The sequence below is a fragment of the Rattus norvegicus genome, chromosome 2, assembly GCF_036323735.1.
Source record: "Rattus norvegicus strain BN/NHsdMcwi chromosome 2, GRCr8, whole genome shotgun sequence".
Classification (NCBI taxonomy): Eukaryota; Metazoa; Chordata; class Mammalia; order Rodentia; family Muridae; genus Rattus; species Rattus norvegicus.
The window spans coordinates 195275868-195347805 of NC_086020.1; the positions used below are offsets into that span (position 1 = coordinate 195275868).

Sequence of the window (71938 nt, forward strand, 5' to 3'; positions counted from 1 at the left end):
TCCCAAACCAGGAACACCCCTTCCTCTCAACCATTAGCTGCACCTTAAGCCTCACCAGTAGTAGAGCTGCCCAGTGACTCCATCTCTGCCATGAGTAGCCAACTCTTAAATTAGAAACTGCCAGGTAGATCTGGGACCTGGTTATTCTGCCGACTTCCGAGCATCACTGCATGGAGTCACAGTGTCTTTTGGATGTCCTACAGCAACCATGTAAGGGACACACGGATTGGATAGACAGGGTGCCCTGTCTTCTTCCCAGCCATGTATTAGTTGGCATGTCTGTTGCTTCTGGGTGGAAATCAGTGGTCTTCCTGTTTTCAGACCCTCTAGGCTTCTGATGAGTGCCAGCTTCAATGCAAGAGTACTTGCTTAGGGGCTAAGAAGGAGGTTCAGTGGGTAAAAGTTTTACTACACAAGTGTGAGGACCCATGTTCGAGTCCCTCTGAGAGTGACTCAGAGCCCTCTCAGAGTCCATGTAAGAAGGGGCACAGTTATGGGTTCCCAAGTCAGATAAGGGATGGTGTAGCATTGCCCATACCTGGGATGTGTCTCAGAAAACACTGCAGGAATGGGGCCACTCCCTACCTAGATCAGGCTTGGGCCTACTCAACTCCATAGAGACAAAGGCCACATCATGATAAAGCCAGTTAGGCTTCTGTTTTCCTGCCAGAGAACCGGCTTCTCAGAAATCATGTGATCTGCAGTCTGCTAATCTAGCTGGTATGCTTGAAAGGCCCTTAACCCTGGGAACAGCACCTCCCTCTCCCTGACAGGAGCTACATAAGCCAGCCTTGCTATTTCAATAAATGAACTCTCCTCCTGGGTCATTCATACCTACTGTACTGGCCACCACCCAAGACTCACTCCCCAGCTCCTACACATCCTGAGACCATTGGTGCACATGGCTGATGGGAGGTGGAGGTAGGACAATCCTAGGAAGCTTGTGGGTCACAGAATCTGGCTTTTACAGGAGCAAAAAAGAGATCTGTCTCAGACAAAGTGGAAGGCAAGGACTGACCCGGGATTGTCCTCTGACCTTCACATATGCACTGCATATGGTACCTGCACTCACACACTAAGATGCGTACACACACACACACACACACACACACACACACACCACAATTTTGTTTTAGATGTTCTCGCTTTGTATGTGCAAGGCCCTAGGTTCAAACACTGGCAACATAAAATAAAAAAGGCTATTGAAGCAGTGCCTATAGTCAAGCTCCAGATCCCAGGCCAGGAGCATCAAGGGCTCTGCCTTCTTTTCCCACAGTGGGGCAGTGGAGTAGAAAGCACATTGCCTGCACCTCAGCCTTCCAGGCCTCCGAGGATGCTCTGGGCTTCTGAGATTGCATTCTCTCTTCTGTCACCTTGGGTAGAACTCACCCCTGTCGGCTTTTCCACAGGAGAGAGAGAGCCTCCGCCACAAGACTATTGAGTCACCCGTTTCTGTTTGGATTGGAGTTGAATTGGTTGCTGGTCCATTTTTGGGGTGTGGTGTGTTGGTTCCCTCAGCCCTGTGTGGTGGTGACTGGTTCCCTCTGCTGGTGACTCCTGGTAACTCTGGTGTTGGCTGGCTCTTGGCTTTAATTCTTGCACAATGGGGAAACTTGGGAGGCAATCCAGGACTGTGCAGGGAACCCTGTTTCTTCTGCCTGTCACCACGATCACCATCGTTTTGAGACAGGGTCTTACTCCCCGAGGCTGGTCTAGAATGCACTGCAGAGCTCAGGCTCGAACTCATGGTAATCTTCCTGCCTCAGTGGCGGGAGGACTGGGATACCATGCGTAGTTTTGCTTCTTCATTTTAAGGCTGGTTTTTAGTTTGCTCTTCCTCCTGCAAGCATTCTTTAGTTACATCCTATCCCTCTGGAATTTTCGTTTACTGTGTGGCAGCGAGTTCAGACTTTCCGTAGTGTCTTCGCATGTATGTATCTTGGATAGTTTCTATACATTATGACCTCAGTAAAACCTCCCCAGTGTTTACTAAGCCCAGGCTCTTGCTAATGCACCACCACGTGTCTGGAGCACGCCATACGCTTCATTCCACCCGGTTCTCGAAGCACAGTCCAGTGAGCTAGGCACCAGCATTAGCCCCATTTTACAGATTAAAAAGAAGTAAACTATTAAAACACCGCGTCTAAGCTTTACAGTTAGAAAGCGACACAAAGAAATGTTCTGACTCCTTGGCTCACTCTACCCACAGCGAGGACTGCGTGCTGGTTTTTGTTGTTGTTGTTTTGTACTTTTATTTATTTTTTTCAGGATATGAAAATGAATTAGTGTTTCCATTTTCAAAATTTTATGATCTTGGTCTTTCCTTCTTGCCTTTGTATAGAGCCAAAAGGACACGTTGACTACTTTAACAACCTTAAAGCGGACTCCAGAAATATCACCCACAGCATGGCCTTTTCGATCAAATCCAGTAACCAGAACTTCATCATTTTACTCAGTGAAGTTCAAGCAGCCGTCACTGGGCCCGAACGCTGTGATCTTCTTGCCGTTCTTAAGGAGCTGCACCCTGACACACTTCCGGATGGCAGAACTTGGCTGTTTGGCTTCAACCCCTACTCTTTCCAGCACAATTCCCTTTGCATGAGAGGTACCCCCAAACGGATTGGCCTTCAGGGCTGTGCCCAAGTGGGCTTTCTTGTACTGTTTATCATGCCGCTTCTGGTCCCGTCGGTGACTGCGGAGCTTCCGGGCAGTACGGAGACCACCGCACTTACCCATCTTGCAGGCGCCACGGGCCCCGAGAGAAAAAAAAAAGCTGTCTTGTACTTTGAAATGAGCTACAGTCATCTGGGAAGGGGGAACTTCAACTGAAAAGAACAAACCTGCCTCCATCAGATTGGCCTACGGGAAGCCTGTGAGTAGTTTTCTTGATTGATGATTGATGTGAGAGGGCCCAGCCCACTGTGGGTGGTGCCACCCCTACAGGCTGTCCTGGGTTGTATAAGAAGCAGTGTGAGCAAACCTTGGAGAACAGACCCATAAGAGGCACTACAACCTCCCCTCAGATCCTGCCTCCAAGCTCCTACCTTGAGTTCCTGCCTTGACTTCCCTCAGTGTTGTGCTGTGACCTGGATTGTGTAGTAACCCCTGTCCTTCCCAAGCTGGCTTCAGTCAGTGTTTTACCACAGGCTGCTTGGTTTTAGGCTCTGCCCTTCTGCCTTTTGCCTCTTCTATTTTTCACTCACAGAGCCCTGTTGGATCAGAGTAAGGTACACACCACAATATTCTTCTGTTTGGAGTAATAGGATCTTCCTAGCTAGGGCTTATTCAAGAGTGGATTGAGGCCTGGGAGGACTCCGTAGATCAGGCCATTAGGTTGGGTCTTCAGCACAGAGCCCATAGACAGAAAGCCGAAGCTCTCTCATCGGTCCCTTGTTTAATGTGTTAGACTGGCTTTTTTCCAGGGGCACTCGGAATCCTGACTGCATATTCCAGGCGAGTCCACCTGAACACTTCTCATCTGAGAGAGAGTCTATTGTTTGCACAGCACTTTCACTGTCATCAGCTCCTTGATGTATTTGCGGGCGCAGTCTGGGCAGAATGGTGTGATTATTATTCTCTGTTTCACGTGGAGGAGCCCGAGGGCGGAGGTGAGCAGCTGAGGTGGTATAGCTCATCCTGGGATGAACGGGGTCTGGAGACCCGTCTGCCTCACCCTGTCTTTCTGCAGGTACATCCTCATGCCCCTTACTGAGACCCTCAGGTGCCCACCCCCTTGCTGTGGTCGCATTCTCAGTGGGCATCAACTTACATGTCCTTGCTCTTGGTCTTGTCACCTCTTGCAGCTTCCTCCTACATCCCTGGTCTGTCTATTTCTTCCAAGGACTGGGGACAGCCGTCAGGGTAGGGGGACCCGACTAGGAACCCTTCTAAATGTGATTTCTCCAAGCCCTTGGGAAGGGCTGTTCACTGTCTTTATCAGCCCTAGTCATGGTGGATGTTATTTATTGTCAGATAAACGTATTTTCAAATAAAACAGAAAACAAACAAATAAATGCTGTGACAGAGCTGGTTTTTTGAAAAAAAAAAAAAATCCTGCCGGCTCGCTCACTTGCAGAAAAGCCTGTGCAACTAATTAACCCGGGCAGGCCTCCGTGGTGTTTGGAAACAAGCTTGGAATTAATATTGCCCTTCTCAGCTGCTGGAGCCAGCCTCTAAATCTTTATTGGGAAGCGGTAAGAGGGAGACACAGAGAGTCGGAGAGACAGCAAAAGGACAAGATGGAAGAAAATAGAAAGACAGGGGAAAATGAATACAGCTCTCTACCTGTCTCCATTCCCACATATGCCAGCTTAGCGAGAGTCTGGATTCTAGACAGACTGACAGACAGACAGACAGACTTTCTCTATATGAGCGAGAGAGCCTTTGTCTTGCTCAGAGAACATTTTGATTCCTGCACCACTGAAGTCAGGGCATCAGAGACTCCGGGGACAGGAAGGGCCATAGAAGGGGTCATCTAATTCAGTGGTTTTCAAATTATTTTTAGCAGCAAAGCGTTTTCTTGAAATGAAATTGCACAGAGAAACATCGTGTCTAAAACAGATAAAAGCTGAGTTGTGCCACTTGGAGCTTATTGCTCCTTGGGGCCCCTCTGTCTCCCTCCACAGGGTTGTCAGGCCAGGAAGGGCACAGCTGGGAGACTTGCCTAGCTGCCTGTGTCTCTCTCTGCACTGTCCCCGGATTCAGAATGAGTCTAGAGTCACTTAGAGTGGGTGTTGAGGACAAAATGTGTCACCTGGCCCTAGAGGTGGGTTTCAGCACCGAACATATATTTGTTTGCTTTTTAACCTTTTAGGTTCTTGAACTCCGACAATCTTACCCCCAGGGTCCCTTGGTGCAGCTTGGGAGCTGGCTTGCTGGTTTTCAGGTAAAGTTTTCTCACTGGGTGAGCTTTATCAATTGACTACCTGACTCAGACTTTGCCTCAAGACCCCATTGCTGGGGAGGGGGGTGTTGAATGACCCTTTCTCAGGGGTCATCCAAGGCCATTGGAAAACAAAGATATTTGCATTATGATTTAAAATGGTTTTGGAGTTAGCAATGAAAATAATTTTATGGTCAGGGGTCACCACAACATGAAGAACTGTATTAAAGGTCAAAGCATTAGGAAGGTTGAGAACCACTCAAGACTGTTTTGGAGGTTCAGGAGAGGGGTCCCAGGGTATGGGAAGGACCTCCTTCTCTTTGAGAGTGTGGACACTAGCTGGGGGTAGGGACTTCCCTGGATAGACCCTGTAAGGACCCCAATGGAAGGGTGGGGATGTTAAGTTGCATACATTTGATTTTTCATGTGGAGGAAGAGAAGGTTGTGAGCACATCTGGAGACTGTCCACTGAGTGGTGCTGTGGAGATTGGATGATCGTCTCTGGGGAGGTGGTCACTTGCCTCTGAAGTTCCTGACCTTGGCAGTAAGAGCAGAGGCCTGAGGCTGGCGGAAGGCGTTGTGTGGAGTCAGCATGGGTAAGGCACAGTAGAAAGAGCAGTCTCAGACCCTTGTGGAGGGCAGGCGGCGCTGTCCTAGACTTTGGGTTTGGGGACTCATTGTTTCCCATTAACCCCGAGTGTCCTTGGCACAGGTCTAGACAACAAGGGGGCACAGCAAGGAGGAGAAAACACAAATCAAGAAGTAACACTTTTTTTTTGAAGGAGAAATTATAAATTGCAATTTAATCACATAATCACTTTGACACTCTCAAGCAAGCTAATTTCTTCCCTTGCCTCATTTCATCCACTCGGTGAGATGAATCTTAATGAATAATGTCCTATGAATATTTAATTTTTGATCAATTTGAATTTTCTCTGGCATACCTGCTGGAGATATAAATCAGTTCCTCTTCTATTCAGCAGAGAGAATTTGGACAGCAGCCTGGGTGGATCTCTGCCCAGGGCCACAGAAACGACCAGTGGCGGCTCTGAGGTTCTCATGAGCGCATCTCACTCTGTGACCTGGACTCTCTAGATAGGGTCTGTAAGCTGCATTTTCTAATCCCAGTCTGCCAGCAGAGGCCTGAAGCCAGTGGCTGGCTATGAGAGATGTCTGCAATACCTTTCCACAGGTACCTTCTCTGGGGCTACCCTTTTCCTCTAAAGACTTAAAGAAGACATCTTCTGACCCTAAGGTTCTCCTTCCTGGGCCCTGGGACAAATGTTATCACAAAGGCAAGTATATAGAGGGACAATAGAAAGAAAAAAGCCATTCTCAGCTTCTTTTGGGGGATAGTATTTGATAGGTATGTATGTAGTGCATGACAATTTGCAAAGTGACTTCTCATGTAATTTCTTAGCATGACTTAAAATGTACCTCCTTTTCACTTCTCTTTCCTTAGGAAATGTTTCTGGAAAGAAACCTTTCTTTTTTTTTTTTCTTTTCTTTTTTTTTAGGAGCTGGGGACCGAACCCAGGGCCTTGCGCTTGCTAGGCAAGCACTCTACCACTGAGCTAAATCCCCAACCCCCGAAAGAAACCTTTCTTATTCTGTGTTTAAAGACTGGAGGTCACAGTCTGGAAAAATTGCTAAGTTCAAAGCCAGAAGAGTGGGTCCAAACTGAGCTGTCCAAAAAGGGAAAACTGAGCATTTGGGATTGAGTTCTGAAGGAAGAGAGGGAGGTGCAGTTAACAGGCAAGATGCTGGTGCTCCCCAGAGAGGGTTGATGGCGACGAGGCCATTTCTGAGAAAACGCCTTACGTGTTCCAAGGGGACAGAACGAGTGTGTTTTGGATGAATATCCACATTGTGTTCATTTGTGCTCTCCTCTCAGTAAGCAAAGGGGTGTTAGTGTTTCAGAGAGGTCAGGAAGCACCTCAAAAGGGAAACTATTGTTTATTTTAAATCTCCAAGATAACTCCTTGTTGGGCAATGGTCTTGAAAGTAGGGTGTTGTGTAGATAGAGATTTCTAAGTTCATTGATCTCGTAGTGGGAGAAGGCAGTTTCTGTATAGACCAAGATACAGGTGCTGGAGATGTCACTGGGAGAGCCCCTTCCAGGCATGCCCAAATCCCCAGATTCTCCCCAGCACCACACAGACTGGAAGAGAAGCAGAAAAGGGACAAAAGAGTCAAAGACCCTTACTCTTGCTTTCTACCACTTACAGAGTGTCATAAGTTTGAACCACAGGACTCTGCAGAAACATCCAGGTAGCTATGAAGGAACCGAAGAACGTGGGAACTGATGCTTCGAGACACATATTCTCCTTAACGTGGCTCGATGGGGAGTCGGATGAGTTCTTGTTGTCCATGGCCTAGCAAGTTTGTGCAGTTGCACTTGGAAGTCTTCTGTGCCTTGCCGAGGTATCAGCACATCCACAGAGGCCTGGGGTGACAATGTAGAGCTCACAGGTCAGGAGACTTTGTGACTGGAGCAACAGGGCTGGAATTGCAGCCTTTAGCTGTGGATGCTGCTGTGCTATCTTGAAAAGTCAGTGTTACCTGTGGGAAAGTCTAGGGACCAGGCTGGATGAATAATCCAGAATAGAATATAGAAGTCCAGAGTATAGGGCATAGAATAATCAACAGGGCTCAGAGCTTAATTCTTCCCTGCAGACATCGCCAGGTTAAGGAAGCTCCCCATTATCAGTCACCATTAAGGAAGAGTCCGAGTGATGGTGAAGGGCCCAGGATAGAATTTGGAAGTCTAAACAGTGCACACAGACAGAACCGTCGAGAAGTTGTGCATGCCCATGTTAGTGACTTCAAGGTTTTAAGTTCATGTCTTAAGCTAGGTGTGGTGACTCCTCCCTAGGATTTCAGCACTCATGAGGCTGAGACGAGAGGATTGCTTCATGTCTGAGGCTAGCCTGGGCTACATACTGAGTTGTAGACTAGCCTGGGATGCAAGAGGTTTTTTCTCAAATATAACATACAAACAATCCATTTTTCTCATAACTCAAGTTTCTCGGTGCTGATTTTGAGATGCGGATTTGTTAAAATGTTTCTGTGGTACAATATCAGGGGATCAAGGATAAAGAAAAAACAAACAAACAAAACAAAATAAAACAAAACAACAACAACAACAAAGTAAGGCAGGGCAGGAGAGAAAGGAGCCACAGCCTCCTGAGAATACTCACTGAGCTGTCCAGCCACGTGGCACTTCTTCCAGATAGGCCCTGAGAAAACATCATACTTCAATCTCTCCCCCATCTCTCCCTCTCTTTTTCTCTTTTCTTGTCTTTTAATGATCAATATTTACCCAGGGTGAGTTAACCTGACTGAACCATGTACTCACGTGGTCCCTTTAGGAAGACCAAAGGTGTTGGGGACCTCAGGTCTCTGTCATGGCTCCTGTGACAGCTCACAAGTGCTTTCAGACTCTGCTTTCCAAGAAGTGGTGTTCAGTGCCCCACACCTGAGTAGACAGGCCTCAGTGACTTCCAACAGTAAAGTGACAGCGACAGTCTGTAATTTCAGAAATTAGGTCACAGAGGACACTGCGTTCACCTTCCTTTCTATCCTTACATTGCCTGCTCTGGAAGAAGCCAGCTTCTGTGTTGTGAGGAAGTAACCAATGGTCAGGTCCACATGTCGAGGAGCAAAGTTCCCGGGAACCGCTGAGTCAGCCACCATGGAGTGGGTTGTCTTCCCATCGGGTCTCAGGTGACTTGTAATTCCTGTCAATGTTTGCACAGTTGTCTCCAGAGAGAACCCTGCATCAGAGAACCCAGCTTTGCTGCCCCCAGATTCTTGTCTTTCATATTACTTAGAAACCTGAAAGCACAGAAGACAAAGAGAGGGCCTTGGAAGTCACCAGAGAGAACAGATTGCGCACACAGCAATGAGAATTCTAGCACCAGCTCCTTTTTCAACAGAGACAGTGGAAGTCAAGGAAACTATGGATTGGCAGCTTCATACCCCGGTGTAAAAGGACGATCAAGTCAAACTCTGACTCCCCCGCCCCCAGGGTGCCGGTAAAATAAGACAACGAAAAATGTTTTAAAATATTAAACAACTGGCTACTAAGAACTACCAAAGGAATTTATTAAGATGCACACCAGGAAGGAAGAAAATATTCCCAGGAGATTTAAAATTACAAAATAAACAACGAAGAGAGCAAATGACAGGTATATAAATACTGGTTATCTAAAATGATGGTAAGCGAATTTGTTGTTAAATCAAAAATCACTTTTAAATGCTTTTATCTTGTGTGTGTGTGTGTGTGTGTGTGTGTGTGTGTGTGTGTGTGTGTGTGTGTGTGAGAATTCCATGGCACATCTGTGGAGGCCAGAGGACAACTTAATGGAGTTGTTTCTTCTCCTCTACCTGTATCTGGGTTCTGGAGATTGAACGCTGGTCGCTGGCTGTGTGGGGTAAGTGTCTCTACCTGCTGAGCTGTGTGATTGACCCTAAATTCAATGTAGTTTTCTTAACAAACAAACAACCCCGTGGGAACTCTATAGCTATTCCACTGTACCCAGTGCTGGCTCAAGCCCACAGAGCCTTCACTGGAAAGGCTCTCCACAGATGAAAATCAACCCTGGGTTAGCCGAACCAGGAAAGATGGGAGAGAGAGAGGGTCAGCACACCCTCTGATCTGAGGAGCATGCCTTCCTTGGCCCTCGGTGCTTAAGCTTCTGATTATAAACTGTGTTGACAAAATGAAGGCCTATTTAATCAGTCCGGCCTGTAGAAAGTACTCACCGAACATCTGCTGGCTTTTGAATAAACTCTGGTTGATATTTTTGTTACCTAATATGGAGAGAGAAACATCCCTGTGCCTGCGCCAGGCCTCTTTTACTGCATGAAGTGAGTTGGAGCCAGGGCAGGAGAAGGGACACATTGACCTTCCAAGGTCCCTTCCTGCTGGAAAGACAAGGGCTTCTCAGCAGGCAGTGCTGTTGAGAGCAGGCCCTGCTCAGGCTCCCTCTGAGGTGCATTGGCTTTCTTTCCTCCAAGTGATTAGCACGGAGATTGGCAGGCAGCAGTGCCAATGGATGTTTAATGTTCTGGAAACCCCCAGCCTCTTCCCTTCTTTTCCAAGGTTTTCCCTGGTGAGCCAGGAAAAGGTCTTGCAGCTTAACAGGCAGACAGGAATGGGGCCTAAGAGGGTTGCCACCGTCAGAGACAAAACTTAACACAGTGACACCAAGCCCAGGCGGGGCTGCATTTGTAATGGAGAAGTGACAGGTTAGGAGAGGGTGCTGGGACACTGCCATGACCCTGAGGTTTGATCAGCTTCTTAGCCTCCAGGTATAGGGAATGAAGTCAAATGGCCCTGCAACTGTAAGCTGGTGTCTAGCACTGTGTGTTGCTGAGCCTATCAAGCAGAGACTTGCTGTACTGGGAGAGCTGACAAGCTACTTTAACTCCCTAACTCAGTTCTCTACTGGCTGAATGATGTCTGGGAGCTTCTCTATCCCTCCGAGCCTCTGCTCTCTTTCCCTCAGTAGGAGGCACTCATAACTATCTTCCCTGCAGAGCTGAACTATATGGTATATATGTACAACTGTCTAGTACCATTACCGTGGAAGATTAAATGGTGGAGACTATGTGAGCTAGGTTTTCTGGCCTCAAGCCTGATTTTGACAACTTAAAGACATTTATTTTTTATGTATGAGTATATGTGTGTCTGTGTGAGTGTATGTCACATTTGTGTAGGGACCCAAAGAAGAGAGAAGAGGCCATTGGATCCTGTAGAATTTGAGCTATAGTCCTCTGTGAGCGCAGAGATGCAAACTTGGGTCTTCTGGAAGAGCAGCAAGTGCTCTTAACGGTTGGGCCATTTTTGTAGCCTCTTTCCCTCTCCCTTTTTGATGATACAGGGTCTTTTGTAGCCTAGGGTGACCTCCTTTGTAGACAAGGATGAGCCTGAACTTCTGGTCCTTCTGAATCCAGCTTTCAAGTGTTGAGGTTACAGGTGTGAACCACTGTACATGTTATATGGTTTTGGGAATCAGACACAGAGTGTCCTGCATGGTCTCAACCAATCATGATGTATCCCCAGCCTCCATGACTTCAGCTTTGTAGCTGTGAGTATGTGGGCAATTAAATGATTAAACTAGTCTTTCTGAATGAGTTTCCTTACACTTAAGGGGTGAGGGTAACAATGACAGTACTTAGCATCATGATGCTTAAGCTAGTGTGACTATTCATGCAATCCTTAAAATGACCCTCAGACATTGTATGTGTTATACAAACTGTTCAAATAAGTGGGGGTGCCAAATGTACCCACATCTCTTTTTCCCTTCTTCTCTTCAGTTTTGCTCCTGTGTTCTTTGATGATTTGATGCTTAGCTTCTTGACTTGTAATCGGTTCTTCTTGGGGTCACCTTCCTTATGGGGGCTCCAACTTCTAGCCTACTATGTCTTTCTCTTAGGGACTAGAGCCTGCTTGCAGAAGCCATGCCTAGGTTGATCTGGTTTAGGTGGATGTTTCTAGAACTGAACCGACTTCTTTCTGACACTAATCACTGCTGGTGACTTGTGCTGCCTCAGCCACACTCCTCGAGGGTCCATTGCTGACTCTATAGCTCAGGGCTCCCCTGGTCGTCTTCTGTTATTCTCTAGCCACGGTCCCTGCTAAGGTCCCAGGGAGACACTGAGGTTAGGACCGTGATCCGTCTTAAAAGATGAGACTTCAGACCTCATCTTGGGTGGGCCAAACGGGCCGAAGACTCAAAGTGTTAAGTCCAACATTCATTCCATCCAGAGTGTTCTACTGCCAAGTATAATTTTTTTCTCCTGTGTAACAACTTTTTCTGGAAACATTTTTATTTTGTTTTTGGCAAAAGTCTCTTGTGTGTGTGCATGTGTGTGTGTGTGTGTGTTGAGGAGGGTAGGGGTTCAAATGCTGTGGTGCTTCTGTGTCGCCCAGGGACAACTTTGTGGAGGTGGTTCTCTCCTTCCAACATTATGTGAGTTCCAGGAATTGAACTCATGTCAGGCAAGAGCCTTAGCCATCAAATTATTTCACCAGTCCTGGTATGCTTGCTTTTGCAGGCAGATTGAGATCATCTTATTGTTACGTAGCTCTGATAAGCACCAGTGGTTTGCTGAGTTCTTACTGAGAGCTGCGTGGCTGCACATATACCACCTCTAATTTTTAGAGCAGCTCTATGTTTCTTACACCATTTAAAATTTATGAAAGACACACAATATCAAGTATACTGTCTTAGTCGTTTTCTTTAGGCACTGGGTATTGAACCCATATGCTCCACATGTCCCTGGCCACATTGTAACCATTGTCCAGTGTGCAGTGCACTGATAGGAAGTACAATTATACTGTTGGGAAAACTCACCCAACTCTAGAATTCTTTGCATGTTACAGAACACCCACCTGTCTTATCTTATTTTACACAACGTAACTAAGTTTACCCTTGGGTGCACACAGCAGCCTTCCCTTCCTTTTTAAGGCTGAATCTTACTCCACTGCCTGTATTTACCATGTTGTGTTTGTACAATTGCCTGTGCGTAGACACCTAAGCTGTGTCTCTAGTTAGGTTACTCTGAACAGCACTGCTGTGGATATGGTTATACAAATCACTGAGACCTTGCTTTCTATGATAAGATAAACTTTATTACTGTTTCACAGATGTAGACCATCAGAGAAGATAGGTGATTTGCTGACGGCTGTGGTTAGTAAGTCCAAAGTCAGTGTCAGGCCACCTGCACCAACCACAAGACTGGGACTTGCCTCCCCGTGTCTTTGTCTGTTAGAGACTGCAAGACTGTCTTTCTCAGCTTCATTTGCCTTTAACACATTTGAAGAAAGACGTCATGATATCTTTAAGGCTTGTTTGTTTTTTCTTTCTTTGTTTAGGCTAAATATTCTCAACTGTTTGTTAAATTATACGATGCTGTTCTGTTCCCGGGTATCTCAATACCCCAGCCTACCTTTCCAGAGTGCATTTATTGCTTAATGTCTCTCTGATGCACTGTGTTCTCCATCACAAACTACTGTTGGGGATGTTATGAATCTGCCTTGGCAGTATACTCTCCTGGTTTAAGAGCACAAACTTGCTGATATGGAAATGGGGGACTGTAATCCCAGTACCCAGGAGGCTGAGTCATATCGAGATGTTGTTTCTAATAAACCATGAAAACAAACCAAAATAACCTACTCACTCGACTAACTACACAATGACAAACCCTAGCAAGCAAAGGACAGGCCTGTAAGTTAGGCCAAACTAGGTTCAAATGCTAGCTCTGCCCAAGCTTTTAACCATGCGATTGTAGCAGATTGCATATTCTAAAGATGGGTACCACAATATGTCGCATTCAGTATGCTCTTCTTGCAGTGTGATAATGTTCCCTTTACCATTTGGTGGAGTCTATATTCTTTCTCCTGAAGCCTAGGCAGACCTTTGAGACAAGCTAAGTGTGACTTCTGAGGGTAAGTCATAAGAATACTTGCACTTCGTTGTGTTTCCATTGTCGCTGACTTGGATCCTTTGACTTATGTTTTTTGTATGTCTGGAAAGTCCAATACTATGGTGCTGCCACATGGTGGAGAAGTAGCAAGCAAGCCAACCATTAAAGGGCAGAAGTGGCTAAGTGGGCTGGTCTTCCTTTATAACCCACACTCATAAAAGCTTATTATAAAAAACAGGACACAGTGGAGGCATGCCTATAATCCCAGCACTGAGTGACCTAAAGGAAGAGGACTGAAGGCTCAGTGCCAGCCTGGGCTATATAGTGAGTTCTAGGCTAGCCCAGAATGCGTAGTCAGGCCCTGTCTAATAGGAAAAAAAAGACAGTCGTCAAGGTAACTCTATGCATTGTAAGGAAACCAACCCCTGAGGTGCTTGAATCCAGACCTTAACTGCAAACCATTTAACTGCAAAAGCATGAATAGTCTCAGGTAAGACTCACTCAAATGAGCCTGGTCCACCTCTGAATGGAAAGAGTTGTCTTTATCTTCTGAGTTTGGGAGTGATTCAGAACGCAGCGAAGGTGATTGGATGGTTATTTTAGGCTTTATTAGAGCTCTTCGAGTTTCAGATTCCTTATCTGTAAAATAAGGCTCATGAAATCTACCTCACAGGGTTACCATGGGCTTAAAAGACAACGCACAGGGCTAGAGATGTGGCTTAGTTGCTAGAGCATCTGTCTAGCGTGCACAAAGCCCTAGGTTCAGTCTATAGCATCACATAAATCAAGCCTGGAGCTCATGTCTGCAATCCCAGCATTCAGGAAATAGAGGCAGGATGATTGGAAATTCACAGTCATCATCTGCTACCCAGTGAGTTTGAGACCAGCCTAGAACACATGAGACCCCGTCTTAAAAAACCCAAAAACTGAATCTATATCTATCTATCTATCTATCTATCTATCTATCTATCTATCTATCTATCTATCTATCTATATCACTCTACCTGTGCTTGTCATAACATAATTCTGCAATAAATATGATTAATAATGTCCTAAGCGATAAGGTAATGGACTGTAGGTTGAGATATTAAAATGAAGCAAAGACAGAAGAATGGGAGACTGAGCTGGCACTGGGAGCATCTCTAAGAATTAGAAGAGGGCCACTCTCCAAGTTCCAAATGTCCAGTGGGTTATAACAAGCCTCAGCCAGCATCCAGTTTGAGACGATCAATGCAGAGTGGGAAACCCTTTACTTCTTATCCTGCAGTGGTATGTGTGAATGACGTGTATTAAGACTGGTGTCGGGAAGGCAAAGCTTGGGGTAGACTGGAGTTGACAGCTGGGACAGTATAGGCAGGACACAGCAACCTTTGGCTGTTAAATTAAAGTTTTGGGGAACAGGCTGCTGGGCTAATCACAGCAACCTCTGAAGGGGAGAGGAGTCTGTACAAGCATTCCAGCAATTTCAGGTCACTGCTGGAAGTGACAAAGGGAGTCAGGGAGAATGTAAACTCTCATGCACTGTGGCTTTGTGTACCTACAGCAGGGGGAAATGGTTTTAGGCTTTTAAAGGACAAGCCTGCTAAAGAAATGTCTAGATAATTCAGGCAGTGGTTAACTCTTGAATCTTAAAAAGCAAAACTAACAACGCATCAAAGTGACTCAGGCATGAAATCCCAACACTGAGGCAGGAGTATTGTTAGAGGCTAGCTTGGGCTACATAGTGAGTTCTAGGTCAGTCCAGGAGGTAGTGTGAAATTCCATTTCAAAAAAACCCAAAACAGGGATGGAGAGATGGCTCAGTAGTTGAGAGCACTTGCTGCTTTTCCAGGGGACTGGAAGAGATCAGTTCCTAATAGCCACAACAGATTGTTCACAATTTCCTGTACCTTCAGCTCTAAAGGATCCAACACACTCTTCTAGCCTCCATGGGTACCCACATACATATAGTGCACACACACACACACACACATGAACACACATGCACACACACATGTACACAAATAAAAATGGATCTTAAAAAAATCCCAAACCTCAAAACCAACAAAATTCCGCACAAAACTAACCATCTTTCCCCCAAAAAACTTAGCCACAAATTGCATAACTTCTTCATATGCTCATAGTAGAAAAATAATACAGCATAACCAGAAAAAAGGGCAAAATAAAACCTCCCACATTTTTATAGGCCATATGTGTAATCTCTGTGAACTTTTTAGTATAGACACATAAACAACACAGCCTTTTGAGTTCTAAAAGACATAAGGCTTGGTCACCTTTCTATCCCTTGGTGATTTGCCATGGATGTCCTTCCAGGTTATGAAACATGCACCCGTACTTCTGAACTTTTGAGGCTGGGGATGTTTAACAGTCAGTATGCAGGAGTCCTGTGAAACAGCAGGGATGCTCGATCACACTTAGAGCATCAATTTTACGCAGTGCTAAGTTGCTTAAAATACTATCGTTATGTTCAAACAAAGCTAGATATAATACAAAGCAGAGTACAAAATATTCATGAATTGTCAGAAGATTTGAGGCATCTAAGATATGAAGTTTGCCTCCGTTTTCTGGCACCATCATTTAAAAGATGTTTGTTAGCGTGTATTAGTTGTGCATAGTAAACAGCCTTCATTGTTACTGTTTCATACACAAACGCCATGCATTTATATCATACTCCATTTCCTTCTCTTATCCTCCCCCTACGCCAGCTAATTCCCTTTCTCTTCTTAACCATTCCCCTTCCTTTTTTAATGTCTTTATTTCCCCCTCTGTTACCAAATGAGTTTCATCAGGGTTTGAGTAAAGACTCATGAGCCCCTTAAGAGTGACTACACCATTGAAGAAAATGTCTCTGCTTTCCCATTGACCACTAACTGCATATAAATCTTTGGGGAATATGAGCCCTCCTTTTGCTAACATTATTTTGAATGGCAGGTAGCTATTAGCTTCTGGGGTGCAGTTGAGTGGGCTGATGGGAGCTGGGAGAGAGAGAAGTGACGATTTAGGAGCAATATCATATTTCACAGATGTTCCTCGAGGCAGAGTCCCTTGCCCAACAGACAGGAGATACAGAGTTCTGTGGGCATCTCTAAGTCAAGGCTTGGCCTTTGAGCCTAGTGTTGGGGAAGGAGCTTAACTTCTGGGGCGACGTGGAGTCAGGGAACTGTGGCTGTTCTTTGACAGCATACTCAGCAAATCTAGAAGAACTGTGCAAAGAGGGAATTTAGTCTGTCCCAGTGCTGCCATTAGCAAACTATCACCATAGGCAGTTTACTTCATGTCCTCTGCCTAGTGTTGTCATCTATAAACTGGTGATAAAAGTAGCATTTCCCTGGGTTTCTGAGGGCACTGAATACATAAAGCACGGTACTTAAAGTAGCACTTGGGACACAGTAAGCGCTCACTATACGTGAATTATCATTACACAATCTACCATTGCGTGAGCTTCTCGTTCCATTCTCCTTTCAAACTGAGCTCGTGGCTAATTGAAACTCCCGAGTCTCTTTCCTTGGTATCGTTATCAAGCTCATATTTAGTCTCCGCACTGTTATTGGTTTTTAATTGCGTGGCTTATTAATGCCCTTTGTCTTAATTCTGATCTATCAGTTGAGTGCATGGTGGTTATCCAATAATTAAGTCCTCTGTTTTGGAGTCAGTTGGGTTTTGGGTTCTAATGCCATGTATAATTTTACTGTCTCCATTTTGCGGATGACAAGGTTCTTTGTGCCAGACGTTGGGCCAAGTGCTTTGTGTGGAGCATCTCAGTGAATCCTCAGGACAATCCGAAGCGGCAGGATGGAGTTTACGTACATACAGGTGGGAACAGCAGTTCAGAATGGCTCAGCCCATCGTGCAAGCATCTGCTTCCCTTCCAGCCTTCTGCCTTGGGTCTTTACGTTTTGCCTAATGGTTGCTGGGCCTAATCAACAGAAATACAGGACATTCAGTTAAAAGAGGATTTCAGATAAGCAATAAACAAAAGCTCAGCCAGCTACTGAAGTGGCGCAGAGTTTCTCCCACACCTCACAATCCTTACACTGAATGCTATAGTTCTGTCAGCTGTTGAAATCAGTGCTTCATAGCGCACAGCCAAGGGCAGAGACACAGGAGAAACCACTCACTGTAGAAGGAAGGTCTGTGTCTCTCACACCAATCCCAGATCAATACCCTGCGTACAGGCTCAGTCAGTGCTGTCGTTGGATTTGATGCTGTTGATGGAAACTGACGTCTATAGCTTCTTAGGTCATAAGCAAACCTCCTTGTTTCACATCTGTGAGACAGGGTCCCTTCCTTGCCTGCCTTGGCTGCAGTCTGGATGCTTCTAGGGTCGCATATACCGAATCCATTTCAGAAAACACTCCTTTTCAGGCAGAGTGTGAGAAGCTCTATAAAGCATCCCTGGAGTCATCGGCATCTGCCTGTATTTACTCTTGTTGTTGATTAAAATAGACAGCTGGAACACCAGGAACCCAGACTGTAGGCACAGGACTGCCAACAGTCTGACTGTGGGGAAAGAATCGATGGCAGCAGAAGAACCAAGAGAAACCTAGGTCTTCCCCCCAACCCCAGCCTCATAGACCCTAGACTTAGCAGAAGGGTGTCAGAACAAAGAAGGGGGGTAGCTTGTCCTTTATTTTTCCCTTTCCCAATTGTCCCCTTCTGCTTTCACATGCTCTCTTCCTGCCTCACCCCTCTCTTCCTCCATCCTTCTCTCCCTCCCTCTCTCCCTCTCCCTTCTGCCCTGTTTTGGGAGGAGAGAACCAGCTGAATGTATGGTAGCACGGAGGTGGCTGCCTGTGCCAGGGGTCTGTGGATAGCAGAGGCATTAACCAGGTTTCCCATATATGATGAGAAAATAGTGGTGGTCACCCCAATTAACTTTTTGATTCTTCACTGGATGAGAAGGGGGGAGTTGGGAAGGGTACTCATGAACCCTGCCCGTGTTATGATGGCTCCACTAGCACTGGTGACTACAAAACTCCTCAATTCCCATCTTTATGCTACCCAGCGGCAGACGGATGCAGAATAGCTTATCGACTTCTTCAGGAGCAGACACTCTTAGAGGAGTGACACTATGCTCTGCTGATCTTCACGTACTGTTCAGAATTCTGTAAAGCCTTCCATTGCACATGGTCTTGGCACTCAGGTACCTTTTCCTTCCAGCCTTCTCTGCTGCCCCATGGCCCAGTGCACCCTTCATTAATGCCTTTTGAATATGTCACACATGCTTCCACCCCTGGGTCTTCTCTCTCTCTCCCCCACCTGCATAGAGCTACATATATACACTTCGAAAAATGGAATAAGTTATGCCCCTGGCAACTTCTTGATTTTGCTTTGTTTCTATTTGATCATTACTGAATATACCCAAAATTAGAAGATAGGGTACCAATCTGGTCTGGAGGGATTTTGTATGTATGCAGAATAAGACAAGCTGTGACTTTTGAATGAACTAGGGAGAATATTCTGTTTACCACTTAATGCTTATTAGTTGGGTGTACATATGATTAGAGTCAGGCGTGTTGTGGGGAAAGACATACTTAAAAGAAAAAAGTTTGCGTAACACAAGTCTGTCAATCAAAACAGACTCACCCAAGCTATATCCCTAGCAGCCAGCTCCCCTTTCTCTTGGACCCCACAAAAGGAAACCCCAAACAGTAACCAAGACCCAAAAGTACACTTTGGGGATTTGTTACCAAAGTTTAGCTTATACTAATTACTCTCTGGCCGTATCTACTCAACATAATATACAAGGAGTCCTCAAGTCCTCAATAAATGTTTTGTTGAGCTCCCTGGTGAGGGAGAACTTTTCCCCTTACAAACAGAGCAGAATTGCATTAAATAACTGAGGAGAACCAGCTGTTTTTCTCATTTGCCTGGCTAATGTGCATGTCTTTTCTGTGCCTTTCCTAACTCCTTAAGGCCATCAGACTTACTATGCATGGAGTCTCTCTGTCTCTCTGCCTCTCTGTCTCTCTGTCTCTCTCTCTCACACACACATACACACGCACAGAGTGAGAGAGAGAGAGAGAGAGAGAGAGAGAGAGAGAGAGAGAGAGAGAGAGAGAAAACAAACATGTAAAGCAGTATCCTTCAACGGTGCAAGCAAAAAGAGAAAAAAAAGTTAGTAGACACCCCTGCAGCTGCACTGGTCTTCAATACCGATTAGTTATATTACCCTTAAGAAATGTGGGAGACCGAGGGTCCTGGAGGGGATAGGAACCACGCAGGAAGACCAACGGAGTCAACTAACCTGGTCCTTTGGGACTCAGAGACTGAACCACCAACCAAAGAGCATACACGGGCTGGACCTAGACATTCTCCCCGCTGCCCCTGCACGCGCCTATGTAGCAGACGTGCAGCTCAGTGTCCATGTGGGTCCCCCAACAACTGAAGCAGAGGCTGTCTCTACAGCTGTTGCCTGTCTGTGGACCCTGTTTCCCTAACAGGGCTGCCTTGTCTGGCCTGAGGGGGAGAGGATGCACCTACCTGCAGAGACTTGATATGCCAGGGTGGGGTGATTTTGGGGGAGGAATCCACCATCTCAGAGGAGAAGGGGAGGGGATGGGACTGTGTGAAGGGGGACTAGGAGGAGGGAGCAGTGATTAGGATATAAGGTGAATAAATAAATTAATGAGATCAATGAAAAAAAAAACCAGAAGTATGGGGTAGATGCCACAGCGTATTAGGAAGCACCCGAAGAAGATCCCTGTGCTGTCTCTTCGGATGAAGCTTGTCTTAGCAGGTGTAAAACAGACCTTCCTGCCTCAACCATTTTCACTATCTGGTGATCTTTTTACTCATTTTATTATTATTATTTTTGGCATCTATCTCAGACCAAAACAGTTTCCAGGCTCCTTGGTGTTTTATTTTATCTTATTTGTTATTTTATTTAGTTACATTTCCAATGTTGTCCTCTTTCCCAGTTTGTTCCTTGGTGCTGAATGACCCTTGGAATTTCTATAGATTGGAGTCTAGTTACACACTCCTTAATCTGGTTTTAGTTAAGAGCAATTAGGAAGCTTTCCAGGTTCCTCCATTTGTAGTCTTCATCTCCCCTAAAATGGACCTTGAGCTTAATTTTATTGCTCCCACTACATTTTGTCACGGACAAAATTCCTTCCTTTGGATTGCAACTAACAGTGTATTGTTTTTTGAAGGTATTTTTACTCTAAAGTTAAGAAAACAAACTTAAGAGCAGAGTTCTGTAACACATAGATTTCCTGGTGGGCACAGCTTGCGTTCTCCCAATTCACTCATGGGCCAATTTATACGATTTTAATGGGTTTCAGTGAGGCCCTTCATCAGGAAGATGAAGACAGTATTGACTTTGGTCTCACAGACTCCAAATATGTATATTCCCCAAAGTATTGTGCATATGAATAATTGATCAGGACAGCCCTAGGTGCACTGGCTACTGACACTGTGTTTGGTTGCCTTTGCCCACTCTTACTAGATGGCAAGACCCTGTTGCTGAAGGCATACACACCTTGGCTACAGGACATAGAGAAATTAGACAGGAACTGACATGGAAACTGTCTCCCTGTTCATTTGTTTTCATAGCGCCAGAAAATGCTATACAGGCTGCTGGGGTAGGGGGAAGCCACCAGTGGTGTTACCCAGCAGTAAATCCTGTGTGCTAAAACTGACCTGTCAGGCAAGATGTGCCCAATGCAATACAATAGAGGTATGGCGGTAATTGGGACAACCAACCACTTTCTGATTGGATTAGAGGTCTGCTCCACAGGAAAGAACTCTTTCTTGGCAATGTGAACCTGGGCAAAAGCTGATGTCCCCGGAGGTCATAGGCCTGAAGTGGGGAACCTCTAACTGTTGTTTTGGTAAATGGACGTGTTGTCAAACTACCTTCTCAGTACTTACATTCATAACCATAGATCTGTGGTGCTCTCAGCTTCTGCAGTGGGCTGAAGTTAATTCAGAGACTCAAAAAACCAAAGGGCTGAGAAAAAGTGATTCCTGAGTGCTCAGCCCGATGTGGGACAGCTACATCAACCCCCTATAAGGCTTAAGGAACACCATGAAAGAAGGAGCGGACATACTCTAAGAAGCAGAGGATGGGAAGGAACGAGTGATAGTACAGGGATACTGTAGAGGAGCTTCTGATGATTAAGGAAGGGGAGGTAGGTCTGCTCCAGAATCAGGAGATTCCTCATCCTTTAGGTTGGGGTGCTGTACTGAGGTCCTCATGGGTCATAATCTCCTCTATGGCCTTTGGAGTATAGAACCCAGGGTAAGTTCTAATCCTGCTGTTGCCTACTGAGTGAACTTCCCTAGCATCTGCTTCCCTTGACTGTGTAATGAAAACTGGCGGTGATAATTTGTGGATACTCCGATGCTGTATTGCACAAGCGATGGCTAATGCTACCACAGCCGTGGTCTTCCAGCCTCTCAGACTGGCAGCATGATCCCTGGCACTCTTTCCCGTTGATGATATTCTTCAGCGTCTTCATCTTCCCAGGGTTCCAGACGAGTCAGGGGGTAGGCATGGGCTCTTGTGGCTTTCTAGGATCATTCCCTGTCTCCTGTCAGGGACTTGCCCATTCTTTTTCATGTCTATGTCTGGGCAAATGCTCCTTTCTGGCCCACCATGTCTCCTTCATCTCCCATGCCTAGCTATTTTTGACTCACAGCTCAGGGCAGGCATGACCTGCTCTTTGTAACTTTCTCTGACTCTCTGAGAAAATCGGTTTCCTGCTCACGTGTGTTCTCAAAGCATTCTGCAGAGACCTGCTGATGTCTAATCAAGCCAAGTTCTAGCAGTTTATGTTTCTGTCATCAGACTGTGAACTCTTAGAAATAGAGGACCATGTTTTCTCCCCAGAGCTAGAAATGCAGTAGCCCATGAGCATCTTTTTTTTCCCACAGTTGAGCCCCAGGGAAGGCCTTGGTACCCCCTTCTGTAGTACAACAGTTAGAGTCAACAGGGAGGCAATGGGGCTGTAGATGTTATACAGTAATGGTTCTTTCCTGCTTTTGAATGCTTGGCAGGGAACAAAAGAGATGGAATAGACAGAACCAGTCTATGCTTAAGACTCCATAAGTTGCTCAACAGCTTGTACCTATGGAAGGAAGAAGTCCTTCATGAGAGAAGGCAAGGAAGGAAGTACAATGGAAGGCCATGTATTGACTGGTATATGGGGCACATCAACTCTTCTCAGATCCAGATTCTTGCTCTGGGGGAAGGTATTGTCTCACAGCAAGGATAGCACAGTTACTTACCACATCCTGGCCCCTGCCCTTCTCAGCACCAGCCTCCCTTGGAATTGGGTAGGCCTATGACTAATAACATCATCGTGTGGGCCTGAGATTTCCATTCCCAGATGGTCTGATATTAGGGCTCAGGCTCTAGGTGTTGACTGAGGCACACCAAAGGAGCCTTGGTCCTCTGCCTCCGTGACAGATTTTCCTTCCTGCCAGGCTCATCTCCATCTGCCTTGAACTGTGATGAAAACAGAAACACTTTCATTCTGTTAAGCTGCTGAAATTTTGGGGTCATTCTTTGTAGCATTTAGCCTACTTTTGACAGAGTTTAAACAGATAAAAATTCCTCAGTAACTTCAAAGAGCTACACTAGTGTTACCGGTTATTATTATAGCTTTTATTCTACAAAACCTTCTGAGGGCACAGCTGGGGATTTCATTCCAGGCTTTATATAGTCCTCAAATCTTTTCTAGGATGGAGAGGACCAAGGGAGACCCGTGGAGCATATGCAGTGGTCTGACTAAGCACGCCTTTGTGTAAGTGAAGGGGTGTAGGGACAGACCCACTTCCAGGAAGAGAAGTTCTGGTTGTCTGGTCCCTCATGCACAGAGGAGCAGGCCTATATCAGAACAAACACTAGGTGGCAGTATGCAGCGCAGTGGGGCACATCTGATGGGCCTGTGGCTGTCTGTATCCTCTGCTCATAGGTTGAGCGTTCTAGGGCTAAAGAAAAAGGGAATGGAATTGAACCAGTTGTCAGTAGGTCCTGGGAGACTTCGTTGATCATGTGACCCACACAGAACTCTGTTCTCTTCACACAGGGTTGCTTTCACTGTTTATTCCACTTGACACGTGTGTGTGTGTGTGTATGTGTGTGTACATGTGTCTATAAAACAGAGGTCAGTGTCATAGGCCTTCCTCCATTGATCTCCACTTTATTCCTTGTGACAGAGTCTCTCACTAAACCTGGAACTTACTCTTTTGGCTAGTTTGGCTGCCCAACAGGCTCTGGGGATCCTCCTGTCTCTGTTTCCCTAATGTTGGGATTATAGGCAGACATTACCATACCTTGCTTTTTATGTGAGCACTGGGGACCTGAATTCAGGGCCATAGGCTTTTTCAGGAAGTGTGACACTGACAGAGCTACCTCCCCAGGCCCTATTCTGCTCTTAACTGGGGTCTTCTAACCTGACCCAGAAGAGGATTGACCAAAGACACAGGAACCACTGCAGATATTGGTGTCCTAGGATATGGGCAGACAGTAGAGTGTAATATGGATGGATCAGTCTCCTGGACCGTTTCTCCAAGGATGCTAAGTCCTACAGGATGACACTCACTACTGACTCACAGAAGAAAGAGAGGGGAAGGGACTTGGCTTACCTTGGTCACCAGTTCTGGCCCAGATATTCTGCATGAAGTCTTTTTAATCTTCAAACCTCTAGGATAGGTATGATTTTTTGTCCTTAGAGATTAAGAAGCTGAGATCTAGGTAGCTAGAAGAACTTACTGCTCATTTGCTTGTGAGTATTAGAGCCACAACTCAAACTCTCTGACTTAGAAACATCATACTTTGCGGCCTTGCCATCAGATCTGAGGTATACTCCCTTTACCAGAGCTAGAAAAGGACACCCCCACTCACACCCTGGACCCCTGGCTCAGCTGGGATTCCCTGTGGCTCTGGCTCCTTCACCAGTGGGTCTATGTATGGAGAGGCATTTGATCCTCATGAGTTTGAGGCAACTCCTTTTCAGTGAGCAGAGGAATCCTCAGAACAACAGGGAGAGGCATCAGAAAAGGAAGATGAGGAAGAGGCAGGGCAAGGGTGGAGAGCAAATGTGTAACTAAAGGGGTTCCTGTAATGAAGGCAACACTGTAAGAGCTTTGCAAATGGCTTCTGGAGGCCATTAGGAAACAGAGCTGAAGCACACCGCAGCACCCTGGGATAGGAACTCTTTTCTCTGCCCTTTGACTATTGGCATCTGGAACTAGAGTGCCCAGAGGTTCTATATTCTTACTGAGAGGTTCTAGGGCTTTTGTTTCATGCACATTTCTATCCTGTGGGTGCACAGTCCCAGGTCCACACAAGCCGCTTCTCCTGCCTTCGTGTGAACACTCACCACTCTCTAAACCTGCGTCTTCCAAACTAAGACCTCAGCTAGAGCCCTTTTTACTTTACAGTTTTGGAGTTTGGATTGATCAGTGAAGGAAAGGGACTTAGTAAAGGGGAGAGGAAGAAGGGGACAAAGGAGGAAGTTATCAGCCGAGAAGTTAAAATCCGAAAGAAAGGAAATCTAGAAAGAAAGCGAGGAGGGAGACAGCCTTCCCTGGAGCCCTCAGCTGGAGTTACAAATTGTGATGAGAAGGAGGGGCAGGTTACCTCTGGGTGTGCAGGTGTCCTCCAAACACCCAGGAATCTAGGGGGCAGAGTGGCATTTTGGTATAGAGCTGGGTCCCAGTTTATTCTGGAAACTGACATTGGTTTCAGCTGTTCACAGTTGAGCTGCAGGCCTGGGGATGGGTGTTGATAGAGTGCTGACCAGTAAGCAGCAAGCCTTGAGTTCAGTCCCCAGCACACCGGCCATAAATCTCAGCATGTGTGGAAGTGGAAGTAGAGAGGAGGCCAGAAGTTCAAGATCATCACTAGTGAGGCCAGTCAAGGCTAATAGAGACCCTGTCTCAAAAACCAAACAAAACTATGGAGTGACTGATCATTTAAAGCCTTGTCCCACTCTTGAGTCTTCCCAGGGTCTCGTGAGCCACATCACGTGAGCACAGCAGCAGGTGCCTGCCTTGGAACGTGTGAGAGAAGTCATGCCCTGACTTGTGAGGCTGCACTGAATGCCCCCACACGGGTTTCTGGCAAGCCTTCTGGGGCCATCCAGCCAACTCCCCCAAGAGTCACCTGGCATGACAACGCTGTTTGCCTTTTGCCAGCTGTCATTCCATTAGCGTTTTGTGTCTAACCCAAAAGCCTTCAGCAGCAGCTAGCACCACTTCTCTGTCCCTGATTGGGAGGGGAAAATGCATTGAAAAGCAAATTGCTTTTCCAGTCACAGGTCTTTGGCTCTGGGAGGCTCCAGGCTGGGTGAGAGAACAGCTGGAGTCCTCCAGGGAGCTTCCCCACACTCGGCCCCAGTTAGTCTTCCCAGAGCCTTTCTGCAGGCCAAGCCACAGGGAGGCAATGAAGATTCAGGCCAGTGGCTTGTGGAGAGGATGCACTTTGCATATTTTTCTGAGACCTGGCGTGAAGTAGGGATGAACAGCACTAGGCCTGGAGGAAAACAGCTTGGTGACCTGAAGATGTGCCCACATTTGGCATTAAAGAGGGGGAAGATCTTCAGGCGCTCTCATCAAACCTCCTGACACAACAATTCTGCTGTCCTGGAAAATCAAGATTCTGCATGGTGTTTTGAAGCTAATTTGTCAGGACCACTTGTTTATTTGACTTTCCAAATAAATTTCCTTTTAACAGAAGGAATGCCTTTAGTTACGCTCCCAATTTTATGAGGCTCGGCTGAATCTCTTTTCACTGGCTAAATTATAACAAGACTAGTGAGGTCATAGGCAGTGGGTTAATTATAGCGAGGAGGGAGAGGCAAATCCAACCTTTTTTGATAAACACAGCTTAGCTACTTTAAGTGAACAATTTTCTACCGCAAACATTTTCACACATGTTGCCTCTGACAGCAAACTTCAGTGGTCTCTTGGTTACAAGCTGGCAGTTCTTAGAACTCTTAAACTATTCAGTATTATAGGAAAGTTCCTTGAATTTCCCCCTTTCCCACCCCCCACAATAGACTTAGATGGAAACTTGACTGTAAGCTGACAAGAAGTATGGGTTTAACCAAATTTTTGTTTCTGATATGTAAATATTTTCTAACCTTTTTCATCTGTCAATCCAAGTCCCAGGCTAACCTAAGGTTTCACATCCTCAAAATGCTTATGTCAATATCTTCTTTACTTGATGTTTTTTTCATTAGGTACCATTTAATAAAGGTTGAACAAAGGAATCTTGAATATACATATATAAATAATGTATATGGACTAGATATATGCAGAAAGCTAGGGAATGAAACAGTATTTGCTGAGAGATACTCTGTAGAACAAGGAGGGTAGACTTAGAAGCAGAGAAAGTAAAGAGGCAGCTGGTTCTCAGTCTGGTCCTTTTGTTGCATGGCAGTTTCAGGATGTTTTAAAATGAGGTGGAAATTCCATCCTGAGGATGCTAATTAAGGTTCAGCAAGTTCTGAAGGTAGGTTTCTTAAGTCTCAGGAAGGAAACAACTTGGAAGCCTCAAGAAGTCCCTGAAATTGACCAGGTACACAAGGCCCCACCCCTCGTAAGCTTAGGTTAACAGTAAGGATTGCTGAAGAGATCAGATCAGCCAAGCTGTCCAAAGGAGGCTCAGACTAACGGTGCTGACCAAAGAGGTTTACATTAGCTGAGTTGGCTAGAAGAGATACTCTCTGACCTCTCAAGCTGCCTCAAGTTACGCAGTGAACTCCAGGGTTCCAGGTCTAATGAGTTGTCACCTATGCTGGGGTGGGCTTTTGAAGATGAGTCATTTTTGCTCTCCCCTCTCCCATACTCCTGTAAATAACCCCCACAAACTCATTGGTTCATCAGGTTGGGCTTCTGTGGTCTCCTTACTTTAGTCTGTCATCAATTTCCTATCTGGGGTGAGTAGATATTTGTTCAGGTCTCTTCAGGAATAGTTTCACATAATACTTCTGTGCTCTCTGAGACCCAAGAGCAAAGGCCCTCCGTGTAAAGAAACAAAGCATAGCAGACCATCCACGGCTAACATTTTGGAATTATAAAGGGAAGTATGGTGGCTTTTTTGTCTAGTTCTAGACCAATATGTGATCTATTTGGTGGAATTATGTCTGTTATGTTACTCCCAATGAGTACAACATCTACTCTGGAGTCTGGTATACAGTGTAGGACTAGTTAATATTGAACAGTTAGATGCAATGAATCAGTAGCCCCACTGGGTGAAGGTAGAGCTCACTCTTTCCCAAGGTGTCTTCAGTATTTGTCCCAGAAAATGTTCTAGTGGCTACAATCTTTATGGACTCTCCTTTCATAACTAGGACTACATAGTAAATAGCTAGGACTCCTGCCATCTGGTGCCTTTCTGCCTCCTTTGGACTTTGGTATTAAGGTGATGGTGGAATAATTAGGAGCTGGCTGCTCACAGATTATCCTTCCTGGTCATTCTAGAGATGGAATAGCATCCATCTGGGTAACAGGCTGAGTATATGATGTACAGTATGCTGGGTTGCTCATTTCTTAGATCAGTGACTCAAAGTATTGTCTCTGCCCTTACCTGATGAACTCTTCTGATGTCCCTGGGAAAGGAGGGATGGTTCTATTTTTCACCAGGCTAAGATTTGGCACTCTTTCTGTAGAGGACTTCAGTAGCTGTCTTGATAATCAACTTGACTGGATTAAGAAAATCTTAGGGGATTAATGAAGCCCTTTGTGTTTCTCTGGGAATGAGGCTTGGCTAGTCTCCATGACTAATCCCTCAAGGACCTCAAATGAGATGGTACTTTGGGGAGGAGGTGAGAGGGGTAGTAAGGCAGCAAGTTGGAAGAAGTGTGTGACTCGCTGGGAGAGCATCTTGCTCTGGCCATTTCCTGTATGGTACCTTCCCCTGGTTTCCAGCTGCCAAGAAGTGAAGGACTTCGACTGACACATGTTCCTGCTGTCATGATGTTCTGCTCATGTGACCATGGCCCGAATCCTCTGAAACCATGAACTGAAATAATATTCCCTTTTTTGTTTCCATTAGGTATTTGGTCACAGTAGTGAAAATCTAACACACAGAGGGATGATATAGCAATGCTTTACTGTTTGTGACTCATAAAACAATAGGGTTGGTCTGCTAAAGGAACATAACAATAAAATTACTTCAAAGCCATTCTCCTATAATCACGGATCAGTGGCTGACCCAGCCATCGTTGGTGGAGCTTTCTCCTGCAGTTGGGTAGGAACTCATGAGAGACCTTGAAATACTCAGTCCTAGACGGGATGTCTTCATCAAACTCCTCTGCTCAAGACTCAGGGAATTGAGTGAGTAAGAGGGGAAAGATTGGAAGAGCCAGTGGGGATAAAGGACCCCAAGGAAACAGTGAGTGCCCTCTAAACACAGCAGGGCTGACACATATGAATTCAGAGACTGTGGCAACATGCCAGGGCCTGCACAGGTCCAAGCCAGAAGGGGTCTCTATACTGAAAGGGGAGCTGGACAACCCTCCCCCCAACTCTAACCCAGAACCTACCTCCAATTGATATGTGCTCACTAAGGAAAAACTAGTTTTCTCCAACGGAGTCACACTGGGCATACATACTAAGGGAGGCCTCATGCCCATTAGTAGATGGTCATCATAAATGAACTCAGTGGTTTTCTGAAGATGTTTTATCTCATAATGTTTAATTTTTGTTTTGGGACACTTTTTGCCTTACTTGTCTCTTGCTTTGCGCTCTCTCTCTCTCTCTCTCTCTCTCTCTCTCTCTCTCTCTCCTTATTTTGGGAGGGGCTCTGGGAAAGAGCTGAGATGTAAGAGGGAAAACCATAAACAAAATGTACTGTGTGAAAAAGCTATTTCCAATAAAAAAGATTTGTGGCCCAGGCAATTTCTGTCACAGTCATTCAAATCTGATAATACAGTGTAAACACAGACATAGATAATGGATGTATAAATGAGTGTGGTTCAATAAGGCCTTACTTTCTCGTATGTATATGTGTACTTATGTATATGCATGTATATGTGTTTATGCAGGTGTGTACGTGGTGCATGCATGTGTGTTCTTCCAGTCCACAGAGGTCAATATTGGGTGTTCCTGCCATCGTCCTCTATCTTACTAGTGTACACGGAGCCTCAGGCTCAGTTGACCGGATCAGCGAGACTAGCCAGGCAGCCAGGCCCAGGGTCTTCCTGTTGTTGCTGCCTCAGCACAGTTGGGCGCCACCGTGCCTGGCTTCTTATACAGCTACTGGGATCTACACATAGGTCCCTATGCTTGCAAGTGATTGACTCTACCATTGCCTCAGTCCTCAACAAAGCTCTACTCAGAAAAATAGGTGTTGGGCTAAAGATGGATGTGCGGTCGGTAAGGCAGAGATTCTCTTCTTGTTTCTGTTTCCTTCCTGCCTTCCTCCCTTCCTTCCTTCCTTCCTTCCTTCCTTCCTTCCTTCCTTCCTTCCTAACTCCCTCCCTTCTTTCCTTCTTTCTTTTTTTTGTCTTGAGAGGCAGTATATAATAGTAAGTTTAGTGGAAAAAAATAAACTTAAGGACTGTGTATGTGTGTGCACATGTCTCTGTTTCTCTCTCTCTCTCTCTCTCTCTCTCTCTCTCTCTGTGCGCGTGCGTGTGTAGCACATGTGGAGACAAGAGGTCAATGTTGGGTGTCTTCTCTCACCACCTTAAAGTCTGATCTTGAGACAGAGTCTCTCACTGGATCTAGAGCTTGCTGTTTGGCCAGAGAGTGCTCAGGATCCTCCTAGCTCTGCACCCCTCCCTCAGTGCTGCAGTTACAGATGTGTACATCAGGACCGTCCATTTTTTGTGAGGGCTGGAAACTGAACTTAGGTCCTCATGCTTGCACAGTGAGCACTTCACCCTCTGAGCCATCTTCCCAGCTTGGCTTAGGAAAAATTTCAGTTTATTCTTTGCCTTTGAAGGTTTAATCACTTTTGTCTATAAATAAATGGGTAGTTGACATATTAACAGGAAAACGTGACAAGTTTGTTAATGTGTAAAACTACGAAAGTTATATACAAAGCACAAGACTCAAATTAAGGCTAGACAGTTGAAGTTTATACAGTGGCAGACAAAGGGGCCAGGCATGGGATTTATTGGGAAAGGAATGGGATGCAAACTGTAGAAGATCAAAGCGAGGAGGAATACAGCATGCATCGTGTGCCATCCTGTTCTTGCTGCCCATGGTCATCCTTACTTGGGCAGATGGCTCACTCTGATCTTTTTTTCCTGCAAAAGGATCCTTCTAGGCAGAAAGGAAGATGTCTGATAGAACAGCCTGACTACATTCCCTGGCTGCTTCCTTCATGAATGCTGCCTTCCTGAATAGTTGTATATGTTTTATAGAGGGAGACTTTTATAGACATTCCTGTGATCTGCAGAGGTCTACATTTCCTCTGAGCCACCAACTCAAACCATGCCAAAGACATACATTTGAAGATATGATTCCCTCTTCCACATGATTAAGGTTGTGGACTTGACTTGTGGGTCTATCCTGTCCCACTGATTCCCAGATGGAGACTATGAACCTTTTGTTTCGTTAACATGATAATGAGTGTCTACCAGATAGATTGCCTGTGAGAATCCAGTGTGATAAAGTTCTTAGAACACCTTGATCATTCCACAAGAAACACATAATTAATGTGGCAGCTACTAATTTGATCACCTACACTTAGTTCAGTGGTGGGTCCAGTGAAGAGGTTTAGGGAATCTGTCATGTTCCTGATATCCAAGAGGCAAACCATTTTGTGGGATGCCTTCTGAGTGAGGAAGCCACAGTGTCTCTTGAAGTGACGTGCCCGACTTCTAGATTTCCAAGCTTTCTTTCTGAGGCCATCAAAAGTTCTTTTTTTTTTGAACACTTTAAATGATATTTGGGCTCTCCATTCTTTGAATGGCACTTTTTATAGTAAGGTTACTATCTGTAGTCTTCTAACTCTGAAAACTACCTTTCTTAAGAGAAATGGGTATGAAAACAATTCCTTCAATTTCTAGTGCTCCCTGCCCACCCGTCCCTCCCTATTTCATGGCCTCAGCATCAGCCCTTTCCAAGATTGAGCACTGCAGCTGTGACAGGCATGTTGGATAAAGCCTGGTGAGAGGCAGAAATGGCAGGAGACAGAGAGGTGGGCAGCCCACGAGGGGATAGTACATCCTACATTGAAGACACCGACTCCATCTCTTCTGCCTTCCAGATCGTCCAGACAGGAAGATCCAGCATGGCCAGGCTTCCCCATCCGGAAAGACATTAAGGATGTGTTTCCCATCCTATTTAGCCTCCTGGGCTCACCAGCCTCATACCTGAGTAACTGTTGATGAGCTTCTCTCTGCCATTATCAGTTACTGGCTGCTCTACCACATTCCTCTCCCTTCTTCCCTCCCACCAGGGCCAGAGGGTGGTTTAGCAGGCCAGGAGGGTGATTTCTGTTCCTCCTCTCCTGAAATGGAATTTCCTAGGCTTGGAAAGACTAGGGAAACCCCAGACAGTTGACAGGTAAGAGTGTGGAAGGGACAGAAGAAAGCCAAGAGCTGGGGTTTGCTGGGCAGTAGAATCTACTTCTATGGGAAAGGGGTGGTAAGATCGCAGAGCTGTAGGAAGGGCTTGGAGAGTCCAGGATAGAAACTGGTAGGAATAGTCTGTATGAGGACCAAGACTGCCAATATTTGGCTTTTATGGAGTATATGTAGCTTCCTTCAACTCCATAAAGGAGTTGGCCCAGCAGACATTATGGCAAAGTAATGTGGGAAAAGACCTTTAACCTCACCTTCAGTCCCATGTCAGCTGTTCTAGGGCCCTGTGTGAAGCCCTGCATTGATAAGTTCTGTGTCCTCTTTCACGGATGGGAGCTGATCTATTGTTCCCATCCTCTCAAGAGCACCGTAGATGAGGCTGGGATTTGTGAAACAGCAGGGAACTTGGTCTGAAGTAGCTGTAGTCTCTATAAACCAACTTATTTTGGTTGGGCCACAGAAAATGGTTGGTTCCGCTCTCCTGACTGTCAGCCAGTTTCATGAACTGGTGAGGCTGCCAGCCAAAGGACTCCTGGATGAATTTCTCTTATGACCCAAGCTCACTGCTTAAAAGCCAATACTCAAGAGCTGACGGTTGATGGGAAGGGAACCAGATTTATTTAAGGACTGGTGCCCGAGACAATGGGGGGAGCTAGTGTCACCGTTCAGCAAAGTCCATTTTAGGAAACCAGGTACAAAAAGCTCTCTATAGAGCAGGAAAGGAGAGGTACAGCTGGTAGTGTGTGTGGGAAGTCTGCTGTGTGGGGTCTTTAACATCCAGGGCCCGCTTTGCTTTTAAATTTTACCTCTGGATAGAATATTGTGATTAGCTTTGACTTCTGGGACTAGTTCTAATACTTCTTTTATTATATTTTTTCTCTGCAGTCTTGGGAATTGAACCCAGGACTTTGCATATACTAGTCAAATCCCATCTGATTGAGCCACATCTCCAGTACTAGCTACGGCAGTCCTTTCTTTTAAAAAATTAGATTTTTAATTGTATGTATATGAGTGTTTTACCTGTATACACGCATGTGCACAAGTGTTGCAAGGTAAGCCCAGCAGAGACTACCACATGGACACTCATAAAGCTGAAAAGAAAGTCTATACTGCTGGCTTGCCGCTGCACTGGGAACTTGCCCATACCATGTAGCCCTGAGCCTTGTAGCCCTATGTCTTTGGTGCACAAAACCTACATCTTGATTGTCACACTTCAGTTAGCAAGAAACAGAACACAGAAGCTAAAAGCAAGGTTAGGACTTGTAGAGACTTCTGGAACTATGGGCTAGGTCTTTGTTCCTGTTTTGGCAGGTGTTTGGGTGTAAGTTGTGCTAAGGTCTGGGGCCTGTTATACCACATGCCTGGTGCCTGTGGAAGCCAGAAGAGGGTGTGGTGTCCCATGGAACTAGAGTTACAGATGGTAGTGAGCCACCATATGGGGTCTGGAAGTTAAACCCATATCCTCTATAAGAGCAACAAGTGCCGTTAGCCACTGAACTACCTCTCCAGCCCCATCACTATAATTCTTTAGACAAGCATATTACTTTTCTGCAAGTTCAACCTGATATCAATTTTTATTCTTCATGTTAGCTGATGCACAGAACTAGAATGGGGGTGGGGTGGGGTGGGTGAGTTGCTACCTATTCTGATATTTTCTGAGGGCACAAGATGTTCTATCTTTTTTCCCAACTAAAGAAAGATTATTTAGCAATGTCTTAATCATTTGGTTGTGATGTTTCTTAAGAATTTAGAGTGTTAGGAAAAGGGGAGGAAAGGTCATTGTAAGAAGGGGTCGTCCCTGTTGTACTTCTTGGCAGAGTCCTCTTAAATTTTATAATGTTGGTGCCTCGTTTGTTTTACCCAGGTCCCCATTGTCTTCGTGGACCACCAACGCCTAATGTAGCATACCCACTGGATGGAAGCTTTGGGACAGAGGAGAGCCGTGGGAAGACCATGGAAGGTGGGGAACACCCCTGCAGCGGGAAGAGGGACATCAAAAGATGTTACGAGGGTGGACTGTGTGTTCTGTTTGGTTTGGGGCTACACTAGGTAGTAGCATCAGGGATAGATGACTTTTCTTAGCTATTTCATTTTTTTCTACTAATCTCAAAAGAGCAAGAGACTTCGGGAAATGGCCTAGGGGCTTTGAGGATATAGACTGTGTTTGGAACAATTTGGGACATTTTCATTAAAGGAGAATGGCTTAACTTTAATCTTTGGTGCTCTGCCAGGCTCTCTTTTAGCGACTCAACTGTTTTATTTATTTATTTTTCCTCCCCCCCCCCCCCTGCCTCTAGCAGGACCTTTTAACATGCTCACCAAATTTGACCTTATGAATGGGCCTTGAGTAGTTTGCAAGTACCCCAAGATAGTACGCAAAAGCATGTGCTATATATGTTTTGGTTAGAGTCTCAGAGTTCACTGACCCAAAAGATGTGACCATTTGCCTATTGGAACTGAAAGTTGTTCTGGGATATTTGGCTGCTGCTGGTGGGATTCCTAAGGCTAGACCTTTGTTTCTGGGGAGGGGTGGGACTGAGGACAGGAGTCTGCTCTGAAAATATGGCATTTCTTACGATGCTGGGCAATCTGATCTAAAGACGATTAAAAGACCTTAAAAACATTCTTATTCCTCTGGCCCCAAGATAGGGAGAGATGTGGGGATTTCCTCATCTGCATTTAGAGGGATACTCTCCTCCCCACCTTCCTCCCCACCCTCCTCCCCACCCTCCTCCCCACCTTCCTCCCCACCTTCCTCCCCACCCTCCTCCCCACCCTCCTCCCCACCTTCCTCCCCACCCTCCTCCCCACCTTCCTCCCCACCTTCCTCCCCACCTTTCTTCCCACCCTCCTCCCCCCTTCCTCAGGTGTCCAGGGGGCTTAACCACTCCAGGACAGACTTCCTTCCAAGATAGTGTTGGTCCCCTGGGCTCATGCAAACTCCAGAGACCATCTCAAGGACCATTCGCTTCCCCTAAGAATCATTTTCAAGCTCTCAAAATTGTCTATACCCTACTTCCTGCTTCCTCTATAGAAAAAGGAGTATCTAAGTTTTTTAAAGTAAAGAGGTAATTATAGTTCTGTGATATCTCTTGCTGTGTTTCCCACCCCCCCTTTGCACAATATTAATCTTGAATGATTTTTCTTCTTCTCAATCTGTCAGCCTATTTCAGTGAATCTTGAGCGGCTAGAACTGTGAACTTCTCTTTCATATATAAGGAAAAAAAAAAGAAACAAAACAGAACATTAAAAGCAAAGCAGCCAACCTCAAGTGACAGAGAAGGCAGTTCACTAACTAGGAGAAAATATTTGCAAAAGCCATCTGATGAAGGACAGTTACTAACATATACAGAGAACTCTTAAAATTCAACAATTGAGAAAATGAACAGATTAAAAATAGACTAGTGATCTGAACAGAGGTCTCATCAAACATTCATATGCTAATTAAGCATGTAGGAAAATGCTCAACCTTAGATATCAATAGAGGACTGCAAATTAAAGCAAGACGAGTCACGTACTTACTAGAGTGGCTCAAGCACATAGACAGTGCCAAATGCTGGTGAGGCAGTGGAGCTTACGAGTGCTTCTGCACCACTGAAGGAAGCACAAGGTGATCTGGCCCCTTTGCAAGATGACATGACAGTCTCGCTGGTATAGTCCAGTCATGGCATCTCCTTGCCTTTGCCTAAATTGAGAATGTGTGTCCACACAAAAACTGCACAAGAATGGTGATTGTAGCTCTATTTGTAATTGCCCAAACTTGGAAGTGACCAAATATTCTTTGTTAGGTGAATAGAGACAGTGGGACACTCTGGAGAGTGGAATGTCGTTCGGTGCTGACTTTAGCCAGGAAATGATGTGGAGGACATGTGGGTGCGAATTACTGAGTGAAAGAAGTCAGTTTGCAAAGGCTTAACTACAATTCCAACATTATGATACTCCCCAAATGGCAATATTATGACACAGTAAAGACACCATGGTCATCAGTGGTTGGGGGCGTACGCAGGCCATAGTGGATCATAGTGAAACTGCTCTCGATGGTACTGTAACACTGGACACATGCCATTATAGTTTGCTCACACTCACAAGTTTTATCCCACCAAGAGTGACCCCCAATTATCAACTACAGAATCTGGGTGATGATGTCATGGCAGGGTTGGAGGTTCCCATTCTGACAGAGATGTGGGCTGTGCTTAGATGGAGGTTGGAAGTTCACAGCACTCTCTGCACTTTCAGCTCAGTTTTGTTCTGAACCTGAAACTGCTCTAAAACGTCTATTTATCAGCAACAGCCAGCCAAGATGCAAGCATAACACAGCAAAACAAAAGGATACTAACCTTGGCAGCTAATCTTCCTTGTCAACTCCATGGGACCAGAGTCACAATGAAAACAACTCTCTGGGCATGTTCATGAGAGACTGTCTGGATTAAGTTACTTGAGATGGTGAGACCCTCGGACTGAATAAAAAGAATCAAACAAACAGAGCACACGTATTCATTGCTTCTTGACTGGGTGTAGAATGACCAGATGCATGCCTTCTCTGCGTGATGGACTGTATCCCTAGGAACTGTGAGCTCTGCAGAGTAAACCCTGCATTCCTTAAGCTGCTTTTGTCAGGTGTTTTATTGCAAGGAGACAAGTCCCTAATATACTAACCCAGAGGCTCTCAACCTTCCTAATGCTGCGGTCCTTTAATGCAGTTCCTCATGTTGAAGTGATGTCCAGCTACAAAATGATTTTCATCGCTCCTTCATAACCCTAATTTTGCTTCTGTTATAAATTGTAATGTGGATATTTGACATGTGTGACCCCTGTCATAGGGTCATTTGACACCTCCAAATGGGTTGTGACCCATAGGCTGAGAACCACTTCACTGGCCTGTCTAGGTTGCTGGTTCTCTTTAGGAGTAAGGTAGGTGGGAAACAGGTATTATACTGTTTCACTATTTCAGGGCCAGTGAAAGTCTGCTGACCATTACAAGTTAACAGTGGCCTGGTTTTCTGCAGCAAAGGGAAGGAAGACAGAGCATGTTCAGGGCAGAGCTGTGAACCCAGAGGGTTCAAAGAACAGCAAGAACCCTTCACAGAACACCAGAGGATTGCCTTTCTTATGTCAGTGCCTATGGGCTGGATGCACTGAGTGCTGACCACATTAAGGCTTATAGTAAAAACGTTTACCACACAGAATGGAGGCAGATGGTGGGAGGCCTGGAGGCCTCGTTATGCCAGGTAGTAACCCTTTAGCTGCTTGGTTATAGACAATCTGGACAGTTCTGGGTTGGAGGGTGGGGCTCACTGGTGTGCTGCTTGAGCAGGGGCACTCACACATACACCCTAGATCGCTGGGTCTTGTAGCCAGAGTTCCTGATTTGGTAGGTCTAGGTGTAAATTTCTCACAAGTCCCAGGTGATGCTGACGATCCTGGCCTAGAACCCATGGCCCTAAGAATGGGAAGTCCTTTCACTCCCATTCTATAGTTGGGCAAACAGAGGCACTGGTGAAATTCACACAATTGTGGGTGATGCACCCCTCTGGAGGTATGACTTGCTCCCTGAGTTTTCTAGCATGCAGCTCTCTCTCGAGATCAACAGAGGTCTGGACAAATGTCTGACCTCCTCTGGGATACCCCCAGGCCTCTGCCAGGCAGGAGGTGAAGCCAGACACATGTGGGGCCCCTGTCCACATTGTCGGGGCTTGGCCTTTCTCAGTGAAGGCCAGGATGCTCCTGAGGTTCCTGCGTGGCTTGGCACTGGTTTCTGCAGCGTCCTCTCATCCAGGCAGCAGCTGTGAAGCTGCTGGAAGACATTAAACTGAGAGGATCCCTTGGAAGTCTGTTCCAGGCTGTGCTGTGGTGGCTCCCTGAGAAAGTCACAGGCAGGGTGGTTTGCAAAGGGTCTCTAGAGCACCTTGGCTCAGCACAGCAGCTGCTCTGAGGCAGCGTGGGCCCTGAGCAGCCCACCAGGGGAGCCTATTAAGAGCCACAACACTGAAAAGCGCAGCAGAATCGAGCCATTAAATCTGTGTTGTTGTTGTTGTGGTGTGTGTGTGTGTGTGTGTGTGTGTGTGTGTGTGTGTGTGTGTTTGTGCGCTGAAAAGTGGGACCTGGCTGAGGAATCCCCAGGTCTACTCAGCTACATATAGGTCTCCTTCTGTCTGTCCCTTGTAGTTCTTTTCCACAAGGCCTTTGGGTTTAAGAGTCTCTGTGCTTCTGGTTGGAATTTTTAAAAGACTTAGCTCGACGTGACAGCAAGGCTCAGGCAGGGAAGGAATCTGAGGATGTCTCTGCTCCCTTGGATGGCACTGGGCATACTCTGGTGAGAAGCAGATGAGGATGCTGATGGTAAGGGCAGTGTGACCAGGGGCACCCTGCTCTGGACCTTCTTGCTGTCCCCCTTCTCTGCCATTACTATACCCAAAGGAAAGGAATCTTTGGACCCAAGACGATACACCCCTTATGGTCAGTGATGGTTAATCTTCATTGTTAGAGTGACTTGATTTGAAATCACCTAGATGTGTCTAGAATGGTTTAAATGAGGAGGAAAATTCCACTCCCGGTACAGGTAGCACCATCCCATAGGCTAGGGAACCAGATGGAATAAAAAAGAGACAGTGAGCTATGCACTAGCATTCTGGTTCTCTGCTTCGCCTCCTGATTCAGTAGGACCAGGCATTTCCTGCTTCTGACATCAAGCCTTCATTGCCATGTTGGGCTGTACCCTCAACTCATGAACCAAAACTTTCCTTCCTCAAGTTACGTTTCTCATAGCAACAAGGATAGAACACATGAGAGAGACATGGTTCCCTCTCCACACACACTTTGTGTAAGAGATCGTTACCCACTGGGGATGCCAAAGTCCAAGTCCTCAGCACAAAGGGGATTTATTTGCACCAGAGGAACAGAGGGCAGGGATACAGGATAAAGACAGGAGATAGAGGAAGTGGAAGAGAGGAAGGGGACAAAGGAGAGGGAAGAAAAGGGGCAAGTGAGAGGGATAAGGGGTATTTATCCAGAACTATCTCTGGATAGTTAGCAGACAGATGCGGCATATAGGAAAATGGCGATTTATAAAGGTACAAGGAGAAACCCTGTGTTAGAATGAGGTTTCGAATTTTAATTGGACATGTTAATTAGGTGAGCCAAAGGGGACTTTTGATGACTGGACTTCAATACTTTGATAGCTGGACCTTGGGAGTCAGCCTCAGGAGGAAGAATTGGCCAAATAAAAAGACCTTGGGGGCTAGCTTTAGGAATGCAGTATAAGGGTTTTTGGCCAGGCGGAGGGAGTGGGGAAGAAAGGCAGGACCTGCCAGAGCCACATGATCTGGAAGGCTAGAGTCCTGTCTTTCTGTATCCTAAGAACTGGGAGCTTCTTATGTCCTTAGAAGCCTCTTCCCAGCAGTCTTTCAGAGATGGACTCTGAGAATGGGGTTGGACAGGACATGCAAGCTGGGTATCCACCTCTCTCTCTCTCTCTCTCTCTCTCTCTCTCTCTCTCTCTCTCTCTCTCTGTGTGTGTGTGTGGTCTCTCTAGGGTGAGGGAGCTCAATGTGGGAATTGTTAGGGTGGGCTGCAGGCTAGAAATCATTTTTCCCCATGGTTCCCCCATTCCAGTGGAGAACTCCAAGGAGCCCAAGAATTCTAAATTTAAACTTTCCAGGCTTATAAAAGTGCATTTGTTGAGGTATGGGGACAGAGTATATTTGTTTTAACAGTCTGTTGGCTTGATTTATAACTTTTAGCTCCTTTGATCTAGGCCCTGGAAGTTGGGGCTAGACCTGGTACAAGAAAATAGGCTCTGAGACCTCCCTGAAGCACGCTGGACCCGGGCCACAGTTGCAGGCAATCAAGTAGCAGGCAACCATTGGGGGTGGGGGGTGGGGGGTGGGGATGGGGTGGCAGGACTCTCTGTGCCCTGTGGAAAAGACTCATGTCTGGGATGGTTTGCTCTGGGTTGAGAGTAGTGAAGGCGAGAATGCTGATGATGGAGATAACGGATGCTGATGATCTGGCCAGAGCCTCACGATGTGCCTGTTGGAAAAGGATGGGCTAAACTCAGGTACCTTGACCCTTGACCCCTCTCTTGACCATGCTACTGTGTGAGAGGCAGACATGCCATCCTTTCCTCTCTCACAGTGCTGCTATTGAGCCTTCAGATCTTCTCACTCTGGAGCCCCACTCCCGCTGCAGATATCACAAAGTCGTGCAGTGGGTTTCAGGAGGAAATAGGCCACTGGGAGGAAGTCTGGTCCTCAGGGTTCCTAGACATGACCGTTATCCAGCTTGATAGGAAGACAGTGTTCACAGTAGTACTGCTGGGTTGTGCAGGGGGAGGGGAGTGCAAAGAGAGTTTCCTCTGTGATTCCCAAGTAGCTTTGCTACTGTCATGAAGTGGGAGGGGACACAAAAAGTACCTTCTTATAATATATCAGAAACCAAAGATTTATTTGAAGGTATTCTTGAATTTCTCTCTCTTCTCTGGTATCCATCCATCATACATCTATGCACCATCCCCCATGCACCCCACACACCCATGCATCTGTGCACTCATGCATCCATGCACCCATGCACCCCACACACCCGTGCACCCCACATGCCCATGCACCTGTGCACCCATGCACCCCACACACCCATGCATCTATGTATCTATGCATCTGTGCACCCATGCACCCCACACACCCATGCATCTATGTATCTATGCATCTAGGTTTGTTTGTTTTCCCCAATATTAACAAAAACATATTTCTGAGTGGTGGTAGTACTCATGTTTTTTTTTTTTTTTTTTTTTTTTTTTTGGTTCTTTTTTTTCGGAGCTGGGGACCGAACCCAGGGCCTTGCGCTTCCTAGGTAAGCGCTCTACCACTGAGCTAAATCCCCAGCCCCGGTAGTACTCATGTTTAATCCCAGCACTTGAGAGGCAGAGGCAGGCAGATCTCTGTAAATTTGAGGCCAGCATAGTCTACAGAGCAAGTTCCAGGACAGAACAATAACAACACCCCCAAACCCCCCAAACCAAAACAAACCAAATCAAACAAAACACCTCTCTACCCCCACCCATCCCCCACGAAAGGAGGAGGAGGAGGAGGAGGAGGAGGAGGAGGAGGAGGAGGAGGAGGAGGAGGGGGAGGAGGAGGAGGAAGAAGAGGGGGAAGAGGAGGGGGAGGAGGAGGAGGGGGAGGAGGAGGGGGAGGAGGAAGATGACGACGATGATGACAACAACAAGATTAGCTGAGGGAAGATTATGTTCAGGTTGTGTGCCATGTTATTATGTCAAGTAACTCACATAAAAACCCTGATAAATATTATTGACAGTCTGTAAATGGGGAAACAGAGATTTGGCAGTAAATCAACTGGCCTGTGGTCAAGTTGGAGCCTAAGTCTGTGTTTTGTAGTGTTTCCACCAAGGGAAGACTATTCCTAGAGTTTTTAAAATTGGGAAAGAGCTAACCTGCTGGGGCTGTTTGCTCATCTGTCCCTGGCAGTGTTCCTAGGAGTTCTGGTTCCAGGTTCCTGCTCCTGGGGCCCAGGCGTGAGCTTCACAGCACTGCCTGCAGATCCTGCACATCTGCTACCCATGATGCCTGGCCACCAGCGTGCTGTCCGGTGCCCACAGTTGGACAGCACAGGCTAGCTTTGACAAAGCGACAGAGGCTGTAAGACAGCCGTGTGACATTGCCTGCTGGTTTTAAAACCAAACACCCAGCAAAGCAATGTGGTGCTGTGAAAAGACCGAAAAATCCTTGTTTCAGATGAAGATGTTTTACTTACAGAACATCTGTATTTTCTTTGCTGTTCTTTCTTCCATGTGCCCATTTATTTCCTCCTTTCCTGTCTTCTCTCCTTCCCTCCCTCCCTCCTTCACTCCCTTCCCCTTCCTCCTCTTTTCACTCCCTCTCTCCCTGTTTTGCTTTCTCCCATTCAAAAAATTCTTCCTGTTGCTATGTCTTTTTCTTTTAAAAGTTCTTTTTAAATATTTTATTTTTCCTGTGTGTGTTTCTGCCTGCATGTATATCTGTGCACTATGTGTGCAGTACCTATGGAAGCCAGAAGAGGGCACTGGATCTCCTGGAACTGGAGCTGTGGAGGGTTGTGACTTGTCAGGTGGATGCTGGGAGTTGAACCCTGGTTCTGTGGAAGAGCAGCCAATGCTTTTCACGACTGATCTGTCTCCTTAGATCCTTCTTTACTTAAAAAAAAATTAGACTTTATTTATTTAGAGGTATTTGCATGCACACATGTGCCATGGCCTGCATGTACAACTTGTGGGATTCTTTTCTCTTCTTCCACCGTGTGGGTCCTGGGGGTCAAACTCAGGTCGTCAGGCTTGTTGGCAGGTGCCTTTATGGACTGAGCCGTCCGGCTGGCTTGTTCTCTAAAAACATCTTCTGAAAGACCCTGCCCAAGCATTCGGTCCTGCTCTCCAGCTTTTCCATTTTCTCATCCAACAACCCATGTCTCTAGTTTGGGGCCCACAACTCCACAAATGTACAGCTTTACGAATTCCAATGCGCAGTTTTTTTCATATCCCAAGGGACCCCTTTCGGTTAAGCCAAGGCAGAGACAGGAAAATTTAAAGCAAAACATTCCCTTCTCTGCCCAACTGTCATTTAATTTAGATTAGTGGAAGTGTGCGTAAAGAGACAGGGTCTCTGGCGGCACCTGCCTGCACCGCTCCCCCTTTCCCTGCCCCTGTCATCTGGCTACAGGAACCAGGGACATCAGATTTGGCTTTCGACTCTGAGTTTGTGGTCTAGCTGTGCACACTGGTTCCATTGTGGCCCACAAGCACACTTCTGTTCATCTACCTGATCCTCACAGAGCTCCACTCACCGTGCAGGGGCTTCAGGTTTTAGTGTATACATGAATAGGAATAGCTCTCAGCAGAGTCCCGAGTATATTTCAACCATGTCTAACGTACCAGGTGAACTTTAGACCGTAGGGCCGTTCTTGGTCTTTGGAATGCTGGGCCTTCCTCTAGATCCCAGTTTCTTACTCCCAATCCCTACTGGAGGTACTGTTAGGTTCCCTGAAACATTTTTTTCCCTCTTCGCTCCAAGGCCTAGATGATATTCCACTAGTAACAAGTCCCTAACTCCTGGTTTCTGGGTTAAGGTTCAGTCTGTCCTGCACACTTCCCAGCCACTTTCTCAACAGCTACCACCCAGGCTGCTCTTCATGGTTTGGGGTCCATGGTGTCTCACCCCTTGTTCTGGCTGCCGTCTCTCTTAAAGGTAGACTGTTTCCTTTTTCTTTTGGCTTTCACTTGCCTTGTTACCCATCGACTCCTTGTGGTGCATCTTAGGCATGGCTCTGCTAGAGTTACCTGTCCAGCTCCACACGCCTGAGCCGATGCGGGAGCGTCCTGGGGATCTGTGATTGCTTCTGTGTCAAAAGACAAGGTTAGATCTATGGCCGAAGGCAGCCCTCTACTTTTTTTTTTCCTGAATTGAATCCACAGACAGACCAGACAGGGTAAAAAAAGCTTTTAGCTTTGATTTCTGATCCCTGAAAGGAGAAGAAACTGTGATAGATAGATTCAAGCAAGTGGAGTCCTGGAGAGGCAGGAAGGCTGGCGTAAGCATCTACAGGAATTTTCCCATCCGCCCCACCACACAAGTTACTACAGTCTGAGGATGGAGCCAGGCCCCTTTTTCTCCCTGGGGATAGAGTAGAGCGCTCACTTCTGTCATGGAAATGTGTGAGGTGTAGTACTTACATGGGAAAGAGTGTCTTAGTTACTTCTCTATTGCTTTGCTAAAATAGCATGACCAAAGAATTTATGAAAGAAAGCATTTAGTTTGGGGCTCATGGTTCCAGAGGGTTAGAGTCTATGGCTACCATGGTGAGGAACATAGTAGCAAGTGGGCAGACATAGTGCTGGAGTAGTAGCTGAGAGATCACCTCTTGATCCACGAGAATGAGGCAGAGAGAGATAACGTGGGATGGCGTGTAACTTTGAAACCTCAAAGCCCTCCCCCAGTGACACACTTTTTCCAATTATGTCACACCCTCTAATCCTTCCCAGAGAGTTCCACCAACTGGGGACCAAGCATTCAAATACATGAGCCTGTGGGAGCCATTCTCATTCTAACCACCGAGGTTGGGGGCTGCCACACCCCTCAGAAGCTGAGGCTCTTTGATGTTCTTCCCTGGCATTCTGCAGTCTAGGCAAATGGAGACATTCAAGTCTCGGTAGACACCTCCTTTTCATTACCTTTGCTGATGCTGCCCTTTCCTTCCTCCTTACCTCCTGAATTTCCCCTATTTGTCTAAGCTCTACCCATACTACTTCCCTAAAGCCTCCCCAAAGCATTTTTCAGGCCCGAGAGTGCAGACTGCTCTGTCTGTTGTGACAACAGAACTGGAAGACGGGACAGGGAATGATGGACAGGGAATTTTAGTGTTTCCGGTATCCACAGTATCTATGAGGGGTTCATTGAACCCAGACAGAAATGCATCTCTCTTAATCCTGTGGGTTCTTCCCATTCAAGAAGGGTTACAAGTAGGTTGGGAGGGTCTCTAAACTATGGCGGCAACATCCTGTTACCCAGGCCCAGGGTGATACTGAGCACATACACTGTAGAGGATGTATCCTTGATTTCTTCTGCACCTACTGGGTTTTGCTGACTTCTTGTTCCTGGAGATGTTCCCCAAGTAGATGCCAAGAAGAGAACCAAAAGCACCAGTGGGATCAAAGACCTGGTGCTTTCTCAGTTTTATTACCTTTCTGACTCCAGCCAAGAATGTGTTGTGATTCCAAACCCCACTCCACGACGATGTGTTAGGTCTATTCTGGTTTCTGCATTGATTCACTATGAATAAAAATTAAGTTGGTACTAAATTTTATGGACTCTCTTCTCTCTTTTTTTAATTCCACCTATTTGAGCTTTAACTAGATGGTGCCCGTGGGAACTGAAGGCAATTTTAATTAGCATCTTACTACAGCAAACCCTGATCGGATCATTGCTTCGCAACCTCCATTGCCGCCTTCTCCCACCCCAGCCACCTACCTCCAAGTAATCATCTGTGCCCATCCCTCAGGGCTTGCTCAAGACTTATTTGCATCACAAAGTTTTCCCTGGTACTCGACCCAGGCCTTAGCAGTCTGAGCGCTGCCATGTTTTCGGATGTACAGCACCCTTACCTTGGGGTTTGTATTGATTGCCTTGTGAGAGTAATTAACTTTCAGGTCTGTGCCTCTGCAGCCTGGTAGGTCCTCCAGGTAAGCCCTCGGAGGTCAGGACAACATCTCAGTGTTCTTGTTTGTTTGTTTTGTTTTGTTTTTCCATATTAACCCGGTGATGCTCATGGGTTTCCAAGTGTGAAGGCAGGGAAGGCTCCAATCAGACAGTGTAAGAAAGCTCGCTGCTTCTGAAGTTTCAGTGGTCCTCAGGCTCACACAGTGACTGCCTGAGAGTCCTGGGGACTGTGATAAAGAACTATTTGCCAGGACCATGATTTGCAAAATCAACTACAGCGACAGCAAACCTCACATGCCTTTTTAAAAGACAGGGTTCTAGCCTAGGCTGGCCGTAAACCTGAGTAACTGAAGATGTTAGGTTTCGAACCCGGGACAAATGGTGCCTATTTAACGTATCAAAGGGACACTGGCTGCCAGGTTTCTCCATGAAATCCCTCAGTCCCAACTTTTGCAGGGGCCCTCCCAGCAGGCATACTCCACAGCCTGCCCTGAACTCTCCAGTCCAGGGGCTAGGCTGCTCCTTCCTATATAATCCAACCATTTTGGTGACCCGCCTTCTTTGTACTTTGGGTCTCCTAGCTGCTGCGCCTGGTCCCCTTCTCTCCATGCTCTCCCCTGCTCCCAGCACTGCCCAGCTCAGTCTGGCCATGTCCCCTCTGGACTCTTCCAGATGTCCCTACCTCTGGCTGTGCTCTCCCTCATAGCTATAAGAAACCCTCCCCACCATGCCTAGGAGCAGCCACGCTTCCTTTCCTTTTCCTTTTTTATTTTATTTTATTTTATTTTATTTTATTTTATTTTCCAAAGGTGACCTTGAACTTCTGAGCCTCCCGCCTTCACCTTTTGAGTACTGACATCAGAGGCTTGAGCCAACACATCTAACCTAAGTGATGTTGGGATCACACCCAGAGCCTCATACACGAAAGGCAAGAACTTTACCAAGTGAGCTATGTCCCCGGCAGCTACAGGAATTGTTAATAAGCATTTAAGAAAAAAAAAGAATTTCTTCTACTTTAACTTTTTTTAGTTGTGTGTTTATTTTTTTAGTTTGTGTGTGTGTGTGTGTGTGTCTGTGTGGTGTGTGTGAGTGTTCGAGTGTGCACACGTGCATGCGTGCGTGCCGCAGAGTGAGTGTGGAGGTCTGAGACAATGTTGTGGAGTCATTTTTCTCTTTCACCTTTATATGCAGTCTGAGCAAGGATGCAGCGCTTCCTAGGAGAACGCCTTTACCTGCTGACTCATCTCGCTGGCCCCAGAAATGGGAATTTCTTAGCAAATTTTAAGAAAACACAAATAGAATCGTCTCTGAGAGCACACACACACCAAAATGGTAACTAGCAAAAATACTTGTAAATGTCAAACTGAAATCGCCTATTTAATTTGAGCCGGTAGGGCTTAATTCATTTATAATTAATCCCTGGTTCATTCGCAGCCCTGGCCTGTTTGCTCCTGACCTTCCTTCCTGTCTGCCTGCTCTCTGCTGTTTCTGTAGATTTGCTCATTAACGGTTGGATTTTACAGCCCCAAGGACGCTTCCCCAGGTCAGGCTTCCTCTCTCGGGTTACTCTAGCGGTCCACCTCTCCAGCCACCTGAGCCTCTGCTGTACCTCGCAGGAACATTCTTTCATTCTGATGTTTTAATTGGGACTTAAGAGGCAGAGTAAATATTTTAAATGGTCTCATAATTCTCTGCATTTATTTAAAAACACAAAGTACGGAGCAAATAAATACACTCAAAATAGCCTCTGGACTTCAGTTGTAAAGTTAGAAAGCCATCGGCTGAGGGACGAAACCCAAATCCAAAACCACAACACTAGCTACACATGACTAACCCAACGTGAGTTTATAAATGCATTTTCAGCATGTTTAGGCCAATTTCTAAGTCTTAAGAAATGGATGCCACCCACATCTTCCTATATTAAAGTGTAGAGAGAGTCCTGCAGCATGGTGAAGGCGATGTCATCAAACAGAAGGGCACTCTCAGCCGAGTTAAAACTAAGCCCAGGTGAAACCTTTTTTCAGCGTACTTGCCTGCTTTTCCTTTTTCTTCTTTTCTTTCCTTCACAGGGACTCATCTCAGGCTTGTGATCGTCCTGCTCTCTCCTCTGAAGCGTTGGGATTATAAGCATGTGCCACCACACCTGGCTTTTCTCATCTAGGCTGTAGGTCTATTCTTAGAACAGAGAAAAGAGATACCTGAATGTAACATGTTCCAGGAAACAAACAAACAAAACCGTAATAGACATAACTTTCAAATTTTACAATTGGCTTCTCAAGTCATGCTGGTGGGTTTTAGTATATTTATATTTTTGTCTTACATTTCTTGTCCCTTACTAGATTTAGATTTTGGGGGGCTGGAAGAAGGATTTTGTGATTATTCTGATTAACTGCTGCTTTAGCTTTTAAAAATTAATTATTAACCAATCCCTTGAAAGTTTTATAAATTTATACACTGTATCTTGATTAAAATCTACCCTTAGGCCTTCCTCCTAGCTCCCCCCCACTCCACACCATGTCTCTCTTACAACTTCATATTTTCTTCTTTTTTAAAAAATAACCACTGGGTCTACTCGGTGCTGTGCATATGTGCATGAATGTGCAGCCATCCACTGGGTCTCGGGGAGCCTTCCTGTGGCCATCCCCTGAAGAAAAGTGGCCTCCCTACTCCCCACCAGCCATAACTGTTAAGAGCTCTGCTGTAACATTTGTTCTGAAATTGGCTGGAAAAAATGAGTTTCAGTTTCCCAGAGACTGCTACTCTCTGGGTTCCTCAAGCACAGGAGAGCCTCTGGCCTGGCTTTCGTGAGGGAACGCCTTGCTGTCTTTGGGGAAGAGAGCTGAGCAGCACGAGACCTTCTCCTCAGAAATGTAAACCCCTTAAGAGGTGAACTTGTCTTCAAATCCTTAACGCACGAGTACCACAAGAAGAGCTTCACCTCAGCATGAGAAGTCGGCTCAGAGTTTCTCCTCAGACAAGGAATAAATACCTCATAGAGACTGAGGACCTGGGATATCTAATTAGAAGAAAAACAGTGAGGGGTATATGTCAGTCAGACAATAAAATAACACAAACATTTTAATGGTTGTAAATGATGATTACTTACTATGCTTGATAATTATTCAAGAACAATAACCAGGTATTAATCTAGACATTTTATACATATTATTTTGATTTTCAAGATAACCCTATGAACTAGACACTAACATCATCATCATCATATAGATAAGGAAATTGAAGCAGAAATCAGTTAAGTAACTCATCCTGTTACAACACTCTGGAAGCACATGATCAAAACATTTTATTTGCTTCACAATGAAGTCCAAACTCACAATGCTGGCTAGCATCAAATGAGGGCCCCCGGCGGCCTATAGCAGCAGAGAAATAGGGGAAGTGGACGCATGCAAAGATAGAGGTCACATGATAAGACAGGAAGCAACAGATATGGGAGTGGCCACCCTTGTTCTTCATAACAATCTTCAGAGGCAAGAGTTAGCCATTTCCAACCAACTCCTCAAAAACAGCATTTGTCTCTTCACCATGGATGTTTTGATTCAACCACCTCCTCCTAGACCCGACCTCAGAGGGGTCTTAGAACTTTCTAGTACTTTTACATTGGGTATCAAGCCTTCAGCACATGAAATTCTTGGGTGTACATTTAAACCACACTAAGTCATAACTCTGTCCAACATCATCTAGCAAGTGAGTAGCAAAACTCAAAGGAATTCTGGATTGCACATATTTTTGAAAAACATTTAAGTTACTGAATATGAGGGCACAGTAAAGAATACACCAACATAGTTAGGGGTGTCTTAGTATTCTATTGCTGTAAAGAGACACCATGACCAAGGCAACTCTTATAAGGACAATATTTAGTTGGGGCTGGCTTACAGTTTCAGAGGTTCAGTCCATCATCATCATGGAGAGAAGCATGGTAGCAGGCAGGCTGACATGGTGCTGGAGGAGCCAAGAATTCTACATCTTGATTGGAAGCCAGCCAGGAGAAGGACTGGCCTCTGCACTGGGTGGAGCCTAAGCATAGACCCTCAAAGCCCACCCCCACAGTGAAGCATTTCTCCAACAAAGCCACACCTCTTATTGCACAACTTCCCATGGTCCAGGCATATTCGCACCATCACAAGGGGAGAGGTTTTTATTGTGGAGGAGAGAGATAACATCCAGGGGCATCTGGAAGGGTCCAAAGCAGAGAGAAAAAGAAGCAAACTGGATATGGCCAGGGCTATCTTCAAGAGAAGGGATAACAGTGGAGGAGACAGGGGAAAAACTTGCCAAAATATAGAAAACAGATATGTTAGAGGAGGGAAGCCTGTGTACTGAGGACCAGGATGCTAGTGTGGGCTTTGACATACATACATAAATACATACATATACATGCACGCACATACATTTATATGTACATGCACATGTAAATGTGTATATATACATATATACATATACATATACATATATATACATATACATATACATATATATACATATACATATACATATATATATATTTCAAAGTCCACACTAGCATCCTGGCCCTTGCACATATAGTATGCACACATACATATGTACATATACATATATATATATTACATACATGCATATTTTATATGTATACATATCAAAGCCCACACTAGCATCCTGACACACATATATATGTTAATGTATGTATATGTGTACACATATATATAATACACATACATATCAAGTACATGTGAGTAGGGGCTGAAGGAGCCTGGAGACCAGCATGGGCTTTGATATGCAACCACAGGTATATGCTAATAGAGTCATATGTCCCTTCTGCCAGACACAAAGGAATGAAAGGAACTCAGTTTACAAGTTCCTGGGGGAATGCTGGTTTGTATCTAATCACCAGAAATCCTTCTACAGTCCAACATGAGCTGAGCAGGACTGTCGTTTCTGGACATACGCACTACCTGAGACCTAAAAGTTAAGTTGTGTGTGTGTGTGTGTGTGTGTGTGTGTGTGTGTGTGTGTGTGTATGTGTAATTTGCACATGTCACAGTGACTGTGTGGAGGTTAGAGGACAACTAACAGAGGACAGTTTCTACCATGTGGGACCCAGGATTCAAACTCAGGTTGTAAGGCTTGGCAGCAAGCTCCTTCGCCTGTGTAGTTATCTTGCAGCCCCAACTGCAGATATTTTGACTAAGGTACTGTATTTCTTGTATTGCACAGCAGGGAAGGTTAACATTCAGAGGTGTGAGAGGCATAGAATTAACTACCTCAGCCAGCCTACCTTCCAGTTGCAGGGCTGGTCTACCAAATGCTGTTGCTTTACTCTCTGCCTTGGTTTGGCTGGGCCCTGAAGCCAAAGGCCTGAGGTCACAGAAGACAGCAGCCTGGACTTGATCTAGAAGGACCAAAGGGAACAGCCATTTCACTTATGTTCTTCATTACAAGTTTGAATAAAAAGTTACTCTTTACAGATGTGGAACTTAAGTGACCAATTGAGACCAGAGGTCAAAATCGCCCAAGGATGATGTCAACTTTTCTACTTAAGAGGACTTAAAGATGTTAATTGGTTGGAGATGAAGAGGCCAATTTAAAAGGATGTGTCTTGAAGCTATTTTGTACAGAGAATAGTGGGTTTTTATTTTAAATATTATGTTCAGAGTTGGTTGGAGCCAAGGGCCATCGGGGAGACCTTTCCTCAGATACTGCCAGCTTCTGCCACTGGTGTTGGCTGACCATAGCTGCAAATGGTGCATTTGGTCTTCAGTTTGCACGCACTGCGTCTGGTGACACACTGACATCCTGAGAACACAGCCTGGGTGAGCAGCCACAACTGGCTGGTGGAAGGAAGGGGCCTGGGTAGTGAGTTTGACGCTCTCCCATGGAGAGCCAGCAGGATGAGTGGAGCTCGGGCATCTGAACTCTTGGATGAGACCGTGCTTAGTGATCAAGAGTTGGATAAAATTCCATTAGAGGTAAACGTTGTCAGACAGCGGGCTGGAAAGATATATTTTAAGCTGAGAAATTACTTAATAAATTCAGCCCAACACTCTGTGACATTTCCCACAAGACTTTAATGCTGTTTACAAATTCCAGAGAACACCCTGAGTCGTTTCTGGCATGGGCTTATGATTTATTTCAAAGGAAAATGGGACAGAGTGTGTGGGTTTGTGTTTAATGTGAGAAGGGATTTGGAGATGGGAAGTCAACAGGCATGAAAGATTGCAGGGCAAATGTAAAACTGTGGAGCTTGTGGGTGGCCCTGGAGCACGCAAGAGGGCACTGAGCAAAGAGGGGGCCCTCACCGTCCCAGGGCTAATCAAACAGTACCACTGACACAGGCCAGGGATGCGTTCCGTAGCCTGGCTTAGGAGGCGACCTGAGACGCAGGGCGTCAGAAGCACTTTAGTTTCAGACGTTCCTATTGAGACCAGGTAGAATTTCCTCCCAAAGGAGGGTGGCCACAAAGGGTCAAAGTTCAGAGTGTACGGACCTCAGTTAGACTGAAGGAAGGAATTTCCAAAGAAAATGAGGGCTTGGTGGTAGCTGGGAGTGGTGAGTTGGCTCGGTGGGTAAAAAGCGCTTGCAGAGTAAACCTGACAACCTAAGTTTGATCCCACATCCGTGTGGAAATAGAGGAACTTCACAAAGTTGCCCTCTGACTTCCCTGTGTATATGCTCTTTCCGCATGACATAGACACACAGACACCGATACACACACATGCACACATGCATGCATGCACACACGAATACATATAATAATAATAATGAATGAGAGCTTGAACTAAGAACACAAGGAAGAGTTGGAGATGTGTTCTCTGTATCTGATCCTCTGTTTCATGGAAAACGAAGGACAGGTTAGGTGGCCTTTTGATTTAATCGCCCCGTGAAAGAGAAATGAACTTGTGGTCTGGAAGGAGGTATACCCCTAGTAGACAGGTTAATGGAGCCTCAACTATTGGGTTATGATGGATGCTGCCATGTGGGGCTGACAGGGAGAGAAAGTGAGGAACTCTCTTTATCTCTTGCTTCTCCCCTCCCCTAGAAAACTTCTGGTTTCATTCATCTTGTTTGCCTTGGAGTATGTGGTCTGAATGGGAAACGAGAACAGTGACGTTCCCCATCTTTCTTGGGGAGAAAAATGACATTCCATTTGGTTTTGGAAAATACACAATATTCCCCTTATAAAATATTCAATCACTGTCATTAATCCTCCTGCCTGGGCTGGCCCTGCCCCACTTAGGCATGAGTGGCAGGGCTTTCGAATGGCTATAGGCCCAGGGACTTGGCTTTCTTTACTGATGATGTAATCAGAGATTCCAGGGTCCTGTGTCAGCTGACCAGAACTCTCTAGGGTAAGAGTCAGAGCACAAGGTGTCCCTGGCACAATTCGTAGGCTTAAATGGAAGGACACCAATGACTTAGAGCCTCTATAGCTGAGCTAAGCCTTATAGGAAAGTTCTGGATCTTGATAAATTAATTGCTATCAGTATAACAGAGAGTGTCACTTAAAGAGTTCTGTCCTCTGAGCCAAAGCATGTCTATCTTCAAATGAGGCCAGCCCCCACTCCTGTGCCATTGACTGGCCCTTGGGAGTCTCTTCCCTGTATGGTCCACCATGATATAAATTGACCTTTCTCTTCTTCATCTCTTCTTCTCTGCCTCCCTTTCCACTTACTCTTATTGTTTTAAAAATTATTTCTCCTCAGCTTTAGGATATTGACAGATAAAAGTTGCATATATTTATAGTATATAACATGACATTTTGGTATTTGTATCTATTATAAGGTGATTAAATAAATGTGCCGAACATATCTATGATCTAACATAAAATGTCACATTGTGTAAAATAGACAGAGAACACATACTATATATGATCTTATTTATTCTTAAATAATGGAATCCCCAAATGTCTGAGTAGGTACCTTATGATTATCAACCTCAAATTCTTCTTTGACTATGGGAAAAACTCAGGTCTTGTAAGGAGAAGAGACTCTCAGATATCCAGAGCAATTTATTTTCCTACCTCCATCCTCCCTGGGGGATGGCCATTTGTCTGGAACCTGTGCATGTGGGCAGGAAAGGGATCTGGGCCATGTGGTCTGGCCTCATGACAGTCCTGAGCTGCTATGCTCTCAGATGAGCTGAGGCTCTGAGGCAGGCCTAGCTGCAGGTGGCCCTTGGCACGAACTTCCAGGATAATGCTCTCCTGGCATGGCTCTACCTTAGCTAACTGGCTTTCTCTGCCCATGTACTGCATACTCCTAGGCATCAGCTTCTTGTGTTTACTGAGCCCTCTGGGCTTCCTAGCCTGGGCGTTGCCAGGCAACTCCTCTCAGACCCAGGCCAGCAGCACCTGTGCTCTGCATCATGGCTGGGTCTCTCCTCTTGTCCTTCCAACCCCTAGGACACCCCTTGGTCTTGTGTGTTATCCATTTAACTCCACCTGGGCCTTCTTTAACCTCCAGAGCTCCAGACTGACTCTAAGGTGGCATTCGGTGAATGCTCCCTAGGACCTTTGAGGAGGACCCTTTGCCCGACACTGTAAGGGGGGTAGGGCAGAGAGTTGTTTTCTGGAGGACACCTGCTTCCCAGATGAGGATGACACCTTGGTTTACCCCACTCCTGTGAGTCAGACTGAGGCTCTGAGGGAAGCTGTTGAGCTTCTGTTAGGTTATTTCACCCCCTCTGTACCCTGTCTCACCCAAGTGCATGGAGAATGGGTAGCTGCCTTTGCATACGTCTCTTGGTATCAGGACCCCGTCTTCCCTCATACCAGGCAGGACAGAAACTTATAATGGTCTTCACAACAAATTTCAAATTAGGATCACAGAGCTGGGGAGATCACAGGAGCTGTCAACTCCTTTCTGTCTAGGATGAGGACACTGGAGGTCAGGGAGTTGAAAACCCAACCCCTAGTTTATTAGTGACAGAGCTGGTCTTACTTTCCAGAGCTAAAGCCAAGCAAGCAGCCATCACCAACATAACTGCCCAGCAGCTCTGTGAGGTTGGCAACGCAGAGAGCACACCCAACCTCCCAGCTGTGGCAGAATCCTCAGTGGTACCCTGAAACCCAACTTCTTGCTCCTTTTGGGATTTTCAAAGCTGATGTTGGGTATTGAGGGACTGGCAGCTGCTGACCTGGGTAACACCAGCACCTTCAAGATCTCTTTGGAAGAAGCAGCCATGTTCCGTATTTCAGGGCCTTGGCTACCTCAAGGATAGGTAGTCTACAGTGGCTTGAATGACTAGATCCCTTCAGTTGTAAGATGGAATGATAGCCATGTGCTATTTGGAACATCTGTGGGAGATGAGGGAGGCGAGGGGGTGCGAGACCTATCCTTTAAATGGCTGTGGTACTAGGTCTTGTTGTCTCCCATTCCTTTCAGCATTGTAGTGCCACAGTACAAAAAGGAAGCGTTCTGTTGTCTGGTTATAACCTTTCTAATGAAAGGGTTGAGCTACTGGCTTCAAGCAAAAGAAATGTTAGGAACTATTTAGCTTTGACGTTGTACAGTTCCCATCTGGGCTTGGGCCTGGGAGAGTAGCTAGGATCCATTGTCAACTCAGTGGGGCAACTTTCTCAACTGGGGCAGCCCACTGGGCACCAGCGTCTCCAGGAGAAACACGAGGAGACTCAAACATTTCAATGAGAACACGGCCACAGCTGAAGAGGCCGTGGGCTCCAGGACTGAGCAATTCTCTTTTATCACAGAAAGACAAGTGTCAGAGCCCTCTCTATCCCAATGTCACAGGCTGACTTACTTCACCATAGCACACAGAGCCAGGGTATTCATTAGTGATGAAGGGGCCACGTGATCCTGCTTGCAGGGTTTAGGGGCTGATGGGGTGAGGACAGCACCCTACCTTCCACAATCAACTCTTTCCTCTTGGAAGCAGTGTCTGTCCCAGTACTGGCTCTGGGCTTCCTATGGTGCCTGTGCATAAATGATTCAGGCTCTGCTATTTGAAAGTGTTAAAGCCCCATCTCTTTTTTCTTTATCCAGGAGCACAAACGGCAGTCTGAAGCTGGAATTTAATACCCAGTAAAGCTTTCAGCTTCAAGAATAAAAGGGCAGTTCTGTAAACAGCACACAAATCCCATATAGCTTGGCCAGGCAGAGGGAAACGGGAGATGGAAAGGGCTGCTGTGTACTCATCCGGGGATCCAGGTTGCATAATGCCCTTTTCAGGGTTTGCTGTGGCCCCACTAGGCTCCTGTGACAGAGTTCTGGACATACTCTGCTTTCAGGCACTATAACAAAATAAATGAGATTAAAAACCTTATAAAGAGAAAAGACTTATTTTGGCCCTTAGATTTAGATGTTCCTATCCAGTGTTAGTAAAACCATCACTTTGAGCCTCCTCTGGTGGGGTGCCTGACTGGCACTGAGAAGCATGTGGCAGAGGAAACTGCCTACTTCATGGCCGGAAAGCAAGAGGAGAGAGAGAAGCCCAGGATCCTACACTCCTCTTCAAGGGCATGCCTCCAACGACCTAAGGATGCCCCACTATGTTCTGCCTCCTAGAAGCTCTAGCCACTCTCATAGTACCACTGTGGTCTGTGACATGACAGTCCTTGGGGAACATATCCAAATCATGGTAGTTCTCTAAAAACCTAGATCCTGATGACCTAGGGCGGGGCACCCTTTCCAGGGCTCATGGTCCCAAGTAAAGACTTTTCTTCTTAAAAAATTATTTACTTAAGCTCATTGGTGTTTTGCCTGTGTGTATGTTGGTGTGAATGTGTCAGGTTCCCTGGAATGGGAGTTAAGGACAGTTGTGAGCTGCTATGTGGGTGCTGGAAATTAAACCCGGGTACTATCACTTGTCAGTGTCCCTGTAAACCTAAGTCATTCCTTGGGGTCTATCCTGGACTCTGACACTCACTGAAATGTTCTCCAGGTACAGCCCCACATTTTATACTGCCCCATTGTAGTGCAAGTCTGCCTCCAGTGATGGCTGTACAGTGATGATAATGTTGGCAGGTGGTATTCACGATGTGCACACTGCCAGGTTCTCTTCAAGGTCCTCTATGAATGCAGTCTATCTCTAAATTTCCTCTTTAAGCAGATAAAAGCATTGCCCTCATTTGGATGGTATAGAACTTCTTTATGGTTTCTCTCCCGATGCATTTGTGTTCATGTGTATGTTAGTGCTTGCACTTACCACACCCTTGGAAGGAAACACTGTGAATGTTCAGAGGCTCCACCAGCTCTAATCCGGCAAATGCATTTCAGTCAGAAGTGACAGATTTTTCACACACAATATATGAATCTCAAGGCTTCTACAATCTTGTGGTTGAATGCACATTCTTACCCTATCCCTTTGCCTGGGATATGGCTTTGGGCTTGACCTCTCTACATTTCGGTTGCATTATCTGAAAAACAGTAATAGAAGTGTCCACCTCTAAAGTGTGGTTTGCACCAAATGAGATAAATGCATGTAAAGAGCTTCGAACAAGATCCCTGATACACACTTAGCATTCAGTAAATAATGGTCAGTATGATTGCAGTTTAATGGGATGCAATGCTACAAATGTTTAATGAGCACCTATGACACGATTCAGGCAGAGATATCACGTGGAGTACTTACTTCCCAGTTTAGATTCCCCGTTTCTACTTGCCAAAGTGGCTTGAAAAGCATTAAGCACATAGTAACTGATCAATCAATGCTTTGTGATTGATGTCTTTATGGATGTTTCCCCCTGACAGTCTTTATCCATCTTTCCCCTCTTGGAATAACCAGTGGTTGTGTGACGATAGTCCCAAAAGCCAATACTGGGAGCCAGGTGACCTGGAGGTTAAGTTACTCCCCACTTTGGGCCTCTAGGGCTTCGCTTAGATACTATCTCAGGTCCTTTGCGCATTTCAGTTCTTAGGGAGAGTGAGTCTGAAAGAAGCAGAGACCTTGAAATGCTCCCCCAACTCTTTGCCCTTGGAGCTCAACTATCTAACTTGGAAGCTACTGTAAACTGTTTTCAGTTGAGGACCAGACTAAATGGATTTAATAAACTCCCCCTCTGCTACACATGTCAGCTCATCTCTCTATGCTAACTACGGTTGTGGCTTAAGTGATAACGCTCAGCAATTCCCACTTCCCTTGTGGAATTCATGGCAATGGGGAACCCCATAAATATGGGTGGACACATGCATACAGTGAACACCTGCATGAAGCATGTATTAATACTTTGGGAAAAGTCCTGCTTCTTAGTTGGCCAGTGGTACCTCTGGCTACTACTGGGAGGGAAGAGACTCACAATTTGTAAACGTTCAGATGTTATTGTCTAAATTAGCTGAAGTTTTGGCTAGAGACTTTCTTTTGTCTAAACCAGTATTGGGCTGTTCTCATGTCAAAGAATCAGCAGATCAGGTTACTTGTCCTGTTTGGTCTTCTTGATTTTTTTATTTTCTGTCTGTAGCCAAGATCTTCAGGGGGTCTTCCTCTATCATATCTGATCCATATTACTTTGGAAGGAGTCCAAAGTCTTTTCTCCTTTCCTATTAACACAAGTAGAGAGCCTCTCTCCCAAAATAGCATGACCTCTCTCCCAGAGGAATTTTAATATCATACCACCAAACTTAATAATCATCTTCATTTTGATAATTAAAACAACTCAAAGCAATTAAAACAATCTAAACAAATATCTATTGAGATAGTGCTCCTCCACTATCTTCTGTTTTTTTTAAATGATTAATTTTTAATAGTATGATCAAGGCCTAAGTTTTTACTGTTAGGCTCCCTACCCCCTGCTTTTTTTTTTCCTTTGGTTCTTTTTTTCAGAGCTGGGGATCGAATCCAGGGCCTTGTGCTTCCTAGGCAAGCGCTCTACCACTGAGCTAAATCCCCAACCCCTACCCCCTGCTTTTTGATCTATAGTTTAAGATAGAAAGTTTAGAGTTCTTTATTCCATGTATACTTAAGAACAATTAAACAATTACCGTTATACACTCTTTTATCCCAAAACAATTAGATCAAGTTTCATTCATCTCTATTCTTTGATTATCTATTTAGCAAAGTAGCATCTTGGAAGCAAGCAGCATCTACCATCTGACTCTACCTCTGAGCAGTCAACTTGTCTCTTTGCACAGCAGGGGCTTCCAGCATCTCTGAGCTCAAGTTCTTTGTATCATTCTGAACTGAGTGAAGAAATCCTCATGTGGCTCAGACAAAATCTGTAACCTACCAAGAAACCAATTCTCCCCCAATCTTAATCATAGCGTGTATGTATTCCATCAGAAAATCTCTGAATAATTTTTAATAGTGAGTCTTGCTTACTATGTTGGCTGCATCTGTAGTGGTGAATTAGTTAAACTGCTTTGGCTCCAGCCACCTGCCAGAGTCCTCTGGATTCTCAGATGAAAGACACACACACACACACACACACACACACACACACACACACACACACACACACACACACATTTTGATGTGCTTCGACTAGCTCTATTGCTGAGCGCTTCTAAATTTCCCCATGGCTAGCGACCCCCCCAATCTGGCATTCCTGAATTAATATCTTTTAAAATCTATATCTTATCTGAGACCCAACTGGGGAAGTGACTTCTAGGGCTACTTTCTTGGATTCTTACATGCCAGTGGGCCTTTAAGTTTCATCTTTCTCCTTCCCGGCATGGCGAGTCTCCTCTCCACCCCCTCCTGGCCCCTCACCTGCAACATCTAAAAGTCTTACCTCCATCTTTCTGCCCAGCCATTGGCTGTATGGTAATTCTTTATGATCAAGCGAAGCCAGCTGGGGGCAGGGATCCTCAGGTCTGGAAGTGCGACTTTTGGGGAACTGAAATAAGACAAAGCATTAGAACCAACTCCTGACATGGACATTCTTACTTCAACCTCAAAAAAGTTGGTATGTGTGAGTGACATGCTAGGTGGAAGAGAAAGGAACATGTAGCCTGACTCAAATAAGTATTTGATCAGAAAGGGACATCCTGACACCTTCTCCATGTAGACAGTCGAGGCTTGGCCTTCTGGTGTGCTTTCATAGAAAGAACTACAGCCAAGAAAAGCTCTCCTGGAATTGTTTTGAGACCTGACCCCCTCACACACACCACCACCCTCACCCCCGCCCCCACCTCCACCCCCGTGCAACGCTTACCTAGGAAGGAGGAGTTGGCATCACATGACCGAAAAAGCAGGAGCATGAAGTTGAAAGATTGGGATCAGGCATATGAGTGTCTAGCTTCTCCTTTAACTTGGCCAAAACCAATCTTAATTCTTTAGAGAGCTCCTTTTTTTTTAAAAGTTAGATATTTAATTTATTTACATTTCAAATGTTATACCTTTTCCCTGTTTCTGCCCTGGACAGCCCCTATCTCATTCCCCTTCTGCTTCTCTGAGGGTGCTCCCCCACTTACCCACACCAACCCACTCCCACCTCCTCGACCTGACTTTCCCCTACACTAGGGCATTGAGCCTTGGCAGGACCAAGGGCCTCTCCTCCCTGTGATATTAGACAAAAGCCATCCTCTGCTATATATGCGGCTGGAGCCATGGGCACCTCCATGTGTACTCTTTGGTTGGTGATTTAGTCCCTGGGAACTCTGGGAGGTCTGGTTGGTTGATATTGTTGTTCTTATGGGGTTGCAAATCCCTTCAGCTCCTTCAGTCCTTTCTCTAGCTCTTCTATTGGGGACCCTGTTCTCAGTCCAATGGTTGATTGTGGGCATTTTCTGTATTTGTCATGCTCTGGCAGAGCCTCTCAGGAGACAGCTGTATCAGGCTCCTGTCAGCATGCACTTCTTGGCATTGGCAACAGTGACTGGGTTTGGTGACTGTATATGGGATGGATCCTCAGGTAGGGGCTAATCCTCACGGGAGGAAATGCAGAGAAGTGTGGAGCAGAGACTGAAGGAAAGGCCATCTTTATGGAATTCTTTCAGAAAAAAAATACCTTCCCTTACTTTGTCAATGTGTTGCTGGAAGTCCTTGGTTAAATAGGAAGTGGATGTGTTTACCGAAGACCTGGGTCTTTTGGCTTTGAAGCAACAGCCTGAAGGTCTTCAAGTACTTAGTGCAAGGTGGGTGGAAGCTGATGGGCAGGAGTTTGCCTCCTCTCCTCTTTTGGTGGTTTCTGTCTCAGAGCTAAGAGTGAGGGAAAGACATGGGGGAAGGAAGGTTGCTGTGTGTGTGTGGGCAGGGTTCTCTTTCTTCTACCCCAATGAAAGAGCAGCCCAGAGCAGCTGACTACCCTGTCTCCAAGGCTAGATTCGAACCTGATTTGAACACTGTAGAAGTTAAGGAGAAAATTGAGAGGACACTCTGAGAGTCACTCACTGACCAAAACATGGCAATAGGTTGACACGGTTGAGTCCTCTGGTGGAAATGTGTATGAAGAAGTTCTTGCACCAAGACTCTCGTGTTCTCACAGGAAGGGGCTTGACTACACCTTTTTTCAGCAAGCGATCCTACAGCAAGGATCGTGGGCTGGGGAAAGCAGGAGGGAGGCTGGCCATGTTTAGCCAGCTGTGAACTGACGAAGGAGTCTGGCCTAGAACATTGTAGACAGTAGACCTAGGGGTATGTGAACCAGCTCAGTACCCACCTCCTCTGGGAACTTTCCAGAGGTCCATGGCCTCCTCCCACCTCATTATACCCCCATCTTCTTAAACGGCCACCTCTGCCAGTCTTAACTTACACCGATGACAGTTACTTGTTCACGTTTCCTTTCCCTATGCAGAGTGACTGAAAGCCTCAGGGGACTGTCCCCTTGTGTTCCGTCCCTCTGCCTGGCAGATACCAAGAGGGCAATAAAAACATGTTAGTCAGGCTGAATGCCCTCAGAACCAAGTAGGCTCAAGTGGAAGTGCTACCCCCTTTCTGTTCTAAGTGTGACAGTTGGCTTTGGACTCCGAGAATCAAGATTGCCTACTTTCTACATTTTCCAGTCCTTGGTCCATTTTGTTCCTCTCCCCTCTGTCATGGGCCCCTGCCTCAGGGAACAGAACCTTTCTAACTGTCCCTTTTGGTGCTGGGCTTAACTCAGCTCAGCAAACCTCCGCCCGGAGTAGCTGATTCAGAAGCCAGAGGGCGCTGCCCCCCTCCTCTAAGATGCGTGGCTAAGGGTTGGTAGCGGGAGCTGCGGGAGGAGTGGCAGTCCCACTCCACAGCCCCCTCACCCCAGCCCCAGCTCAGACCGAGCAAGAGCTGATTCGATACAAAATTATCTCTGCATCCTGCCAAGGAAAGAGCAGGAGGGGAGCCGCTTCCTTGGGGGTGAATTATTTAATCACTTGTCTTCCCCTTGAATCAATGCGGCTAATGAACTTTTTTTCTTTTTTGCCTCTTCCTCCTTCCCCTCTACCACCAGCCTCTTATTATTCAGGTTTCTCTTGTCCTCATCCTAGATCAGTGGGGACTTCATCCACGGAAGGCTGGGAGACTTTGCACCCAGCCCAGCCTTGTCCCGCAGGGCTGCTTTTTCCTTCCAGGGCAGTCTGCTCTGAAATAACACTGGTGTTAGGCAACCGTGAATGGTAGAATCTGCCAGTGTCACACAAAGGCAAGGCCCTCGAGCTGTCTCTGAGAGGGAAACTTCGGAGCTAGGAGGTTGGGGTGACAGGAGGAAGGGAGCTGTGGAGTCATTTGTCATGGCTAAATGGAAATTTATCGTTATGATCCCAGGGCTATAGCTAGGCTGGCAAGGGGAACAGGAATCCAGATATTTCTGGGGGAAAAAACAGGTCTCTCTAAATCAATCTAACGGCTGCTGGTTCTGGTGGCATGGGGAGTCTTGACATCTCTGGGGTGTGATAGCCTGAGGTTAGAGGCATGAAGAGCTGGCTCATTTCCCAGACAGCCTTGCAGGTGTCAATAACTCCACTACCATATCATCACCATGGGGTGCTTCAGGAGAGCTCAGCCATGAACCTGTGATAAGACTGGGAGAAAGAAACTCGTGGAGACAGGATCAGTTGGAGACCCTTGAAATCAGCAACCAATTCTGTGACCTTAGCCTGACCGCAGTTGTGTCCTGGCTGGAGGCCAGTGTGAATCCCATAGATGCTAGGAGAACGACCACTGACCCAAATCATCTCGGCCACATTAATTAAAGCAGACAATTAATTAAAGCAAGCTCTTTAATTTGTGTACACAGGCTGCCTCCCCCTAAGGTGGGAGTGGGGTTCAAGACATCAGCCTTGGTTGTGGGGAAAAAATATAAAGTTTTTATAGCTCAGGGGTAGAGAGTTTCCAAATAGGGGATTTAGTGGGTAAAGGTGGGGGTTACAGGAGCAAAAGATAAGCAAAACAAGTTAGTCATAATGGCCTCATCCTCCTGAAACAAAGACACAAAAACAAGGGGCTCCTAACAATGCAGTCATAACAAAGGTAGGGTTTCAGGGTGGTTGTGAACAACTTTCTGAAACAAAGACCTGGCTGCCCTTTCCTGGAACAGGCAGTAAAGAGCAGGTGTAGTTAAGGTTATAGGTGGTAGTGGTGGTGCATAGCCAGGTCCTTGAGAAACAGAGATTTAATTATAAACCAGAACAAATCTAGTTCCATTTTTACTCTAAGATGTTTTTCAAGTCTAAAATGGAGGCAGACTGGTTCATCACCAGAAACATGTAAAATATTGTGACTAGTGTTAGCATTCTGTCTAAGCCCCACCCCACAGTTACCTGGCAACAGCCAGGTATGCTTGACACTATAAAAGGGGCTGCTTACCCCCCTCCTGGCTCTTTTGCCCTCTCCTTCTCTTCCCCCCTTCCCCCTTTGTCCCTTCTCTCCCTATTCACTTCCCCCCTCTCTCTCCACTATGCTCATGGCCAGCCTTTACTTTACAGTCCCCCTCTCTTTCTCGCTCTGCCTTTCTCTGCCCCTACTGCCCTCTTAACTCCTCTCCCCATGCCCTGAATAAACTCTACTTTATACCATCGTGTGGCTGGTCTCTCAGGGGGAAGGGATGTCTCAGCATGGGCCTGCGGAGGCACCCTTCCCATACCTCACCACACCTCCATAGAACACACCCCTCTCTCTTTGTCTTTATATAAACACGTCAACCAGAGACATTGGTTTGTGTCTTTGGTTTTAAATCTTTCTTCTTTCGCACAGAAAATTAATGAGCAGAGCTGCCTGGAAGCTACGTGTGCTCAGATACTTCACTGATCTTTGGATGCATTGTGCTGAAACCTGTCTAGTCACCAGGATGGAGAGGTGTGGGACATCTCACAGGCCTCTGAGGTTTGACCAGCTGGACTGGTCATCTTACCACCCCGTATCTCAGCCAAATCATTTCAAAGACCAGTTTACCTCCTCAGTAATGAGCCTATTTAGCCCCTAGATAAAAATCCTTGGCAGCAATTCTGCCTCGGTCTCAGTCCCCTTCTCATTATGTATCCCAGGCCCCTAGTCTAAACTTGCCAGTAACTCTCTCTCGTGAACCTGTCTACTATGTGGGAACTCCGCTTGCTTTCTCTTTATAATGAAACTTTTTAAACTCATCCATCATTGTCTTTGAAATTCACTCTTGGAGTTTGTGAGAGAGTACCCAGAGCCGCTGACTCAGTGGAAGCTGTATGAGCATGAATGCCTGGCACCTTTGCCCTTGAGTTAAGCCCACTTGGCATAAGAATATCTCCATCATATTCACAGACCTCACAGATCTTAGTTTCACCTGAGTCTTAGGGTTTTACTGCTGTCAACAGACACCATGATCAAGGCAACTCTCATGAGGACAACATTTAATTGGGGCTGGCTTATAGGTTCAGAGGTTTAGTCCATTTAGCATTAAAGCAAGAGGACGGCAGCATCCAGGCAGGCATGGTGCAGGAGAAGCCTGAGCTCTACATCTTCATCTCAAGTTTGCTAACAGAATACTGGCTTCCAGGCATTTAGAAGTGGGGTCTTAAAGTCCACACCCACAAGGCCACACACCTACTCCAACCAGGCCAATCTCCCAATAGTGCCACTCCCTGGGCCAAGCATATACAAACCATCACAACCTGGATGTATTTACAAGGTGCAGCCCATGCACCTCACAGATGCAGGAATCACGAGCACATTTCACCAGGACTGTCGAGCTCCCTTATTTCTTCAGAGGTCAGCTGGAACATTACCACCCCAGTACTCTGACTCAGTCAAACCTCCAGTTCGACATTTTCTCTGCTTCTCCCATGTGGCACTTACTGTAGTAATAATTGGTTGATTAATACTTGACTTGGCTATGAATTCCAAGTTCCATAGATCAGAAGTTGTTCTATGATGTTCAGGGTCGAAACTCCAGCAAGGAGCATGGGATTGGGACTAGTTATGAGAAAATATGTACTTAATGACCGAATGGATCTTGGAATGGGTATGATTAATTAATTACTATTAATCAATTATTAATTATTAATTCACGTGGCAGGTAGGAAGATCTAAGGTCATCTCAAAAGATCTTTATAAAGCTATTGAAAACGGGACCAACAATGTTGCTGGGACAAGAATAAAGACCATTTAGGGCAGTGGTTCTCAACCTTCCTAATGCTGCGACTCTTTAATACATCTACCTCATGTTGTGTTGATGCACAACCATAAAATTCCTTTTGTTGCTACTGCATAACTGTAATTTTGCTACTGTTATGAATCATAATGTAAATATTTTTGGTGATAAGGGTTGTGACCAACAGGTTGAGAACTGGTGATTTAGATGCTACTTGAGGCAAGAACAAGTTTGGTGTCAGTCACAAGAGTGACAGGAGGGTGGAGGATGATAGAGTGTTTGGAAGAATGACATGGCAGCATATCTGCTATCCATTCAGTGAGTGGAGGAGAGAGAAGAACTTGAAAGGCTCCTGGCTGAAGGATGGCCATAGCCTCTGGGGGAAGTGTTGAGGCCTGGAGAGCCCTCTTTCTTCCTGCCCTTCTTTGTAGCCTAGTTTTACTGCTTTTTTTTCTCCTTGGATCTTCTCTGTCCTCTGTTTTGGATTGCTTTGTGTCTTCTTTACCTGACTGAGCCCTTGGTGCTTCCTACCTCTGATCCCACCTTGTACCCTCATTCTGATCTCTTTTCTTCTGTCCTTCCCTCATCCTTAGATCATCTGAGCCCTATCTCTTCATCTCTGCTCCGTGCATCGCCCTTTGGGGTTTATTAAACTTCTCCATTTCTCCCCATCCTCCTGCCCCTAATAGTTGTCTACTTATTTCGTTTTGCAGGCTGGATATTTTTTGAGATCTTCCAGATGGATTGATCCAACATTGACAAATTCTTTTGGCCTTTCTTCTCTTAGCAGCCTACCCCTGCCAAAGCTTCACTCTTGCCACAATTCCTCTTTCTCTCTGAATTCCTAGTCTAAGCATGTATGTTCTGATTGTAGAAACTGGCCTAGGTATTGAATTGGCTCTTTCAGTCTCTTTTATGTTCCTTTCTTTGCATTTTCTTGGTCAAGTTGAGCAAGCCTGAAGCTTTTCTCCAACCTGTTCTCTCCACCCTGCCCTAGCAGGCCCTCAGCTTATCTGCTGGGTCTACTCCGGCTTCCCTCCCTCTCTTCTTACCTGATAAAGAGGAAGTATCTCATTGTGTCTTCCTGCTCTAATCTACACCCTGTGCATTTGTCTTCACATCAGCACGCCTGTCTAGAAAACTGTCAAGGGACTTGGATGTGGCTGGTGTCACTCCCTTTCAGTCTAGCTGAGTGTTATAGAAAAGTAGGCTTTTCATAAATACTCTTTGATGCTAATGTTCATGACATTGCTGATGAAGAGATGATGATAAGTGAGATAAATCATGGCAGTTTCTGGACTGCATGAAATAGGTATTCAATAACCATTAGTAGACTCTTCATCTAGATGATAATGTTAATTGCTTTCCAAGACTCTCCTTTTGACTGCCAATGTGGGAACTGTCGCAAAGGAACTTATGGAGGGAGGAAGCACAATGGGGTGGAGCTTAGCTCATACCCAAAAGCAGAATGTGAATTGGGCTTTTCTAGAGTCAGGAGACAGGAAGGAAGATGTTTTCAGGGCTGGGATAGCTGCTGTCCCTGTGTGGCTTCATCTCTTACCCCTTTATTCTTCTCTTTTTTTGTGTGCTTGGTTGGGTTGTGGTGGAAATAGAGTGGAGGGCACCTTTCCTAACCTATCCTAAGAACCACAGCTGATGCTTTTGTACCACCACCACCACCATCACCATCACCACCTCCATTACCACCACCACCACCACCACCACCATCACCACCTCCACTACCACCACCACCACCATCACCATCACCACCTCCACTACCACCACCACCACCATCACCATCACCACCTCCACTACCACCACCACCACCACCACCATCACCACCACCACCATCACCACCACCACCACCACCACCACCATCATCACCTCCACTACCACCACAACCACCACCACCACCACTGCCACCACCACCATCACTACCTCCACTACCAACATCACCTCCACCACCACCATCACCATCACCACCTCCACTACCACCATCACTTCCAGCACCACCATCACCATCTCTACCATCACCACCATCACCATCACCATCACCACCACCACCACCACCTCCACCACCACCATCACCATCTCTACCACCACCACCAGCACCACCACCTTCACCACCACCATCATCACCACCACCACCTCCACTACCATCACCACCACCTCCACTGCCATTACTTCCACCACTACCACCTCCACCACCATCAAAAAGCCAAAGACAAGCATAACTATTTTGAGCAATGTAACAGGCTTTAGAAGTGAAGACACAAAGATGGGGAGGAAATTGTGCTTAGGTTCAATAAAAAAAAAAGATGGCCATGGTGAAATGATATTGTACAAAAAGGTGTAACATGATGTAATGGGCAGGGTGGGGACCAAGCAAGGGCTGACTGTTGGCAGATTCTTCTTCGCTTCACTGCAGTCTTTCTTCTTCTCAGGCCTCTGGGTAAAGGGAGAAAGAAAGAGTGACCGTCTAGTTTTATAGCTGATTTGAGGGGAAGGGAGTTCTAATCTCAATGATATACCTTGGGAGAGGGATGCTGATTGCTCTGATACACTTTCAGGTACAAAGAGGGGAAGTAGACAGAATAGTAGAAGCCCTCGGAAGCCTTCCAGACCCTCACAGGGCTGTACTTTTTGGGTGCCACTTCGCGGGTTCCAACAGCAAACATGGTTATCCTACCCCGGTGTCAGCCATCATATCTCTGGAATGCCACCAACTTGACTTCCAGATCTTCGAGTCTATATTAAGGAAGAAAGATGTGATCCACCCTGCGGGTGCTCATCGCCCATTTTAGTCTATCAGTTTTGGATGGAAAATTGTCACAGGGATGCCTCCTCTGATGACAGGATCAATCCTTAACAAGTGTGGTATGTGTTCTGGGCAGCTACTGAAAGTACCTCCTACAGAAAATGCAGGGGAAAGAACAATGTCTGGAAGATCTAGATATGTTAATCCTTCCAGGCAAGAGGAAGACCACTACCACAATTTTTGAGCCAATTTTGAAGCAAGTTTTATTAACTATTGGCCAGGATGATGGACACTGGCTAGGCCCATATCTGGGATTCCCAGAGGATGACTGTGAATGATGTTAGTCCGAAACTTATAAAGGCGAAACCCTCAAGGCTACATATTTCTCTCCTTTGTCCAATGTGGGGCAAGCATACATCCTGATGTACTTCCTGCCTACATACCTTCTGCCTATGTGTGATCAAGCACATCCTGTGTAGTTGAGGCAACCAACCTTATTTATAGAAGTGAAAACATGTGGCTTGTTATCTTCATGAACAGCCCCCAGCATTATAGGACTTTATCTGTCCTTGGGCAAGTGGGGCTGTAGCTGGCATTATCTACTTGTGGGTTCTTCTTTTTTCCACCCTCTCCACCCCCTTTCCACCCTTTCAACTCCCTAATACTAGATAGGGGAGAAAGAAGGACAGAAAGAAAAGGGAGGTAACATTATTGCTAGACTACTTCCTAGTTCTTTGGGACAAGTTCAGTTTTAGGATATCTAATTTCTTCTTTCTTCTTCTTTGCACATGACTACTTAATGAATCATGACCACCACCAACCAACCAACAACACCCTTCCCCCACCGACACCTCTCAGGGCCCTAGCATTTATATACCCTCTGAAAGGTCCCCAGAATTCCAAACATCACACAATCACAGAAACTTCCACTGGCAAAATCATGCCCCTGCAGGAGGCAAATCGTAGTCGGCTGCTGTGGACAACCTGAAGTAGCCCCATATCCCACCTGGTATTAAAACAAAAGCTTATTCTTAAAATATTTCTCTGTGTGTATAATTTTTTAAAAGAAGCCAAATTCCAAAAATTGTCACTATATAGGGTTTATAGGTTAGAGGCATTGTCCTATAGATCTCTTATGCACAGTAATTAAAATAAAAAAAAAACAACTTTAGCCCTCACAGATACCCTTGTCAGTCATCTTGAGCTCTTTTTTTCCAATAATCTTGGACCTGAACAACCCAGCCATGAAACATTCCACAAAGCAGGGCCACAAAGTTGCTGAGCTCAAAACGTGTTCAATGTTTGAAGGCAGCGTCTGGGTAACCTAGATTCTTCCCTTTCACAAGACCTGTTGGATCTGGGCACTTGCTGGGCCTTCTAGTCAAGCCTGTGTGGCAGCACTTTCTTAGATGCTGATTACAAAGGCAAAAGCTCTTCAGCTCCTGGCAAAGATGGAGAAGAGTCTTCCCACACCAGCTGCAGCAATGGATAGGTTTGCTTTGCGCAAGTGATTTCTTTGACTCAGATAAGAAGTCCAAGTCACGAGTGAGCCAGCAGATTGCTTAGAATCTCTTCTCTGAGATTTAAGCTCCCTACCATACTCTCCTCTAGTGACATCTACTTTCTGACCTCTTCTGCAGATAAACAAATACTTAGGGTTCTTGAACGGGTGGCAAGGCCCCGGAATCTCTGGATGCTTAGAACAAAACAAAACAAAACAAAACACATGATGCCCATGTAGTAATCACAGGTTCTGGTAAGGAACTTATGCTTATAAGGAGGGGACGGGTCATAAAGACCCACTCCTAGCTAAGGAGTTATTGACAGTTGGTGGCTTCTAGGGGAGGGAAAGTCAGTTTTCTTCAATGGTGTGGCCCCTGGCAGTTCAACTGTACTCTTGGGTCTGCACCCATGAGTATGTGAGTAGCACAAATTGGACTTGGAGTGTTCTTTAAAGAAAGAAGGGGTTGGGGATTTGGCTCAGTGGTAGAGCGCTTGCCTAGCAAGCGCAAGGCCCTGGGTTCGGTCCCCAGCTCCAAAAAAAAAAAAAAAAAAAAAAGAAAGAAAGAAAAGAGGCATAAAATTGGGAGAGAATGGGAAGTGGTGGGTGGATCTGAGGGCGGTTAGAAAGAGTGGACAGTTACTATGATAAAGATATAATGTATGTATGTATGTATGTATGTATGTATGTATGTATGTACGTATGTATAAATGTATGTATGCATGAAATTGGCCAAGAATTAATAAAAATATGTTTACAAAAGATCTCATATTTAGAGTAGGTAGCCCTGGGTTATTCGTCCTTGTACATTTACTTATAGTTAAGGAAGTATGTTTTTCTTTTCTTTTTGTTTAAGCTTAGGGATCATTTTATTAGAATTTGAGAGAAAAACAGTAGGCCAGGCAAGCTATAAATTCTGTCAGTTACCAGAAGGAGGGAGGTGAAGAAAAGGAGGAGAGTCATGTCTTTAAAGTTAGGCAAGGAGATCAGCAAGCAGTTGCATGGGGTGGGGGTTGAGGTCTTCAGAGAACAGTGAGGAAGCCCAGAGCATCTGATAGCTTATCTTTGGTATACTGGAAGAAGAGAAAGAAAGAAGGGAGAGGGGGAGATTCTGTTTTTAAGTTAGAGCTCAGAAAAATGGGCAAGCTTAGCATGCAGGCTCTGTAAGCAGCTGCCACTGAGCTACTTTTAAACAATTGTATTTTAGAGTCACGGGGAAACTAAGATCTTTGTAGAGTTTTCTATATCTGTTTTATCACCAATGTTTTGTCTTTGCCTTTTATCTGGAGGGAGTTTCATAATCATTCTCATGTCTTGGGTCTCAAAACTGGATCCTTCATTGATTAGTTGTATTCTGGGTCAATTTTTTTTTTAAAAAAAGATGTTATTTTATTTTATGACTTTTTAAAAAATGTGTATTGGTGTTTTGTCTGCTTACATGCCTATGTATCTATGGGCATGCCTGATGGCCAAAGAGGACAGAAGAAGTTGTATGATCCCTTGAGGCTAGAGTTGTAGACTATTGTGAGCCTCCAAGTGATACTGGGAATCAAATGTAGGCCCTCTGGTTGAGCAGCCAGTGTTCATAACCACAGAGTCATCTTCAGCCCCCTGGGTCAAATTCTTAACTCCTCTCAGCTTCAGAGTTTCCCCTATAGGTCTATGGGGGCCATTTTCATTCAAACCAGCGCAGGGGCTAATTAAATACTGGTGGTGTTGGGTTAAACTGAAGCTAAAATAGAATCCATGCGAGTCCCCAGTCTAGCTGCCTGCCTACATAAGGATCCTTTGAACTGTAGCTGTTACCACTGAGTTCTAAACTGACCAGTATCATTTAGAGGCGACTTTTAAAATCACAGGCATAGAACTGGAAAAAAGCCGTGTCCCCCTGAAATTGGTCCTATGAGTATACATAGCTTGTACTTTGCCACATGCTAGATCCTCCAGGAACTGTCACTTAATGGGAAGCTCCTGGGATTTGGGGTAGGCTTGTAGAATGAGAAGTGAGGCAGGCTAACAAGAATGGTAGGACAGCTTGGTTTTCCCAATATGCCAATTTCTAGGAAAACAAACAATTATGTCCAGGCCACATATCCCTCATGAACTGGCCCTTCTCTGCTTGGTGACCCTGTTGCTTTAGGATTCAGGAGGCTGGTGCAGTTCTATCCATCCTCAGCTTCCTAACAAGGTGATCCTCCTGCCCTGTCATGACTTTCTAGTTTTCAATTGTCAATGAATTCTTCATTCTCCTGAATTTCGGATGAGGTTATTGGATGTTAAGAAATGTGCCACATTCTTCAGAAAGAGAATTGTTTTGCATTCATCCATGCATCCATCCATGAATCCGTGCATCCATCCATGAATCCATGTATCCATCTATCCATGCATCTTTCCTTCTATGCATGCATACACACATGCATCCACCCAGTCATCCATCCACCCCTCCACCCACCCACCCTTCCACCTAACCATCCATCAACTCACTCACCCATCATCCATCCATCCATCCATCCATCCATCCATCCATCCATCCATCCATCCTCCCACCCACCCATCCACCCATCTGTCTGTCTGTCAGTCTGTCTGTCCATCCATCCATCTACCCATCCATCTGTCTATCCATCCATCCATCCTACCACCCATCGACCCATCCATCCATCCTTCCACCCACCCACCCACCCATCCTCCCACCCACCCACCCTCCCACCCATTCATCCATTTGTCCATCCTTCTTGATCACTTGATACAGGGCCAAGGTCTGTGTTGAGTACCGAGCACCCAGATCTTTGTGTGTCACCTCATCTTCCCTGAAGGTCAAACAACAAACTATTTCCTCTGCAGGTGTCAAGGGCACCTCCTCTTAATGTTCATTTTTGTTCCTAATCTTACTGGCTGGTTCTCTAATTGAATACTTTGCACACAGTAAGTTTTGTTGCTCTCCTCAGTGCTTGCCTGTCTTTTCCAGCAGGGGATAATATTCCTTTGTGTACTAATCGGCTTTCTGAGATCATACACATCCCTTAGCTTCTCACAGGCATCTTAACTTGGAACCTCTTAAACAAACAGAATCCTGGAATTTGCAAAATGATTAAGTCTGGCATTTTCAATTTGGCCAGGGTGCTTCCCAATTTGCAAGTTTCCTTAGATTCCAAGGTGGGATACTCATACAGGAAGAGCTGAATCCCACTCTCCCCCATGTATGAGTGTGTAGAGTCAGCTCGAGCCTAGTTAGGTTAAAAGCTCTGGCTTTG

At 45.8% G+C, this 71938-nt stretch overlaps 2 long non-coding RNA genes and 1 pseudogene across 9 annotated transcripts; 1 reads left to right on the forward strand and 2 right to left on the reverse strand.

Annotated features, from left to right (window-relative positions):
* Positions 1-2290: 2290 nt before the first annotated feature.
* Rps23-ps7 (ribosomal protein S23, pseudogene 7) lies at positions 2291-2753 on the reverse strand (annotated as a pseudogene).
* A 2934-nt stretch (positions 2754-5687) lies between these two features.
* Positions 5688-22452, reverse strand: LOC102548297 (uncharacterized). 8 transcript variants are annotated; one of them, XR_010063906.1, is made up of 7 exons: positions 21194-21815; positions 16749-17234; positions 15592-15702; positions 8471-8719; positions 8241-8360; positions 8083-8121; positions 5713-7328 (listed from the first exon to the last, which is right to left on the reverse strand). It is a non-coding gene; the product is annotated as an uncharacterized LOC102548297 (long non-coding RNA). The 8 variants fall into 8 exon arrangements; XR_010063907.1 differs by having other exon boundaries at positions 5714-6949; positions 7109-7328; positions 8241-8719; positions 21194-21850; XR_010063909.1 differs by having other exon boundaries at positions 5688-8121; positions 17126-17234; positions 21194-21844.
* On the forward strand, positions 19856-29176 carry LOC102548357 (uncharacterized). Its single transcript, XR_005501188.2, has 2 exons — positions 19856-21811; positions 23008-29176. It is a non-coding gene; the product is annotated as an uncharacterized LOC102548357 (long non-coding RNA).
* The last annotated feature ends 42762 nt before the right edge of the window (positions 29177-71938 follow it).